This window comes from Leptonychotes weddellii, chromosome 3 (assembly GCF_054177405.1).
Source record: "Leptonychotes weddellii isolate Sample4059 chromosome 3, ASM5417740v2, whole genome shotgun sequence".
NCBI classification, from domain to species: domain Eukaryota; kingdom Metazoa; phylum Chordata; class Mammalia; order Carnivora; family Phocidae; genus Leptonychotes; species Leptonychotes weddellii.
In genome coordinates this window covers 164,014,757-164,083,009 of record NC_138371.1, presented here as the reverse complement: position 1 = coordinate 164,083,009, position 68,253 = coordinate 164,014,757, and the positions used below count along the sequence as shown (strand labels likewise).

Sequence of the window (68,253 nt, the reverse complement as noted above, 5' to 3'; positions counted from 1 at the left end):
ATATCGGGGGGTCATATGCTTGGGGATGTTGCCAACATGTATCTTGGGGGGTTTAGAGATAAAGGAAGTTTCCAAAGGAATTTTTATATGTTAAAGTAGACTTACAGGATCCTGGGCGGGGGGTGGGGGGGTTGATCTTGGGGGGGTAGGGGGGTGCGGGCTCAGGCTAGGATTGCCTTTTGCCCTTAGCAAAGTATTAACATTCAGGCAGTTGAGTCCCTAGAGGAAGGTCACTCTGCCTGTTTCAAGGACTTGTCAATGGGCTGTAGGTAGTAAGGACATTTAATAATTTTTCTTCTGCCTTTGTTTCCCACATCAGTGGCAAATGAGACAAAAGGAAGTGGGGGAGGGAAGAAGGGAAGGAGGGAGGGGAGGGAGGGAGGAAGAATAATGAAATTTTGAGTTGGTTTAAGAGGACATTTGATGTCTATCTTAAATCTTTCATTGGGGTTCACAGGGTAAACTCCATAATTCCGTATTTGCTCTTTTACCACTGGGCAGCAGTACCCCGGGCCATATTTTGTTTGTATTGGTCACCCATAAGGGTGGTGAAAGTTGAACAATTTGAGCAGTGAGTGTTATGAGCATCACTTACGTTAAAGGAAAAGCTCCGACCTAATTCAGTGATTCTCAGCAGGAAAGGGGTAGAGTACAATCTGCAATGGAAGAAGATTTCTGAATTTCCAGATCAGGGGAAAGACCAGCTTTTTCTACACATACCCACACATAGATTTTGATGCATTCCCTTGGGGGTGGAGCCCCATATTCCTTTTTTTTTTTTTTTTTGAGGCTTCCTATATGCAATCAATTTTTGCTAATGGGACCACATTGTACCTGTGAAGAACAAGGAGGCAGGGAAGATGTTGAGGCATTGTTTCCATTCTTTTCTTCTTAAAAATATCTCTCTAGTCTCCTTAAATGTAGAACAGCACCTCATCCTCACTCTACTATTTTTGTCTTTTGAGACAAATGTTTTTGAAATATCCAGACCTATTCTTGTGGAATGTCTCACAATGCAGATTTGTCTGATTGCTTTCCCATGATTAGGTTCAGGATGTTTGTGGCAAGAACACCATACAGGTGACATGGGGTACTTCCCGTTGCCTCACAGCAAGGGCCCATGATGGGTTTCATCCCACTCTAGGGGGTGCGAAGTTTGATCTCTTGGTTTAGTTCGTGTCAGCTAGATCTTTCCATTGAAAAGCTAACTCTTTCTCTTAACAATTAAGAAGTGCTTTGTGGAATAATACATTGAGACCATGTGAAAGTCCCATTTCCCTATAACATTTTTACCCAATGGTCTTAACATTGTTGATCCTTGCCTGATTCCACTTTTATGTGAAAAATTGTAAAATGATGACTTCTTGATTCTATGTCTTTCTATATTTACTAACTAGATCCTCCTATTAAAAAAATGGCTACTCCCCCTCATTTTTAGTGACATTTTAGTATATCACTATGGATTCTTGGATTCAGTTTTTTTGACCTCTTTTTTGTTGTATATCATACCACTTGGCTTAGATATACCTACCAATCTAGTGACCTGAGAAACACTAGTCCTGTGGAATGTTCTGAGGAAAAAAAGCATTCTATGGTCAAATAATTTAGAGACAGAATGAATCTAACATCTCTCTTGAAGTTATATAATGTATATTAGGATATTGAAGACTCCAAGGAGTTCTATAGTAGAAAACCTGCTTAACTTTGTTTAACCAGGTGTTTCTCAAACTAATTTGATCATTAAATTCTTTTTCCTATTTAATACAGACTTAGTAACACAAACTTGGTAAAATACATTTGGGGATACACTGGCCAAGAGCCAAACCTGCCAATTAAATGTTTCAATATTTCATCAGTAATATGAAACAAAGACTAATTAATGATGGCAGCTCCATCTTTATTCAACAAAATCTGTCTGATTAAAGTAATTATTCTAGGGACACCTGGATGGTGTCCGACTCTTGATCTCAGCTCAGGTCTTGATCTCAGGGTCATGAGTTCAAGCCCCATGTTGGGTTCCATGCTGGGTGTGGAGCCTATTTAAAAAAAAAAAAGTAATTATTCTACACTGACTCTATGCATAAGGTCAACTTAGCATACCATTGAGGAAACTGAGGTCAAGAACAACCCCAAAGTAAAGAAAGATGTCTTCAAAAGAATAAAAATAACTATAAAAGAAAAGATTGGTATATTGACTTCATTCAAATTAAGGACTTCCATCAAGAGACTCCAACAAGAGTGTGAAAAGGAAAGCTTCAGACGAGGATGGTATATCTGCAAATACATATCCAGGAAATATAAAGAACTACAAATATACAAGGAAAAGACAAACAGCACATTTAAATGATGGGCAAAAGACCTGAACAGGTACTTCACAGAAAAGGATAACCAATGGCCAATAAGCATATGAATATTATCAGCCTTCGAGAAAAGCAAAGTAAAAGCCACAATGACATACCACTACACACCCACCGGAATGACTCAAATGAAAACCACTGACAGCAATAGGTATGTGTGTGGGTGTGTGGAGTTGGTAGATGCTGTGAGGCATCGCCTGGTTCTCCTTTCAATAAGGCGATTGTTGCCCCAGCTGCTGACATGGCTGAAGGCCTCCATCTCCGGTCCTTCAGAGACTGTCTAGGCTGCATCTCACCCAAGGTCACTGTGTCTGGTGGATGGAGGGCATAAATGATTAGCCAACTTGACCCAACCTGGGACAATTCTGAGGGGCCATTCTAATTCCCTGCCCTTCTCCCAGGTTGTTGTTAGCCCTGCATGGCAGCTCAGCCTCTTTGTCCAATCTTACTTTCTCCCACAGAAGTGAGAGATCCCAGTGGCACTTTGTAAAAAAGACCCTGCACCCTAAGCTCTGTCGCAGAACGTGCATCCCAGGGAGCCCATCCTGTGACATGTGCAACTGAAGTTGTCACCCATTGCTTGTTAATGTGTAAATTGGTACAACCACTCGAGAAAACTGTCTACCCAAGCCAAATAACGAGCCTACCTGGGATCCAGGAGTTCCACTCCTAGATATTTACCTGGGAGACATAAGCACTTGTGCCTGTCCACCAAAATTACATATAAGAATGTTCATAGCAGCTTTATTCATAACAGACCCAAACTAGGAAAAAAGCAAATGTCCATTAACTGCAGATTGTATCAATAAAATGTGTTCATAAACAAGAACACTATACAATGGTAAGAAAGGACAGACTACCGCTACATGAGCAGCAAGATTGACTCTCACAGACACAATGCTGAGCAAAAGAATCTAGACACAGAAGAATACATACTGTATAATTTAATTTATACAAAGTTGAAGAAGGCAAAAATAGCCAAAGGTGAAAGAAGTCAGAACAGCATTTACCTCTGGGCTGTAGGTATTGACTGAGAGGGGCACAAAGAAGCCCTCTGGAGTGACAGAAATGTTCTAAGTCTTGATGTGGTTGGTGGTTACATATGTAAAAGTCCATGGAGGTATATGCACAAGTTTGGGGCATTTTACTGTAGGTAGGTTATGGGTCAGTTAAAAAACAAGCACACCTCAAACTATAGTAAATTCTTTATTAGCCAATTGCAGAAACTGTTTTGTAGACTATCTGGTTTGGTTAAGGTCCCACGGTGACCTGTGATATTGTCATCTCCTGGAAATAGTGGGGGTGGGAGTGGGGTTGGTAATGAAGTAGTCCTGATTAGTGCATTGCCTAGCTCCTCTGCAGCAGAAAAAAACAAACTTTGGGGCTTGTGGTCTAGTGGGGGAAGAGAGGGACCCCCCCAGGTCTCATGCTCCTGATTTAATTAATCAGAACAGTTCCTCCCACTCAGATATCTACCACGAGATCTTATCAGCTGCTTCTTAATTACCAAGGCTCTCTGAAAGAGAATCTCTGTAGGGAGGAAAATAATCTCATTTCATGGGCCTGTTAGGATAGTCCATAAACCAAGCCAGTTAATCTGCAACTGGGTAAATGCAATGAATTGACAGTTAAATCAACTGTCACCAGAGACTTAACCTGCGTTGTTACTGACAATTATGAACCAAATTTACAAAGAAAAAAAAAAGAAATCAGATATTTACAATTCTTAAAATTAATTTTATTAATTTGTCTGGTCAGTCTTGAGTAAGAGAGGTTAAAGGTAACAAGTTAAAACTCAACCCTCCCATCCCCTCACTGCAAATAGCAGAATTGCTTCTAAAGTCCACCAATGGAAGACTACTCTGTCGAAATGCTAGTTTATCACTTAATGAAGGCCAATCAATTTCCTTTGAAAACTGTTCTGGTATGGTACACTTGGGAAATGTATTTGGGAATTGATTTGGGAATACAATCTGGGAATTATCCCAAATAGGTATTTGGGAAATTATTTTACTTGAATGGGGAAAGCTAAATTTAACTCATCCCTATGTAATATTCCATACTTAAACATAATTGGCTCCTGCCCTTCTAGTTAGCATTATAGTTGATAAGGACTTCCTATATGTCTGTCGTGCACTGGACATTTTTTCTAGATATAGAGGTATACATGATGGTAAGAGAGGAATTGAAATCAAGATAAATGGAAAAAAAGAGCACACACTGAAATCCTTAGGATTGTGGGACCTAATTCTCTAAGTAGGGCAATAATATGGAATAAAATTCATAATACTATGTGGTAGGTGGCCTTCTAAGGTGGCACCCAATGATCCTTGCCTCCTGATATTCACACCTGTGTTAGTCGTAGTTCTCCAAAGAAACAGACCAATAGGATGTATGTATGTATGTATGTGTGTGTATGTATGTATGTATGTATGACCTATTTATATAGAGATTGATTACATGGAATTGGTTCATGAGATTATGGAGACTGGTAAGTCCCAAGACCTGCAGTTGAGTCAGCAAGCTGGAGACCCAGCAGAGCCAATCAATAATGCAGTGCCAGTCTGAATCTGAAGGCCCGAGAACCAAGAAAGCCAGTGGTATGATCCCAGTCTGAAGGCTGGCAGACTCGAGGCCTAGGAAGAGCCAATGTTTCAGTTGGAGTTTAAATGCAGGAAAAAGTCAATATTCTAGTGCAAAGGCTGTTAGGCAGGAAGAATTCACTTTTATATGGAGCAAGGTCAGCCTTTTTGTACTCTTCAGGTCTTCAGTGGATTGGAAGAAGCCCACCCCCATTAGGGAGGACAATCTTGCTTTACTCAGTGTACCAACTTAAACGTTAATCTCATCCAAAGACGCCCTCACAGAAATACCCAGAATGTTTTGCCAAATATCTGGGCACCCCATGGCCCAGTCACTGTGACACATAAAATTAACCATCCTGAGACTTTTTTTTTTTTTTTTAAGATTTTATTTATTTATTTGACAGAGAGAGACACAGCAAAAGAGAGAACACAAACAGGGGGAGTGGGTGAGGTTGAGAAGCAGGCTTCTCGCGGAGCAGGGAACCCGATGCGGGGCTTCATCCCAGGACCCTGGGATCATGACCTGAGCCGAAGGCAGATGCTTAACGACTGAGCCACCCAGGGGCCTCAACCATCCTGAGACTCTTGTGTGATGTCCTTTTCTTGAGTGTGGGCTGAACACAGTGACTTGCTTTTAACTAAGCGAATAGGGCAAAAGTGGTGAGGTGTACCTTCCGAGATAAACACACAAGACTCTGTGTGATTCTGTTTTGCTCATATGCCTCTCTTGCTCTCACCTGCTGGTTAGGAGAAGGCCAGCCGCCATGTTGTAAGCTGACCAATGGCGAGGTCCATATGGGCAGCCTCCGGCTGACAGCCAATAGGAAGTAAGGGCCTCATGGTAATGGCCCTACAGAAACTGAACCCTGCCAACAACCACTGAAGGATCTTAGTGGTTGATCTACCTTGAGTGACACCTTCAGATGACTGAATGCCCAGCCCACAGCTTGATTGCAGGCTTGTGAGTGACCAAAGCCATGCCTAGACTCCCACCCCACAGAAACTGTGAGATAATAAATGTTTGTTGTTGTAAGCCGCTAAGTTTTGGGGTCATTTGTTACACAGTGATAGGTAACTGATACAGAGTGTAAATGAACTGAAAGGTAGTGAATAATGAAGCAAATGAAATAAATTGAGGGAAAACATATTCAAACTCTACTTACAAGAAAGGTGTTATTGGTCTCTGGTGGAGAAAAAGCTGCCCCCGTTGGTTTTCACCTCCATCTCTGTTCCACCCTCAAAAGGAGGATGGCTGCTGGAGGGCAGTCAGATCAAGCTCCCTTTAGCCGTGTAGCAGGCTGCCCAGATGGCACCTCCAGGATAAAGGCCAGGGCCTCCCTGCTCTTCCCTCTTCTCCCCTGTGAAGTGAAATGGGTCTGGAGGCAGCTCCCCCTGGGGTGTCATCCTCCTGTGAGCTGCCTTCCCTTCTCCCAGTCAGGCCCTGGGGAGGATGGCCCAGGGGAGCTCCGTGCTAGGTGCAGGACCGAACTCGCTTTTGGTTTGGTTTCTTTCTTCTCTTCTCGCTAGCAGAGGTGTTCTCGCCATTGCATTGCAGAGGCAAGATTCAGGATTTGGATTCAGGCTTCAAGACAGATGTAGACAGAGGCCTTTGGTCTGCTTCTCCTTCTAGGCTCCTCTAGCAGACCTGAGTCTGTTGGGGTCCACACAGTGTACCAAAGTTCTGCACTTAGGCTTTAAAAGGAAAGCTCCAGCAAGTAATTGTCATTCCGTCACCCTGGTGTTTTAGGGTGGGTGTGTGTGCACACATACATGTGTGCATTTGTGTGCATGTGTCACTGTGTGAGGGTGGTTTCACACGAACTTATACCTCCCTCAGGGATGACGTGGTGAGGACTACAGATGGGATTCAGGGATTCCTGGATATTTTGGACAGTGTTCTCTCAATGACACCCCTAACTCATCATTTCCTGAGATGGGCCAAGGTCCAGGACACTGGTGAGTCAGCATTTTTCAATGTAGTATCTGAAATACAGCTCCCTCTGCCCCTCTCAGCTTTGCTGGTGTCCCCAAACTAGCACAGTGCCCCCCAATGCCCACCATCGAGGATCCAGCCCCTTGCAGATCCTATTGTTAGCCTGAGTGCTTCCTTAGGAAGTAGACACGCTGTGTAACAGCAGAGCCCTGGAGCCCTGCCTACAGTCATCCGCCCTCATCCATCACACAGACTCCTCAAAGTTCCCAGGAGGGAATAATTTGGGCTGGTCCCACAGGCCTTGGGAAGAAAGGAGCCAGCTATGGACTCTGTGGGCTGTGCCCAGGACTTTGGCATGGCCTGGGTTACTGGAGTTCCGGTATGTAAAAGTACGGAAATAAATTATTTCTTGCCAGGGACCTAATCTGTATCTGCCTTGATGGAAAGGGAAAGGCCAGAAGACAAGACTGGTACAGTAGACTGAATGTTTGTGTCTCTGCAAAATTCCTATGTTGAAACCTAATCCCCAAAGAGTATTAGGAGGTGAGGCCTACCGGAGGGGATGAGGGCATGAGGGTGGAGCCCTCACGAATGGGATTAGTGCCCTTATGAAAGAGACCTGAGAGAGTCACCTTCTCCCTTCTGCCCTGGGAGGCCACAGTGAGGAATCAGCAGTCAGCTGGAAACTGGCCCTCGCCAGACACCAAACCTACCCCTCTCGATCTTGGATTCCCCAGCCGCCGGAACTGGGAGGAATGAACGTTTGTTGTACTAGCTACCCAGTTTGTGACATTTTGTTATAGCAGCCTGAATGGGGTAAGACATTTACGATGTCTTGGATATTGGGGATTAGATGTCTATGCCTGTCTGTGTATTGCTGCACCAGGCCTGATGTGAGAGTAACCCCTGATGAGTAATGGCTGAGTGAGCTGGGCGCCTGGGTGGCTCAGTCGGTTAAGCGTCTGCTTTCGGCTCAGGTCATGATCCCAGGGTCCTGGGATCGAGCCCCACATCAGGCTCCCTGCTTGGTGGGAAGTCTGCTTCTCCCTCTGCCCCTTCTCCTGTTCGTTCTCTCGCAAATAAATAAATAAAATCTTAAAAAAAAAATAGCTGAGTGAACTTGAAATGAGTAGACACCATTCAAGAGAAGGAATGAACAGTGGGGAAAAAAAGGATCTAAAGTTAGAACTTGGGTCTGCACCTCAACTCTGCCACTTTATTAGCATAATCTTGGGTGATTCATTTTTAGTCCTTAGAGCCAGTTTCTCAAAGTAACATGGAATCACTTATCCCTCTACGTGTGTGTGTGTGTGCACGCACATGTACGTATGCATATAAAGACACTTACACCAAATGTCAACGTGGTTGTTTTGGAGATTTGGAAATTGGGTGGCTTTTCCCTTTCTTCTTTGTATTTTTTACTAATATCTGATTTTTTAAAGATAAAAATGTAAACCATACCCTAAATACTGTCCATGTAAACTTGCAATCATATGATAAAACAATGAAACCTTTCATACTTCGGAGTCTTTGAAATGGAAAGATTTTGTAAAAAAAAACAAATTCCCATAAACCAAACCAAATAATCATTCCTTCAGTTTTCTTTCTTCCTAATTTGTGTGTACTAAATAGATCTTTGTATTTAATCTTTCAAGCACGTAGTCTTCTACCTTTTTCTTTACTAGTAAGACTTGGAGGAATCTGTAGACGGTAACATGAAGACGACTATTCTAAGAAAATACCAAAAGAAATAACACATCACCTGACCTGGAAGAGCAGCAAATCTTTCAAAAACCTAATACCGCAAAGGAAAAACAAACAAACACCAAAACCAGGAAAAAAGTTAAGATTAAACAATGTGAAACTAGTTTATCTATTTAACAAATGAAGTGTCCCTATGTTTTATTAGTTTTTTTGTTTTGTTTTTTTAGATAGAGCACATGTGGCACACACGGGGGGAGGGGCGTGGAGGGAAGGGCAGAGAGAGAGAGGGAGAGAGAATCGTAAGCAGATTGCACACTCAGAACGGAGTCTGACGTGGGGCTTGATCTCCCCACCCTGAGATCATGACCTGGGCTGAAATCAAGAGTCGAACCCTTAACTGACTGAGCCACCCAGGAGCCCCTGTTTTATTAGTATTTACATGTAACCTACATTTTGAAAATTAGGAAATAAGTTAGCAGCTTTTTTAGGGAGTTTGTGACCATTTTCTCTGCTTCGCAGGTCCTGCGGGATCAGATGGTTTCCAAACTGGGTGGCCCTTTATTCCTCCAGCTACCTATATTTCCATTCACGGACCTCTAACTATCAATAAAAGGCCACTTTCTCCCAAGTACTTGCTCAAAATACCACTTTTCAGCCATAAAGAAATTCTCCCAATTGAAATTAGAATTCAATAGGTTTAAATACTTCATAAATGCTTCAAATGAGATTATAAAGCTAACCAGCAGATATTTATTACACTAAAGTTTAGGCACATTTTCCTTTAAATATCTGAGATTCTATCTACAGTGCCTCTGTTATATTCATTCAAATTATTCTTATATTCTAAAACAATGAAGCCTCTAAACTGGTGGAATGTTGCCAGAGAATTTCAACAGAGTTTGAAGGCGACATAACCAAAAGGCATAGTTTAAATTGGCTTACGGAATGAATGGGCTCCTTATCAGAGCAGCTGAAGGCTGCACATAATTAACAGCATCTGTCAACATTCACAGGGCCCCGTATAGAACAGGCAGGCCCTGCAGCCCGGCAGATCAGCAACCTCCAGCTTCTGGCACCTTAAAATCCACCAGACCTCAACAAAAAGACAGCCCCAACCCATCACTAGAAGGACACTGATACATTTTAGTGATACGAGCAGGACCACAGAGCAACTGCTAATTAATGTTAATGATCTAGAACAATTCTGTTCACATTAGCACTGAGACTTCAAATTAGCTAACTATCATAAAAACATATAAAATACTATTTACAGAGAGATGGTTATATTTATAATTACTGATTTTAAAGTCTCTCTTGTGTTACTATTTTTAAGGGATATGAACATGGTCGATTAACCTCCCTTTTTATCTGATGCATTCTCGATTTCATTCAGCTTGAATATTTCTGTATCAAGTGTATTAAACTTGTTCTATGGCAATTTTTAGTTGTTTTGCTACATTTTGAACACATTTCCCTCACGAACATGTACAAAACCACACCGAACCAAACAAATCCAGAGGAAGTTTCATTAAATAAATTTATTTGTTAAAATAATTTAACTCCAAATACAACTGTTGAATTTGCATTGAGTTATAACTACAATTCATGTTTTAATTGAAATGTCAAGGTTTAACAACTGACATTGTTACAAAACAATAAACTGTTGTTCAATTTTAAATGGTCAGTTGTATTAGAGCTCAACAATTAACTGTGAACTATATCTCTGGGAAACCCCAAATCAATAATGATAAGTCTGTTTCCAAAACCCACTGCAGTCATTCTTGAAACCCTGATCAAGATTTAATAGATGCACAATGACACGTTATTTAAAAAAAATAAAATAGAAAGACCCCCATAGTCTTTAACATTTGATTGGCAAAGGAGACAAGTAAAGCTTACCAGTGTGAACACAAGACTAGTGAGAAGAACAACAACTAAAAAACAAAACAAACCAACAAAAAAACCAACGGCAACAAACAAAATACGCACTTTTCACATTCAGACATACGCAGACAACATTCCCACTGGAAAACTCCTGAAAACAAACAGCAGACATCCTTAGGCAACATTTCCTTATAAAGAAAAAGCAAGTATCAGTAGTTTTACCACAGAAAAGTGATGGCAACTCTAAGCGCTTAGTCAAAAGTTCAGCTCTAATTCTACAAACCAAAGGAGAAAATCATCGAAGCACCTTTCGATAGTTTAAGGAAGATTTTATGTAATGCTTTTGATCAGATGCTGGCTTGTTTGGTGTAAATTGAACAAAACGAAAGGCATCAGTTACCATCACTATCACAGCTTAAAAAACAACCCTGCCCTCCCCATAAAAAGCTGCAACAAAAAAGAAAAAAAAAAAACCTAAAAAAACGCCGCCTTTGTTGAAAGTAAAATGAGGCAAAATGAAAACAAAAGAAAAGCTTATCACAAACAGCTAAAGAAAAAGTGGGTCTTTGGATCAAACCATAACATTTTTTAAGGCATGTTAGAAAAACTTTCACTTAACTAGTTGCTAGTCTGATCAGGGCATAAAACCATCAGGGACGCAAGGTCGCCGACTTTTCTCTTGTAGCCACTGTGACGTCGTGTCATTTCATCCTGTTCTTCAGCTTGTTAGTAACATCTCCACCAACCCGTTCATTTGAACCCAGTTATATTCCTACCAGATGAAACACCAACAGGAAGGGCACAAGAGGGTTCCCATGTTGCTGGGGATCTTTGATGCTTTGTCACTAATCACGGAGGGAGATGTGGGAACACTGATCAGGCAGCCAGATCGGTTCTTGGCAACGTCTGTACAGTAAAAGCCCGCCTTCTTGTCTGACACAGACACTTCCCGACGGAAATCCGAATGGTTAGATGATAATCTTCTCCACCTTACGTTTTTGCCATACCTTTCGTATTATTTAACTTCTTTTTCTGGTCTGCATAGCAATCCATAGTGTAAAACTTGGAGTCTTTACAGATGTTTTTAATATGTAATCTTAGTTGTCATAAACTGCTGTTAAATACGGAATTCTAAAAACAAAAACAAAAACAATCATTCTGAGAAGTTAGAGGCTTCAAATCTCAGCCAATTCACTAGCAAGTATTTCTATTTCTGTAGACAAATCATACTTCTTGAATCTCTGATTTCTCTAAATGTTTTCAGTTGAATCAACTGTGACATACCGAAACTGGTTTCAAGAAAACGGGTTAGAACTTTCTGTCCTGTAAACAAGGTGCTTCCCAATTGGGGGTTGTAAGAAAAAACTATGCTGAAGAATGCAAATACTCACAATTCAAAGATTTTTCACAATCACGACCTGTACCCACATATCTGTTTTCTCATCTGTGAAAAGTACTAGCCACCTTTTTGCTATCCTCTAAGCTCAATGCCAGCTTACTAAGCATTCGGGGGCCAGCAATGATTTCCATAATGTGTAAAAAAAAGCCCACGCAAACAATTTAAAAGGGAAAAAAAGGGCTTTTGATACACGATGTTCTGCAGTACGGATTCTCAGTAGAGGCAATTATCTCTGACTTGTGCCAAATTCTTAGGAACAATAAACACACATGCACACACAAACACACACTCTTCTCTCAGGGACACACGCAAGACCAGAGGTTACTGGCACAAGTGTGTGAAGCCAGCAAAGTGTGAGGCGAGCACGCAGAGCGCAGGCTCGGTGACAGTGCAGTTCTGAAGGCCAGATTTATCTCCAGAGGATTAGCTCAAGAGACTCTCTTCAGCATCTATGACTCTGAAGTTGGTTGAAAACCCTTCTACGCTTGATTGTAAAAACTTATGAATAGGTTTTTTCCTGTGCCATTAGTCATGCAAATGATAAATACTTCACGGCTATGAAAACCAAAAATGTCAGAGCTTGAGCACCTTTTCAAAACAAAATATTCACTCTAGCTTTGCCACTTCAGTAATCAGGGCAAAATTGTTATAAGAAAATCTTTATATAATTCCCCAGGAAAATTAAAGATAAAAGGTTTTGTGGTTTTGTGGGGTTTTTTTTTTTTGTCCCTTGCCTTCCACTCTATAATTTATGTTCTACTTTTAAGCCCAAATTATTTCACGTGGTTATTCAATTTTTAGATGCCTGCAATAAAGCTCTGCTATAGCAAACTTGATTTCGAAAGCAGGTTAGCCAAGAATCACACCACAACCATAGCCCTTAAAGGCGAGAAGGAATTTGCTGCTTTAACGAGCGTAAAGATGCAAGATATCTGTGCTGTCCTGTGAGGTTTCTGCAAATGGGAACATGTGGATACAGCATGGCTTCATTTTCCTTACACGATGGTACTAGTTAATCTACCAGAACGCGTCTTGTGAGTAAGGCTAGGCAATCTTCCCGTTACAGTTGCTTCCTTCTTGTTCAGTAAAGTAATTAAGACCATCCCTGCTTTGTTAACAGAGGGTGGGCTTGGGGTTTTAATGCGGATCAAACCCTTGTGAGAGCCTCCATCTTCTGTGGCAAAGCAGGTGATTTTAACACATTCTAAAGCCAGACTGTATTCCTACCACAACCTGTTCTGACCTCTGCTCTATCAAGGACCGATGCACGAGTTAGTTCCGCGTCACAGACTGGGATAACAACTACAATTAGGCATCAATTTTGAGAAACAGGAACACGTCAGCTGAGGAAAGATTCGCTCCCTGTAATGCTGTCGGCAGGTCAGTTGTTGTTATCTTACTTGACGGGATACATTGGTTAGAAGCACTATCTCAAGTCCTGAAATTCAGTACTCTCCTAGGAAAATATTTCTCCTTTACTTATTTATTTATTTATTTTTTAAAGAAGACAAAATATTTTAACTGTAAGTGGTCATAGGGATTCTTCTGGTTTCTCTCTCATGGTTATTTTTAATGTATACAGTAGATGCTTCTGTCAACCCAGAGACAAGGCCATCGTAGCTTTCGGAGGAGATCACCCTGTAGACCGACTGGCTAGGCCTTCAAATTGCAGGTGCACACAGGAGACCGAGGACCGTGGCGGAAACTGGAGTTACTGAACCCAAATGTTACTCAGAGATAGCAACTGACAATCACTGCTCAGTGCTGAATAAGGGCTGCTATTTCACTGTAGATTCACACCACACATCCTGCAAGCTCCGCAGCCGGGCGGACGAGGTGTGTGTCGCCTACGGTAGCGGGCGGGTCCCGTCCAGGACAGCCGTACTTGAATGCTATTGTATGTTACATGCAGAACAGCATGGGTCGTCTTTGTCGGGCTGCGCGGCATAGTTCATCTGCCTCACGATTTCTGCAAAGAGTTCGTCCACCATGGTTTTGCTCTTAGCGGAAGTCTCCATAAAGGGGCAGCCCCACTCTTCCGCAAGGGCTCTGCCTTCATTGGAGGACACTTCTCTCTCACTTTCCAGGTCCACTTTGTTCCCGACCAAGATGACTGGCACTTTCTCATATCTACAAGAGAGTACACGACACACATGAATTGTAGAAGTTAGCACAAAGTTCAACAGCTAAAACGCATTTTCTCTTTTGTCCTTCTATTCTACTACAAATATTGTCTTCAGTTGCGTGAGAAATTATTTGCTCCACTTGGCTTGACGCCTACCTGAGGGCATTCAGAAGCTGCTCCCATAGTGGATCGTAAATGGGTTTTTTGAAAATGAGGTTAATTCATCAATTATACATCTTTGAAAATCAATTTACCTTTCCAGATATACTTGGAAAATTATTCTCAGAATCTCAGAATAAATCTTGTTAGGTGGATTAATTTAAATTTTTTTTCATTTTAAGAGATGCTTACTCAAAATATCAGTTGATGAGGTAATAGCTCTACTGAAAAAACAAACCATTTGTAATTGTCAGCATTTTTACTCTTTCCATAAATACACACACTGGTCATGTGCGAATAGTTCCGGAATATGAAAAAAGAGAGGAGAGATCATTAGGAGGGAAACTATCAAATAAAACTACACTCTATCCCTTCATAAAACTGCTCTAGATTGGCCAGTTGAAAGACAATCATGGTTCTTTTCAGCCTGGCATGGATTAAACCTTTCAATCATTAGCTTTATTTGATGTTGTCTCTTCTTTTCCTTCCTAAACAGAACAGGTGTGTCATAGTGTCCTTCCTCCCTGTCAGATGTTGAAACCTAAGGCCCACTGGGATTGTATTTAAGAGGTCGGGCCTCTGGGAGGTGAACAGGTCATGAATGGGACTGGTGCCCTTCTGTATATGAAGGGGATAGGTGAGTACTCCCTCGCCCCTACCGCTGTGTGAGGACACAACATAAAGATGAGTCTATGAACTAGGGAAGCGGGCCCTCATCAGACCTGGAATCTGCCAGAGGCTTGATCTCGGACTTCTAGCCTCCAGAACTGTGAGAAATGAATTCCTGTTGTTTAAGCCACACGGTCTATGGTATTTTTGTTATAGAGCCAGACAGAATAACACAAGGTGACTGTGAGTTATGACATTAGGAAAAGGCTCGACTAGTAAAGATAACAAATGATACGAAGGGAAGAAGAAGAAAGGCCCTACGTCATTTTGGTACCTAAAGATGATTTTCTTTACGATGCTTACTCCCTGTGTAAAAATCCATGGTGTTACTCTGCATGTTTATTTACTATTTTTATGTTTGTTGTAGGAAATGTTGCTCATATATTTTCATAAGGCTATCATTTTTACTCTAAACACCATTTTAAAAGCTTCTTGTGATTTCATAGTATAAATCAATGCGTGTGTGTGTTTGTACTGTCCCCTGAGCAGAATGCCTCTCTAATTTATAAACAAAGCAAACTGCAAAATGGCACACCAGCAATAACAACGTGACTGGACACAGCTCATCTGCCAGAAAACTGTCACGTGGCAGAGACTTCACTGGGGCGGGGCTCGTACAGAGTTTCTATCATTCAGGAAACTGAGTGAGGGCCGATGGCTACGATTAGCGAGAATACTTCCACGATCCCATCATCCTGGTAAGACGGGGTTCTCCCCGCACTCTAACCTGTAAAGCAGACTATATTCTCGGCAGAGGCTCGCTTTTTTCTCTGGCACGAGACCAAATGGAGAGCGGTTTCAACAGAGGGCACGTTCCAGGCAGCGTGCCACGTGGCGGTCTGAAACGTGAAAGCCACTTAAAAATGTGTAGGGGTAACAATATCACCGGTCAGTCTAGAACTTGGGTATCGTTTCGGCAGGAAACGGATTCAGACAACTCCAACTTCTGCCGGTGACTTGGCATGAATTCACTGTACCTCAACCGAGCCTTACGCCTTCTGGCCCCATCCGACCGAGAACTCTGAACACAGGACCCGAGAGCCTTTCGTATCTTCCAGGACCCTCACCCACCAACTCTGTGTAGCCCGAGGCCTCGGGAAGGACAAACGGCCGCAAGATGACGGCGCATTACAGACACTGTGTATCGGGTGCTCTGCATGCAACCCTCCTGACCTGCCGTGCAGAGAAGCCTGGCAGGGGCTACTGGTGCCAGTCACGTCGGGACGATGCCCCTTCCTTACGCGACTCGCAAACATATAATGCGCTTCATTTTTCTTATGCGAGTATATACGCCACAGCGCGTTTGAAAACACTTTGTTTGGCAGTGAGGGTAACATAAACACTAATACAATTCAGTCACTGGATTGGTTGAATTTAATTAGGTTAAAAATTAATTTCGATCTGTTTACAAGACTTAACGACAAGGACAGCGACAAGACGTCACTTTCTAGTAGGAGTTAAGCATGACATATTTTAGAGAATATTTTTGAGTTTAAATACAGTAATATATCGTGTTTTATATGTAAAGAAATATTTCTTACACTCCTAAATAAAAACCACATATATGTGGGTTTTCAAAACTTGTAAAAATATCAAATCAGTAACAGTTGTATGATACACTGTTTGAATCAAGAATCTGAATAAATGTTACCAAGAGAGTCTCAAAAGGGCAACCAGAACACCGCGAACGTAGGTCCGTATGTAACAGCATTTAATGACTGTCAAATGAAGACGACAATTTAGATAGTTATCAGGGAGCCTGTCCATTATATCGCTATTCGAATTGTCAGTGGTCTTTTCTAAGACCAACACGCTAAAAATGCTAGAGAAATCCAGACTGATATCCTCAGAAGACTTTCAAAGACTGACTAAGGTCTTCAGGAAAAAAAAGGTATTATGTACATTTCAGAATAGCAGACGGTGAGAAATTTTTGTCTCTTTCTGTTAACATTAAAATATGACACAGTAGAAAAGATTCTAAACTAGGATTTGGAGGCTCAGCATCCAGCGCCGCCACGGAGACTGCGAGACTGAGCAAACCATTTACTCGATTCACCTGTATTTCACTTCCTCGTCAGTAAAGGAAGGAGTAAGAGTGTCTGCTCCCACTTACCACACAGGGCTGCTGTAAAGCTCACGAGATAACCTAGAAACCCCCGAGGACTCGATCAAAGCAGGGCGGCGCTTCTCTCCCCTCCCGCCCACTGCCTCTCCCGAGTGTCAGATGCAAGAGATGCTGATGGAGGCGAGGAGCTCCTGAGGACAGACGGGCAGGACAGACTGACCCGGAGTCACGGAACGAAGGCAAAGGGAACGAAGCAAAGCCTTGTGTAGACGGAACAGAGAAGGGCCTGGGGGAACCTTCCTCCCTGCTGTAGCAAAACGGTGTCCTTAAAAACCAGCAAACAACACCAGACCAGGACTCCAGTCCCAGAACTGCTTCCAGCTAGTTCTGTGAATTTGGAAAATTAACTATCTCTTGGTTCTTGAACTATAACACGAGCTGGACTAGACCATTTCTAAGGCACTCTTAAGCTAAAAATCAGAACATAGTGGGCCACTCCCATAATCAATCCATATCATTTACCGAGTGATTGCTGAGCGCTGATCTCAGCACAACCCCAACAGGCTGATGTCTACAAGGGATGTGAAAGTATACAGCACAACTAAGGCCAAAATGTAGGGGAAACCCCACATCTCGTGGGGACCAGACACCAAGCAGTGGAGGCTTCCTACTCTACCCGTGGAGCGGCTCCTGCCCAGGAGCTGGACTCGGGACCTCGGCTGAGGGACGGCTGCAGCTGCGGGAGTACGGGAGGCTCTACTGAAAGCAGCCTGCAGCAGCATAAAGAATTAGCAATAACCAACCAATGCGTCATATATCTATGCACCCACGTAACACGTGATTATTTGATAAGAGCCTACTATGTGTCAGATGCTATTCAAGACACTTAAGATACATCGATGAACACAACAAAGATCTTTGCCCTCACAGTGATGACAATCTAGCAGAGGAGACAGACATCTGACAATAAACACGAGTAAATAATTACTGACAGGGGTTAAGTGCACTGGAGAAAAGAAAATGTAGGTCTGGGCGGGGACTGGGGGACAGGTGCAATTTTAAATTAGATGATCAGGTTAGGCCTCGGGAAGGTGGTGTGTGAGCAAAGATATGACAGGAGTAGGGAGTCTGCCGAGTGGGTGCCTGGGAAAGAGCACTCCAGCAGGACCTGGAGCAGACAATGTGGAAGCCGGCGGGGAGGGGCGGTGGGGGAGCGCGTGCGGTGGTTCAGGGAATAGCCCATGGCCTGAGGGGTCCATCTGTATCACCTCCCACAGCTCCTGTGGCCTGAAACCCTCTGGTGCAGGGAACTAGCTCACTGGAGGCTAAAGAGAACTTGGGAATCTGGGTGGCAGAAGTGACCTCAGAAGACAAATGTGACAGTTATGACAGGGTCAACTCTATTATTTAGGAAGCCTAGGCACTTGGATAGTAGGTGATGGCAGTTCCTTTTATGTTCTAGATCTGTTAATAGTTTTACCAGTTGCCTTCAATTCCCCCCTAACTAACATCATTTGGGAGTGAAACTGAAGATGCAAAATTCCAAAAAATATTCAGTTGACATATTACTGTTAACCTGATCACGAGCAGGATACCACCTTGTCCACGTCTTAAACATCAGCTGGTTTCTCTTCAACTTCAGCGTATCTTCCTTGACATTTCCTTTAAGGGCATGCCCAGGGTTATGGTTATGTAGCTCAAATCAGTTTAGAGTCTGCAGACAAACACATGTTTTATCAACATGCATTTTCAGATTGCTTATCGTGTATTCACGAGCATGATTACATAATGTATTGATAAATAAAACTCGTTCTTTTAAGTAGGTCTGCTTAATGCACTGAATGGAACATCAGAAATACGGCTCCAGCATCACCCAGAGGGAGAACGTGGATAGGCTTCGCCGTGAGGCAGCTTTGTAGAGAGTTCAAAACATTTGATGCTTTCCAATGGTCTTTATGTTGTTTTCTCCTTTTTTGGTAACTGTCCTGATACGTGTGTATATGTATGTATGTATATCTTATTTGTGGTTGTGTCTAAACTTGGCCGACCGGCAAAATTACTTGAGAATTAAAACGTACTGATCCCCAGGCACTACTCCAGAGCTACTGAATCTGAATCTGTGGGGTCAGGACCCACAAAGAGCCTATTAAAATATGTATCTATATGTGTAAGCTCTGAAGACTAATTGTGAGGTTCAGCAGGGCTTAGAAATCACTGGCCTCAACTACTACTTCGTGACCCCAAATAATATCATATTTATATAGTTCTTGGTTTTCCACTGTGGCAAGTCCAGAATCAATTCCTCCTTCCCTTCATTTATTCACCAGTGATAAGTTGTAGACAGAAACCCCTACTGTCAGCCCCTTTAACTCCCTTTGGAAGGTGTTACATTGTAGCATATTTTAAAAAGGCCATGTTTCGCGTAAATTTTATCATGCTGCTTTCTTCTTAAGTCACTTTTTCACAAGCAGGTTAAACTACAATTCTCTCGGAATTCAGGAATGAACATCAGAAAGATTTTTATAGGTCCCCTTATTCAACCTTCTACCCGTGTTAAAAATCTCATCTACCGAGAGAGTCTCAAGGCAAAATGTCAAACCACTCGATGCTCCAATCACTTCCATGACAACCTTACCAAATGGTTATATTTGAACCTCATTAGTGATGCGGAACTCCTATCTCAAACAACCCGTTCTGTCCTTTCTGTCAGTTCTGTGAAACATTAGTGTTAAAAAGTCAATGTTAAAAACTTTATCCCGATCTCATGAGCTGTCATTTGTAACATCTTGGCCCTTCCCAGAGGTTCTAGTTCTTTTACCCTTTTGAATATAGAAATCTTTTCTTTTCTCCAAAATGAAAACAGGTTTTCTTTCCCCTCTCCCTGGTCAGATTAAGTAAGTACAGTTGACCCCAAACAATGCGGGAAGTGGGCCGCTGACCTCATATAATTTTTTTTTTCGCATATAACTTCTGACTCCTCCAAAACAGCTGGTAGTAGCCTACTATTACTGGAAGCCTTACCGATAACATAAACAGTTGTTTAACATGTATTTTGTATGTTATATGTATTACATACTGTATTCTTACAATAGAGTAAGCTAGAGAAAAGAAAATGTTAAGAAAATCATAAAAAATACATTTATAGTACTATACTGTACTTATTGAAAAAAATCTGCATGTAAGTGGACCCGCACAGTTCAAACCTGTGTTGTTTAAGGGTCAACCGTAATACATAATGATAAAAATCCCCAGCAATATTTAAATGGGTAAAGAGGAAAATGAAAAATGTTTTTAGTCGCATCTCTGTGAGAACAATCTAACTATTTTGGTATATAGCCTTCCAGACTATTTTCCCATATGAATCTATATAAACATAGATATAAATTCTTGTAAAAGGCGATTATACCAATCATATTCAGTAGCTTCAATGTTCACTTGGTATCATGGAAATTTCTATTTCTATAAATGATATACATTTTAAGGGCTAAGGAGTATTACATTTTATAGGTCCTACACTACTGTACCATAATTTAATTATTCCTTCCCTATTAGTACATATGAAGGGCTCCCATCCCATTTTTTTTTTTACTAACATAAACAGCAATCTGATGAACTACACCTAGAAGTGTGATTTCCGTCTCAATGGTATACATGTGTGTCTGTGTGTGTACAACATAACCCTTGAACCAGAAAAATCGTATTTCTAAGTGAGTGCATCAGATTGTTGTGTACACACACATAGACTTAACTGACATCCCAAAATATATATTTCAACCAACAGTGCTTAAATTAAGAGTGCCTGTTTCCCCACCCTTGGGGTTGATATTTTTAATCTTTCAATAAAGTATTGAAGAAAAAGGATTGTTTTTGGCTAGGAGGTGACGGCTCCTAGCACAGCTTGCTAGCATGAAACATCAATACTTCTTGTAAGGATGGAAAACATGAGCTAAGTAAGGCTGCTCTCTTCCTCTAGACTGACTTGTTTTGAAGTGACTGAATATTCATCTTAAAAGGGCATTTCTGGTAATTTAGTTTGAATAATGAAAGGAAACCACAATCCTCCACTCTGACTTTCTCTTGGTTACAGAATGCATACTGAAGAAGAACAGAGAGAAATTTGTAAATGTAATATAAAAATTAAGCAAGGAGAGTAATGACACTAAAAAGATATTCAAAGTTATCAGGGATACTCCATACCAAGGTTAATAAAGATAATCTGCTTTCCAAGAAATTAAGAGCTGACACTGTATCAGAAGAATGGATTCCTAATAGTTTGTGAGGGACCAACTGATCATGACAAAGCTACTCAGGCATTTTAAATGTATTAAATAGGCACTTGAGGGAGAAAATATTTTTACATCTGACAAAGACACATCTGATAAAGGATTATAATCCAAAATATACAAAGAAGTCTTGAAACTACAACAGGAAAACAACCCAATAAAAAAACAAGCCAAAGACCTTAACAGACACCTCATCAAAGAAGATATACAGATGGCAAATAAGCATATAAAAAGATGTTCCACCCTCATACATCATCAGGGAAATGCAAATTAAAACAATGAAATATTACTACACACCGACTAGAGTGGCCAAAATCCAGAACACCGACACCACCAAATATGCTGGTGAGAATGTGAAGCAACAGGAACTCTCATTTCTGGTGGAAATGTAAAATGTTAAAACCACTTTGGTGGTTTCCTACAAAACTACACATACTCTTACCATACAATCCAGCAATCCTTAGTATTTACCCAAAAAAGCTGAAAACTTATGTCCACACAAAAACCTGCACATGGATGTTTATAGCAACTTTATTCATAACCGCCAAAACTTGGAAGCAACCAAAATGTCCTTCAGTAGATGAATGGATAAATAAATTGTGGTCTATCCAGACAATGGGATTTCATTTGGCATGAAAAAGAAATGAGGTATCAAGCCATGAAAAGAAAGGGAGGAATACTAAATGCACATTACTAAGTGAAAGAAACCAATCTGAAAAGGCTACATACTGTATGATTTCAACTATATGACATTCTGGAAAATGCAAAACTATAGAGACAGTTAAAAGATCAGTGGTTGCCAGGAATTGGGATGGGGAAGGGAAGGGATAGATAGGTGGAACACAGAGTATTTTTAGGGCAGTGAAAATACTCTGTAGGATACCATAATGATGGATACAAGTTATTAAACATCTGTCTAAATCCACAGAATGTAGAACACAGAGTAAACTCTAAGGTAAGAGTAAACACTATGGACTTTGGGTGATTATGATGTATCAGTGTAGGTTCATCAATTCTAACAAATGTACCACTCCGGTGGGGATTGTTGATAATGGGGGAGCCTAGGCATGTGTGGGGTCAGGGGGTTATATGGGAAATCTCGGGTTTTCCTTCTCTTTTCTCTTTGCCCACTTTACCAGGAAGATGACCACAACTGGGAGAACTGTGTGGCAGTGCAAAAGGCTATTAGCCAACTTTATCTAGTAACATTGATAGAATACTCCACTCACTAAAAGCAGAATACATTCCTCCTGAAGTGTGGGGAACAGTCACTAGGATAGACCATATTTGAGCTAATAAAAACTGTAACAAATGTCAAAGAGCTGAAATGATACAAGATATGTTCTCAGACCATAATAGAATTAAATTAAAATCAGTAACAGAAAGATATTAGAAAATCTACAAATATTTGGAAACCATACACTTCTAAATAACCCATGGGTCAAAGAAGACATCACAAGGAAAACTAGAAAAGATTTAAGAGAAAGAAAATGAAAATATAACACACCAAAACTTGTGGGATACAGTTAAAGCACGTCACAGAGAAAAATCATAGCCCCTCCTCAGGGGCTGACATTAGCTTTCCACTATTAACCATATCATACCTAAACCTTTCTGTTTAGTTCTTCAGCTAGCCAAACTCTTGCCCTTCATATCTAATTCAACCTTACTTCCTACAACTTTCCAAAGACAATCTTCTGCTCTAAATTCTGTTTCCTTGTTCATGGCGGTCATTTAACCGTAGTGGCCCTCACCAATCAAATTGTTATTTTTATTATCTTTTGATTTTTTTCAAGTTTTTATTTAAATTCCAGTTAGTTAAAATACAGGGCAATACTAGTTTCAGGTGCAGAATTCAGCAGTTCATCACTTCCCACCAATCAAATTCTAACTACCACTCAAAGCTCAGGTCAAATTTCATCTCTTTTAATAAATACCTTCCCTTACTTTTGTAATGAATTAGCTCATTTGTCTGAACTCTCATTTACATTTTACACCATTAAGAATTTGGGGTGCACAGATTTTCATTAATGTATCTCTTGAGTATCCACTAGGCATTGTGTGAGGGACTAGGGATATAAGACAAATGAGAGGTCCCTGAAGTTTACATTCAAGTTGGAGGAAACACTATAAAACAGACAATATAAAGATCGTGATGGCTGTTATGAAAAAAACCGATCGTGATTATTATATAGTTAACTTGGGCAAGCCACTATTAATTACACTGGGTGATTAAAGAAGGCATTGAGGGGAAGATGAAATTGAAGCACAAGCTTGAAGATAGAAAGTTGAATGAACCATGGGAAAAACCTGGAATTAAACATTTTAGACAGAAGAAAATATAAAAGATAGGCAGTAGGAAGGAAGCAGGCTTATTCAGGAACAAAAAGGAGACTGGCATGGTTACATCATAAAGAGCAAGAGGAGAGAGTATGAGGGATCAAAAGGACCGATGGCCACTATTATAAGAACAGGAGAAAACCACTGAAGGCCATTCAGCAGGGAAGTTACAAAGCACGTGTGTTAAGATCAGTGTGGCTAATAGGCAGAGAATGGATCCGGGGGGCACAACAGGAGCAGGAAGATAGGAGACACCTGCAGTGTTCTGGGCATGAGACAACAAGCACTTGAACTGGCATGATGGCAATGACAATGGAAAGAAATAAGATATAAAATACGTTTGGAGTTTGTACCAACAAGATATACTAATAGACTGGTTGAAAGACACAGAGCAGGCAGTGGTTTTGGCAAAGAGAAATCAGAAATGATTCATAGGTAAGCTATTGTTTTTACAAGTATAGTTTTATCTCACGACTAAGAACATAGGACCCCAAAGGGAACTACCATATGCCTATTACCCTGTTTCTAATACACTTTCACTGTGACCATGTTTAAAATGATCTTGGTTATCAAATCACTACTGCTTACTAAGAAGATTTTGGTTTATCATGGAGTTCTTAATAAGCATTAAAGATCACCTCCTCTTGGCTTCAAGTTTACAAAATGATTATTTTCCCGTAGAATTAGCTACTTCTTTTTCCTATAAAAGTTTTATTTTTAAAATATCCTACTCAGGTTATTCACTTCATGTTTACCTTAATATTTTCTGGATTTCCACCTACCATTTACTGCCTATACCTGTGAGTTTCTTTAAAGATGTATGTTGTCTCCAGAGACAAACTTTTCTTCTACTGTTTAAGATAAAAATCATTTGCCACTCAAATTGGTCTTCGAAGGTCTTCCTATATATTCTCAAATTATTAATAAAAAGAGAATGATATTTTAGCTTTCAAATCTTACCAAACACTTGGACATTTTATTTCTGAAAGTTTGTGAATGATAATTATGCAACACTATAAATGTACATTTTTTAGCTCTTTCTAAATTATTACTTTATTAAAGTCTTTAAGAGTCTTAGAAAAATATATTAAATAGGACACAAAAAAGAACTCACCATAAAAGGAAAGGTTAATGAACTAGACTTCATTAAAATTAAGAATTTATGGTCATTAAAAGAAACTATTAAGCAAGTGAAAAGGTAAGCCAAAAATTGGGAAAAGGTATTTCCAACACACGTAACTAACAAAGGACTTCTATCCAGAACGTATACAGAATTTCTACAAGAGAAAACAACAGTACAGTTTTTAAATGGACAAAACACTTGCAGGTATTTCTTTTAAGATGACACCCATGATCATTAAGTATGTGAAAAGGTGCTCAACATCATCACACACCAGGGAAACAAAAACTAAAACCACAATGAGGTACCACTAGAATCTTACCAGATTAGCTAAAATTAAAAAGACTGATAGGATCCGTGGAAGAGGAAATTGGTACAGCTACTTTGGAAAATCACTTGGCAGTATTTACTACTGCTGAACGTATGCATCTACAACCCAGTAATTCCACTCCTAGGTATACACCAAGAGAAAGTGTCCATGTATGCAGAATCTTCAAAGAGGCATTAATCAAAATAGCCCCCATCTAGAAACTACCCAAATGCCCATGCGCAGGAGAGAGAATGAAACCATGGTGTATACATACAAGGGGACTACTGCAGCTCAGGGAGGAATTACCTGCTGCTATATGTAACATGGATGACTCTCACAAAGAGGATGCTGAAGGACAGAAGTCAGCAGCTCGGGAGTAGACACAACTCATCTGTGTTGGTCTCTCAGTATGGAAGTGACAGGGATGGAACATGAGGGAAACTGCTGTTCCTTGAAATGTCTGTCCTGCCTCTTCATCTGGGATTTGTCCAGCTGGACCCCTAAGATGGATGCACGTTACAGCACAGAAGTGATACCTCAATAAAAAAAATAAATTGAAACTGCAAAAAGAAAATCAATAAATAAGATAATTATCTAAATGATTTCCTCATTAAAATAGGAACAGAAAATAACCTTCAAGACAAACTGAGTGAGCATGCATGTTGGCTACGGGGTTTAAGGCACATAAAGCGCATGATTCAGTTGATAGTTAAGTTTATTACTCAGCTGAACGCTGCTAATCAATTTTAAATTTCATCCAGGTTCTATGCTGTTTAATTTATATTCGAAACTGGCTGAAGACTGAAAGCGTAAGGAATACTAATACTGAAGTACATGTCATTGGAAATACAAATGATAATAATTTGGAACATTTTCTTCACTCTCCGATCTATAAATTGGATTCATCTGACCACAGTTCTTTTCAGGCTTATCAAGATAACCACAGCACTTCAAATACCTCTATTAAAAAGAAAAAATACAGGGATGACTACACATTTAATTTGGCTTTTTATTTATTAGAAATGGAGATTTTCTACCCCAATAATGTGTTATTTGTAAGGAAGTGTTTACAACTAGAGGCCTAAAATCTTGTCACTTAAAAACCAAATGCAAAAAATTATCTGAATAAACCAGTTGATTCTTATTTTTTTTTTAAAGCGCAATATTCACGATACCCAAAATAAGGTAGAAGAAAGCAGTGATTGGTCTATCTTTGATACTTTAATGTGTAGCTAAATTTCAATCTGTATTTTAATATATATTCAGTCACCAAATCAAAATATATCATTTTAAAAATCTGTCAGCAAAGTACGGGTCTTCCTACATAATTTAAATAGCAGGGAAAACTCAAGCTTGGATGCATATATGAAGAACACACAGCTTTCATCTATCAAAGGAATAAATGTGTTCAGACATAAAACATGCGTTTTACCTTTAGTGAGAGTTGCAATCTGAAACCTGTGCATTTAAAAACAGGTCTAACTATTGTACTTGAAGAGACTACACTGAGTCAACTGCTCAGGAATAGCAAGTTTTCTCAACTGTTACATACATTTTTACCAGGTTAAGTTATAGAATACATCTTTTTGGCACCTCTTCATTTCAGAATTTCTGACAAAAATGTTTACGAATGAAAACTCCCATGTCTCTGGTACACAGTTAAAGATCAATTACAAATACTGTTTAAAAGCTACTTTTGAATGAAGAAGATTTAAAGATGCAGCAAAGCGGGCGCCTGGGTGGCTCAGTTGGTTAAGCGACTGCCTTCGGCTCAGGTCATGATCCTGGAGTCCCTGGATCGAGTCCCGCATTGGGCTCCCAGCTCGGCAGGGAGTCTGCTTCTCCCTCTGACCCTCCCCCCTCTCATGTGCTCGCTCTCATTCTCTCTCAAATAAATAAATAAAATCTTTAAAAAAAAAAAAAGATGCAGCAAAGCTATCAAGAGCTAAAACTTTTTAGGAACTTTTAAATGGTGAATAGAGTAGTATTTGTCCTGGGAGATTGTTCTATGATTGTAGTAGGATATCAAAACATTTCTACTTTCCAAGTTACAATACAAACAGCACCAAAGGATATCAAAATATTTCTTACTTTCCAGGTTACAATACAAACAGCACCAAATAAAACTGAAAGAAAAAGCTAACCTCAAAACCCAACACATCGGATGTCTAGAAAGCTTGGTTTCTAGGCAAGAGAATTAGAATTTCTTCTCTCCAGCAATAAAGACCTTGGGGGAAGAACACATCAGTTACACATGATGCTATAATTGGTTGGTTCAACCAGCGTAAGACCAACTGGTGATATCTATTAAAAAGGGTTTTTTTTTGAACCAGGAGAATAACAGGTGACAGATGGAAAATGCAAAACCAAACAAATGCACAATGAAAGAGCTGTAAACTACCACTATTGGCAGAGGTTAGGGTGCTCACCAGCAGCCAAAGGAGAAGGATGAGCTACAGACAATGATTCAAACCAACACCGAAGTAAAAGAAATTAGAAACAGTTGTAAAAAGTCTCTGTGGGAGCCAGCAAGGAAGAATGGCTGGTAAGCAAAAAGTCTTCAGTAGCCTTTAATAGTAATCAGGTTTGGGATGAGGGGCTGTAACAGGTCTAGTACAGTGAGTACAGAGGATGGGGAGAGCAAGGATTACTGGATGTGAGAAAATCTGTCCCTTCATTTTCATTCCTGCTACAGAAACCCTTGAACTATGCAATAGTCTCCTAGCTGATCCCACCTCCAACTCCTCACCTCTGTATTCTATCCTTTATGCCACTGCCACAATATTTATCTTAAAACATTGCACATAGTTTTCTCCCCATCCCCCTGAACCCGCTACCTCAGGAAAAAAAAAATGTGTTGGCTTTGCAATGACTAGATAAAGCTTATCCCTAGGCTAAGAGTCAAGGTCAACCACAATTTGGCCCCTGGCTAAAATCCTGATGGAGTGCATTATTATAAGGGGGAGAGAACTGCATTTGGATTTAGGGGACCTAGAAAAAGCCCAGCTCTGCTCCCTTGGATGTCAGGTGACCTTTCTGAGCCGCAGGTTCCTTATTTGTGACACAGAAATATTAATGATACTCAGGCATTATGTTGAGGAGCACGACGGTGGTGATTTTCCTAATAATAGCTGGCATCTGTAGATGGCTTAGGTGCCAGACACCACTAGGCAGTTTACATGAATTAGCCATGAAAGTATTATGGATACTGTAAAATACTACAGAAATGCTAATTATTCTTTTCGAAATTCGCTCAAACCATCTGTTAGTTAAGTCAGCTCTAGAATCTTAATTGTGGTGATAGATCTGTAAAAAACGTACGAAAAATGTTACATAAAATCTTCTCTCCTCTATCTCTGGCTCCGGTTGGTCTGGCAAGGATGAGTCAATCTAACCGTCTATGGAAGACCATTCGATTTGAGAAAAAAACAGGGTAAATGTGATTCCTTCTACTATCAAAGGCTGACAATTTCCCATCTTCTCCAAACAGAAGTTATCTTTTCTTATTCTAGTCATCTTCTCACTCCAAACACTGCTAAGTCATTAGATATGAGCCATGGCTCAGCCCTAGTGAGATAATGAAAGAAAACAGAGAACAACACAAAACAAAACTCCAAAGAGAGTTAGGAGCTCTGGGATAAAGTCTGGCGTCTGCTTTACACCAGCCGCGCTCCCTTTGCAGTCAGATCTGGGCCCTCAGGAAAACAAGGGCTAGGAATGTTTTCTATCTACGTACCTCTATCGCAATGCTGCAATCAATTCTTTTATAAACATGCAAACAGAGGAGTACATAAAATGAAGATCTTCAAATACAACAGTTTTTGCGCATAGACCACAGTGGAAATGTCACAGAAACAATATCCCTGGTCACCAGTCTGAGAAAAGCATTTTTGGATGAACACTATCCAGAATATTTTATTTTTTATTCTTTATTATACCTTGCATTAGATACTGAAATGCTTCATCTGATTCGTGGTGGGGGGAGGGGGAGGGTGTCTCCAGATATTTGGGAGGAAAATGGCCAAAATGCAGAATGTAATGACCTGAAGGGACCTATATTCATTAATTCAACAACTTTCTATGTGCCAGATGCCTGATAATCAAAATCAAAGCAGTCTACCACCAAATAAATACATGGAAGGAAATTTTTTTGTTAAATTAGATGGCAGTATATGTCAAATATACTTAAGATTTTCTGCTGAAACTAAACTTTAATATGTTATATTCTTTTCTTTTCTTTTTTTTTAGAGGAGGAGAAGGAGAGGTTGGTGGGGGAGGGGCAGAGAGAGAGGGAGAAAGAGAGAGAGAGAATCCCAAGGAGGCTCCACTCCCAGTGCAGAGCCTGATGTGGGGCTGGATCTCACAACCCTGAGATCAGGACCTGAGCCGAAATCAAGAGTCAGAAGCTTAACCGACTGAGCCACCCAGGCGCCCCTAATATGTTACATTCTCAATAAAATCAAATGTGATCTTCAAAGTTAATTATGTGTGGGTGGGGAGAGTAAAATGACACAGGGCAGATAAATTGTGAGGGCAGATAAATGTGAGGGCAGGTGGTAGGTGCTTACATCAATTTGCCACCTCTTAAGAGTTAAGATACATCAACTCATTGATTCACTTATCATTTATCGTTAATATTTTTTAAAGATCTTCACAGAGAAATCCAAAAGATCAATAGTACTCTTTTATCAAAATAACTTCTAAAATAACATGTGTACCTATAAATGTTTTGTTGTTTCAGATAACTACTGCTGCATAAAAAACCACCCCCAAACTTAATGGCTTAACATAATCATTTTACTATTTTTCTTTTTTTTTTTTTAAGATTTTATTTATTTATTAGAGAGAGAGAGAGAGCACAAGCAGGAGGAGTGGGAGAGGGAGAAGCATGCTCCCCGCTGAGCAAGGAGCCCGACGTAGGGCTCGATCCCAGGAGCCTGGGATCATGACCTGAGCCGAAGGCAGACGCTCAATCGACTGAGCCTCCCAGGCACCCTCATTTTACTGTATTTTATGATGGTATGGGTCAGGGATTTAGGCAGAGCTCAGCTGGGCAATTCTGCTGTTCCCTGTGGCACTGACTGGGCACAGTCAGCGGTGTTCAGTTAGGGCTGGGCTGAACAGAGGGTCGAAGATGGCCCTCACCACAGGCCTGGAATGCTGGTGGGCTGGCTACTCTCCATCGTAGTCTCAGCCCTCTTTATGGGATCTCCAGCAAGTTGGCTGGACTTCTTTCATGGCAGCTCAGGGCTCCAAAAGACCACAGTGGAAGCTGCTTAGTCCTCTTAGTGACTAGGCCCAAAACTTGCTTGGCATCACTTCGGCCATCCTCTGTTGGTCAAAGTAGTCACCAGCCAGCCCAGACTCAAGGGGAGGGGAGACAGAGCCTCCTCTCGATGGGAGTTGTGTAAAGACTCTGTAGCCATCTTTAATCCAGCGTGTTTAGGAAAAAATGTCATCTTTAAAAACGGAATAAAAGTCCCAGTTTATCAGGATTTGTTGACCCACATCAACAAATGCAATACAAAAGGATGTTGGTCAAAAAAACAGACTCTATATAGACCAGATATCACAAAAATATATGTAAAAATGGGATTTAAATGGTGATAGATTCTAAAAACAGGGAATTTGAGGTAAGAGTCTAGAATGACCATATAATCTATTGCCCAGAGATACTCTTGAGATGGAAATGGGCACTGTACAAAAATGTGCCACAGCAACAGACACCTGAACTGCCCCAGGTAAACAGAGACACGGGGTCACCGCTGGAAAAAAGGGACGAGATCAAAGCAGTGATACTTAATCAAAGGAAAAGATGCATGGGATTGTTTGGAGCCAATCAGTATGGCCAAAAAGAAAAGCTTCCAGACTTGTTATTTTAATAGGATGTGTTGATGAGAGCCATGGACCAAATCTCCTTCCCCCAAACAACCCTTTCCTTCCATCAATGTCCAAGTGTTTCCCTCAATCAAAAGAGATGATCTGTTCAGAAAGGCCTTAGGAATAAACACTGTCTGTCATCAAGGGCAGCCTTTCAAATGTATGTACCTCTGGGAGGTATGCTCTCATAATCAGGGTACTGACATGTTAGGCACGGATGGGAACAGGCCACACTGGCTGCTTCCCTCAGGGTAACTGCGGCTGGTAGGCACAGCATTCACCCTGCTGAGCCCGCACGCTGCTGGAGGGTCCTTCCCACCCAGCGCTCCGTAGGGCAGCTCCATCACTGAGATGAACACTCTGTTTAGAGCCTTCCTCACTAAGGAACCAGCACGCTGAAACTGGTTAATGGCCATTTGAGAGCAAGAACAGACATTTTTTTTTATGCAAACATTACTGCTCCTCAATGCAAGACCACTGGAAAAAAAAGTTCTGTCTCATTAGTAGTATTATATTAGTCAGTATGCACGAACTGAATTAACCACGGAGAAATTCTTTTCTCATCCCTTGCTCTTCAAAATAAACTAAAAAAAGTTATCTTAATTTCCAGTTAGGTTTCATGTATGTGTGCATAAATGTATTTAACTATTTGTCTTACCACGGGCATCCAGCCCTTCACTGTACCAACATCACCGGTGGCCAAAGTTTGTTTGAAGTGTTGGTTCCAAAGCAGATAAAGAATAGTCTTGAGTGTATGTGGATCATTTGGGTGAGGGGGGGAATGATATTTTGGACAGTATAATTTTATATACACTGTAGTTGGATACTTACTTTGCTAAATGCAAAAACAAAAAATGATATAAAGATAAAGCTTATTTTTTGTTTCTTAATCTATATTAGATTATCCTTGATAATCAACTTTTATCTTTAGCTAGGCTCCCAGCTATCTTCCCTGACGACTAGCTATTGTTTTTTTCTCAATTTTCCACAAATCAGTTTTCTGTTCTAATGCTTTCTAAAATAACAATTCTGCTCAAACCATTCTATAACCAAATACAAACAGAAACTAAGATTTCATTTCCAGGGAGGATCGAAATATACTAAACATAACAAAGTGAATGTATCATTGTGGGCACTACTCTTACAGACAAATTTTTCATTTCTACAAGTTACAATGCATGAAAAAGTCCTTAGAAAAGGTGGCCTAGTAAAAGCAATGTTTTCTGGTGGAAAAATATTTTGAAACTTAGAAATCAAATTGTTTTAGAGAATGCATTTTGTCCCTCTCTCTATATACCATCAACTCAATACTGTCAAATATATATTCACTTACAGAACATTTTGGCATACCAGAAGGACAGATACTACCTTGTACTGATTTTGCATAACGCCCAGAGCAATGTTATGCAAATGAAGTGGGTTAAACTATAGTATTTAATGTTGACAGTGATGACTTTTATACAAAGACAGATAAGACTTCTGCAATCAAATTATTAAAAAGCTGTCAACATATTTCTCTCTCTACACTAGCCATCTGTCTTCTGTCTACCTATCTAAACTGGCCATATAGAGTGTTAAAATTGTCTTCACCCCCTATATAGTTTTTGGTATTCATAAAAAGGTCTATTATCATTATCAACTTAAAGACGTGTTATTTAACAAATACTTATTATATGTCTCATCACTTTTTTTTTTTTTAAGATTTTATTTATTTATTTGAGAGAGAGAGAGAGCACAAGAGGGGGGAGCGGGAGAGGGAGAAGCAGATTCTCTGCTGAGCAGGTAGCCTGATGCGGGACTCGATCCCGGGACTCCAGGATCACGACCTGAGCCGAAGGCAGTCGCTTAACCAACTGAGCTACCCAGGCGCCCTATATGTCTCATCACTTTTTATAAAGTACTCCTTATGCTTAAAATACATGTACTAAAAATCATCACAATTCTTTGTGAGTCACAAAAACATACTGTCACCATTTATAGCCAACAGAGTCTCTACGGGAAGGCAAAGACAAAACACTCAGGGTCTATGCTAAATTTCTGTAACATACCGTACTAGCAACTTCAGACACAGATGAGAAAGCAATGGGAAAAAAAATGGAAAAACACTACCAGATTGGCTATATAGTTTATCTAGATATGGTAAGGCAATCGCAATTGAGTCTAATTCTTAAGAAATCATGTGGCAGTACACTGTTTTATAAAGTCAGATAAATGCTGGAGTTGCATTCCTATGTGTGTGATTTTTGGGGAAACTTTACTATGGATATTTTAGGGTTACTATGTAAAGAAACACTACATTCATTATCTCGTTAGTATTATACCCATATTACAGAAGTTGAGGAAGTTGAGGTGCAGATAATGTTAACTTGCCCCAAATCATGTGACTAATAAGTACCGCGAATCAGCTTTAACTGGATTAACACTGTCTTCATAAATAAGATCAGTATGCGTGGTAAAATAAAATAGTAAGTTAGAGCAATTATCATATATGCAGTATGTTATAATCACTGGAAACCTAATGATGGATGAATTTAGAACTCAGAATAAAACAACAAAATTCTCCATCCCAGAATAGAGAAAAACACTCTCTAAGATTTCATTGACAGAAAGCTGTAAAGATTCCTAATAAAGCAGAAAATACTAATATGTACTGAATTATTAATATGATGTAGTATTTCCACATCTGAATTATTAATTTTTAAGGGTTGCTCCTAGAAAAGAATGAGAAATAACACTCCTAAATGCTTTAAGTAAAGGTTTATGACCTTTCTCTTGGGTAATTCTACTAAGTGATATTAAGATATATATAATTATGGTCATCTTCATCTATTTTTACTGTTAAAGGGAGAGCTGAATCAATGTCATCCTGGACAGATGCACCAAAGCTCTAATAAAGATCACTTTCCCAAACCTCCTCAGCAACCTGTTGTAGTGATGGATAATCCTTGTAATAAGCACACATCCCGGGCTGAATCCTACTACATCTCTTTCTGTTTAAAGTCTTCACAAGGCAGGACCTCTCCTGCCTTACCAGAATGAGTAAAATTCCACGACAAATGAGAAATAGGTCCCATATTTCTAATATGCACAACCAACAGAAATAAATGCTTCTTCAAAGATAGACTTTACATGTCTTTTTGTTTAGTGACTAAATGTTATCTTTCTTTGTAATGGAGAGTGCATTTACTAACTCATGTTAGGAAGCACTTCATTTTTGTAGCATTTATATAGGGTTGTTGGAAACTGGAAAAGCAGGAAAAGATAAATGCTGTTTCCAACAATTACAGAGATAGTTCTATTTATTTTCCTTAGAGTACAAATATTCTAGGATAGCAGTTGTCAAATTGTGAGTGATGAGATCAATTTAGTGGATCAAGAGGAACATTTAAAAACAATGAAATAAAATTATAAGAATAAAATAGAAAATATAATACAAGGAACATAACAAATTTAACTATTATTTCATGAAACTTGTATTTATGCTGTGTGTACCGTCACAATGTAAAATGTATTTCTTACTGAGGGGCATGATTAAGAAAATGTGAAAGCCACTGCTGAGAGAATACATAGAAGTAGACAGGGAGATGTGTTATTTTTTCAATACTTTGTTTTTTGACAGAGATAACAATTTAAAAAAAATGTGAGATACGGATGAAAGAAACTGAAAAAGACACAAATAAATAAAAAGATATTCTGTGCTCGTGAATTGAAAGAATACTGTTAAAATATCCATACCACTCAAAGCAATCTACAGATTCAATGCAATCCCTATCAAAATCCCAAGGGCATTTTTCACAGAAATAGAACAAATCTAAAATTTGTGTGGAACCACAAAAGACCCTGAATAGCCAAAGCAACTCTGAGAAAGAAGAACCAAGCTGGAGGCATCACACTTCTGATTTCAAACTATATTACAAAGCTACAGCAACCAAAACAGTATGGCACTGACATAAAAATAGACACACAGATCAATGGAACAGACTAGAACACCCAGAAATAAACTTATGCATACATGGTCAACAAATTCACAACAACAAAGGCAAGACTATGCAATAGGGAAAGGATAGTCTCTTCAGTAAATAGTACTGGAAAAACTGGACAGCTACATGCAGAAGAATGACCCTGGATCAATATCTCCACCATACACAAAAATCGACTCAAATGGATTAAAGACTTGAACATAAGATCGGAAACCACAAAACTCTGAAGAAAATATAGGGGGTAAACTCCCTGACACTGGTCTTGGCAATGATTTTCTGGATGTGATACCAAAACAAAGGTAACAAAAGCAAAAATAAGTAAGTGGGACTATATCAAACTAAAAAGCTTCTACAAAGCAAAGGAAACCATCAACAAAATGAAAAGGCAATCTATGAAATGGGAGGAAATATTTTCAAACATAGATCTGATTAGTATCCAAAGTATATAAAGAACTCATACAACTCAACAGAAACAAAACAACAAACCCAATTAAAAAATGGGCAGAGGATCTGAAAAGCCATTTTTCCAAAGAGGACATATGGATGGCCAACAAATACATGAAATGGTAATTTAATCATCAAGGAAATGCGTATCAAAACCACAATGAGATAGCACCTCACACCTATCAGAATGGTAATTATCAAAATGGCAAGAAACAACAAGTGTTGACAAGGATGTGGAGAAAAGGAATTCTTGTGCATTGCTGGTGCGAATGCAAACTGGTGCAGCCACCATGCAAAACAGTATGGAGGTTCCTCAAAAAGTTAGAAGTGGAACTACATATGACCTAGCAATTCTATCTCTGGGTATTTATTCAAACAAAATCATTATCTCGAAGAGATATCTGCACCCCATGTTCACCGAAGCATTACTTACAGTGGCCAAGACATGGAAACCACCTAAGTGTCCATTGATGGATGAATGGATAAAGAAAATGTGGTATGTCTGTCTGTCTGTATACACATATATCCACACAGACACACAAAAAGAATATTATTCAGCCATAAAAAAGAAGGAAATCCTGCCATTTGAGACAAAATGGATAGACCCCGAGGACATTATGCTAAGTGAAATAAGTCAGAGAAAGACAAATACTGTATGAGCTCATGTACACGTGGAATCTTAAAACAAAAGAAAACAAAAACCTGAACTCACAGAGAACAGATAAGTGGTTGGCAGGATGGGTGGGTGTGTATGTGAACACGTGCATGCGTGCATGTGTGTTTGTGTGTGTGTGTGAAAGAGAGAGAGAGAGAAATGGGTGAAGGTAGTAAAAAAGTACAGATTTCCAGTTACAAGATAAGTAAGTCCTGGAGGTTTAATGTACAGCATGGTGACTACAGTTACAATATTGTAGTGTATATCTGAAACCTGGTAAGAGAAAATTGTAAAAATTGTCATCACACACACACACACACAAAATTGGAACGATGAATGGTGATGGATGTTAACTAAACGTATTGTAGTGATCATTTTGCAATGTATACACATATCAAATTATCATGTTTTATGGGGAGTGACACTTCTAAATGTTTTAAATAAATTTTACAATGTTTCTCTTGCATAATTCTACTAAGTGGAAAAAAAACTAAATACGTTGTATGTCAATTATATCTCAATAAAAATAAATTTTAAAAACACAAAAATTATAGATTATATTTGCCCTTAAAATATCAATTTTGGTATGTTTTCAAACCTTAAACAAACCTTGAAGATTATTAGAGAAAGTAAAAAACAGAACAAAGCAAAAACAATAATCTATCCAATTCTGACAGTGAATATATTTGAGCATTTTGAGTAAAAAGAATGTATACTTCACAAGTGTACTTAATTTACACACTGTCATCTATTTTAAATAGCTTATTCAGATAAGAGTTTTCAGCAATATGCAGTATCTTCAACATTAAGTAATAAAATGAATCAGATTCAAAGACTCCCAATGTTGCTTTGTTACTGGACTTACCAAACCATGATTTCAATACAATATGCTGCTGATATTTGATTCAGATACCCAATAATTTTATTTTGACTCACAGGCCTAAAAAAATTTTTTTTCACAGTTGTGACCTTTAATATAAACTGAAATGTATTAAAAATCAGGCTAATGTAGGTGTTTTATTAGGGTTTTCCTACAAGAATAAAAGTTGAAATAGTTGGAATATTGGGCCCAATAGTTCCAAAGAGATTTCAATCTTTTGGAAGTATAAAGTTAAATCTATTGAAAGAGTATTCGGTATATACCATGTTAACAACTAGAGATATGCTATTTTTAGATATTTTGATAACCTTAAACTTTACCAACATATCTACATTTTACTTACACACTTTATGGAAATGTAGATGTCTAAGATCATCGCATTACCATTACTGGTATTATTCTACTGAAGGGCACAGTTTGATCTGGTAAAGCATAACGGTATGTTTAAGAAACTTAACTTTTCTCTGCCAGGCTGAGAATAATTTTTAATATAATTAACCACAACTGTGAAAGTAAGAAATAAAAAGTATTTCTGCACACTCTTAAAATTTCATGATGCATTTCCTATGGAAATAATATCTCTACATTTATACTTTTGTAATTATTCTGTCTCCATCAGTTTTATCTCATATTAGAGGCTACTCATATCCAAACTCAGATATTTTTCCAAAAAAACTGTAGAGTATTACAATTCTTTTTATTCCATAAGCCAGAAAAATATAAGTACATAAGAAAATAGTGGGTAAGAACAGAGAGAGAGAGAGAAACAGATAACAAGGAAAAGTGAAAACAGAAGCAAAAAACAAAAACCCTAGAGTAGAATCACACATCCTTCCCCAGGGGCTTAGGTTTGAAGACAATGGCTAAGGAAAAAACTGTGTAACCAAAATTACCCTTGATAAAAAAAAAACAAAAAACAACACCTCACGAATTAAGTATGGTGTACATGCTTTTATGTAAAGTTCATTGCTTAGAAATATACATAAATGTATAATCTATGCATTTTAGTGTGACATATATAATTTAGTGGAAGAGGACCCAGAGAAAACACTCAAATGTATTACTAACTGGAAAACTTTAACAAATAACAGGATTCCAACTTAGTTGGGTCTTCCTGTTGGCTGAGTCATCTAGAGACATTTTATCAGTTCCTCCACCTTCTCCTTAGTGTTTACCTATTCATTACTCCACCTTTTCCTAAAGAGTGCTAGAGAGTCAACATCATCCACTTGCCTGGTGACCTGAATATTTCTCATTGGGTGGTCAGTGAGGTCACCTTCAAATCATCCATTTGTTCCTGCCAGAGGAGTTATGTCAATATGCAGGGACAGGCGATGTATTTTGTCTGTGTGCAGTAGTAGAACGGTTGGCTACTTAAATTACTTTTGCCCCCTTTCCCTTTAAAAAAAAAAATTATAGGAATGATCCCTCTGATTACAGATTTCATTGACACAATTATCACCAAATCTTAACTAGACAAGATTTGCGGGTCACAGGCTGCTCATTCGTTAAGGCTCATATTGAACCCTACCTCTTCCCTCATGGCGCCCACTAGAGAGAAGTACCAACAGCATGTTAGAGCCGAAGGGAGATCATCTGCTCCATCTGCAAAGTGAACTTAAACAATTCCAATCTCGGGATAGCAAAGAGAAAGGCACAATATTGTAATGTTCTAATTTCATAATGTGGCAAATACAAGTTTCCCCTTCAGGAAGACAATACTTGGGGCTATAAAAAGTGACTCATGGCTTCTAGGTGCTCTGTACTTGGAGGCCCAGCTTCCAATGACAATTTTGGTTACTAGAGGTATCAAACTGGGGAAGAAGGTGTTTGTGGAGGAAGGAGTGGTGGGAGACTCTAGATATTCCACTTACTTGGGACAAACATTTGATGTATTCCCTGGTTTTGGCTCCACAGCACCAATCTGTCATGGGTCAAGATCTATGTGTAGCAATTGGCCACCTGCCTCTATTTTAGAGAAGGTTTTTATGACTACTTATTGTGAGGAGAAAAAGTGCAAACGATCAGTTTGGTCACTTAAAAGTGATCGCTTAAATGATATAGAAATATTAGTAATAAAAGTAAAAAAAAAATAGTAACGAATTTCGCTTTGGGTAGTGCAAATCAGCTGTCTCTTCCCGTTCTTTTTCCCAATCTTAAAATTCCCCCCATGCCTTCTAGCCTATATAGTAACGTGTGAAGCCTCCTCTATATATCTTAACTCTCAAGTGCTATCCTTGGCCATATTCATTTACAATTTCTATTTCTGGCCATATCCATTCATTTCTCTCTCTCTCTATTCTACCCAGGAGGTCTCATCTACTCTCCACATCTGAACTACAGGGAGGATCCTGAGTCCTTACATTCATATGTAAAGTGATCTTTCAGGCTTTATTCAAATATTCTAATTACTTATTAGGTGCATCTATACGGATGATTACCATCTCCAACACAGAAATAATGTCCCCCCACTATTCCTCTGTAATCCCGTTCATTCATGTTCAAAGTGTCCAAGGTTACATTTGACCCTCCCCCCCAACTAAGTTTAATTCATTCTTTACAGTATTATTCGCATCCCTTCTTTCCTTTCTGTTCCTGCAGATACCATGCTAATTCAGAATCTTTCTACTTCACACAAAAACTAGGATAGATGATCACAATATTGCAGGATCATTCCCCCTAACTCTGGTCTATTGTCACCAAACCTTCTATCACATCATCTCCATGTTATCATTTCTATACCAATTTTGATCACGGTCCTTTACTACAAGATCAAGTCCAAACTGTTTAACCTTCTGTAACTTAGCTTTACATTTTTTAGCCTTACCTCCCTCCTTTCACACTTGTATATGAATTCCTAGTTTAGCCAATCTGCTCTATTTAACAGCCAACAAACACTGTATGAGTTTCCCATGCCACTTCCTCCATCTGGAAGGCTTTGGAGCTCCTGATGCTTCGAGATTCTTATTAAACTTCACCCCTTCCCTTGTCACCCCAAGTAGGTACAAGTACTGTGAGAGAATGTTAGAGCTGAAGGGAGACCACCTACTCCACGTGCAGAACGGACTTTTAAGAATCGTCTCCCCCACCTATAAAATTAAAATGTTCAGGGATACCAAGGCTAAAGGACAATAAAAATAGTTTTCTTTCCAAACACTGGTTTTCTTTCAACACTTTTTTCTTGAGCGTTTCCTCTCTGCCAGGAGCTGTGCTAGCCACACGGGACTAGAGTTTAATGAGAAAGACCGACTGCACGTCTATCATCACACAAATAGTTCAACTTCGGTGAGTGCTACAGGAAGAGGGAAGTTCAGGGTACCAGAGAGGTCTGAGGTATGCATGGTTCAGGGAAGGCGTGAGGCATGACATTTCATCCAGTGTGGGAACACAGGAAGGAGTTAACTCAGCTTGGGAAGGGGAAGAAGGCTTCCCTGAGGAGGAAATCTTTTAAGTAGGGGTGAAAATGAGTAGGAATTAACTGCAAAAGGTAAATGCTACATGTACAAGGAAAGCCCAGACAGGTACTTTCAAGGAACTAAAAGCAGGTGTGGGTGCTGGAACCTAAGGGACGAGGAGATTGAAAAGGTGAGGCCGGAAAGGCAGACATGGGCAGGAGCATGCTGCGCCTCGGAAGGTCATGTAGAAGATTTCTGGGCTTTATTCTGAGAACAACAGGCCTTGAACAGCATGTTCCAAGACACTTTAAGTCAGGATCATGGCCTACCCGGGGAGGAATGGGAGAAGCAATTATGAAATCAGAAAAAATTCTAGTTTTATTTCAACTGAAACATATTCTATATCCCTATCACACTTCCTTGAGTGTGTGTTCTCATCTGAAGTCAAGCTGAAAAAGGAAAGTATGTGAATTAACAAATACAGCCTTTTTAGTTGGGCCACTTGGCTTGGACGGGAGGTAGTGTAAGTAGATGAATGCCTCTGCACCTGTAAACACTTGAGGGAATATGGGCTTGTTCTACATTTTCTAAGAGCACAACATTCCATACAAGAACAATCCAATAAAAAGCTCCATTTCACTGTCACTGGCCATGAATTGGTGCTATTCTTGAAGTTAAATCTTCGGTCTCCTCCCCTTTCCCATAAGGCCTTTAATAGGGGAAAATATTTTGAGAATATATGAGCAAAATTTTTCCAAGGGTTGTTTTAATCCCAGTTGCTTTTTATTCTCATCTTGTCTACATCAGGCGATGAATTTCAAAAGGCAGTCACAACTTTATTTCCTCTAAAATTACATTTATATCAAGGATAAAATTTAAAGAAGGTAGGGTGACAAGGTTATTAATAAAAGAATAGCTGGAATTTTGGAGCAATTTCTGTGTTTAAGGTATTGTGTTGGACACCTTAAAATAAATTATCTCATTTAATCCTAATAAAGACTTTGAAGGGTGCATCTCATTCACAGATAATGAAACGGAGGCTTACGGCTTCCCTGCAATATATACACCTTAGACCTGTACTGCCCAATATGGTAGCCTGCAGCCACACGTGACTTCTGAGCACCTGAAATATATCTGAATTAAAATGTGCTGTGAGTGTAAATTACACACCAGATTTTGGAAAATTTAGAATAAAAAGGAAAGTAAGATATCTCAATTTTTGAATATTGGTTACACATTAAAATGGCAAATAGTACATTAAAAAATGCCTTATTAACTTTATCTGCTATAATTTAAAAAAATAAGCTACTAGAAATTTTTAAATTACGTATGTGGCTCACATTATACTTGTATGGAACAATGCCACCCTAGACCAAAAGCTGGGTATTGAATTTGCCAGTAAATAACAAGTTCAAAGCCAGCCTGGTATAGAAGAAGAGTACATGGATTGTAACAGATCTTGGTTTAAATCCTTCCATCAGTGACTGGTCTTGGGTAAAATACCAAATCTCTCTGCACTTCACTTTTGTCACTGGCATTATGGTGATATTAAATACCCCCAAACAACTGTTGTAATATGTAAAGCAGCTAGTGGGCAGAGAGGAGGGAATAATTACTGAATACTTCCTATAGCAACTGCTTAATTTAAAAACTGATTCCCAAAAAGAACAGAAAATTTACTTATTTGAAAATCATGTTTTTTTGTTTTGTTTTGTTTTAAAGATTTTATTTATTTATTTGACAGAGAGAGACACAGCGAGAGAGGGAACACAGGCAGGGGGAGTGAGAGAGAGAGAAGCAGGCTTCCCGCTGAGCAGGGAGCCCGATGCGGGGCTCGATCCCAGGACCCTGGGATCTTGACCTGAGCCGAAGGCAGACGCTTAACGACTGAGCCACCCAGGTGCCCCGAAAATCATGTTTTATTCTCAAGTGGGAGGGGTTAAATTACTAGCACATTTAATGCTTACTTTAGCATCATATAGGCATTATCTATTATCTTCTAATATACATAATATACACAGATCCTCTCTTTCTATGTAAGTTATTTATAATATGTTATAGGCTGGGAGGCCAGATGATAAAATTAGGGTGAGGTATATAATGTCAGAACACAGAAGGGCCCAAGGGGTCCTTACGGATATGATGGATGAATTCCAGTGAAAAGAGTTTATGAACTTGACGTCAGCTGACCCATGGTTTTTTTACATCAAGAACTGAGACTAGTGAGTAAAATGACACCTAGGCAAGTAGAATTTTACTTTTTTTTTTTGCACCTTGGTTGTGGTGCAAACAAATAGTTTCACCATACCAGGTTTAGATTAGCCCACTATTAGTAATCTCCACTAAATCATAAGAAACTACAAAATCATGTGGACTAAACTATCTGAGGATATTTTGCCATATTCTGTCCCCTAGGCTTTTGTCAAGAAGTTTGCCCTTTTATCAATGTTTGAATTATATGTATACACTTAAATGTGAAGTTTGGAGCAGCTGGGGCATTCACTTTATTATTTGATGTATGTATATGGCTTAAGATTGACACGTGACAATGTATTAGACTGCCCTGTTCTGTATTTTTTTTTTTTAGTAGTATGGGGGGTGGCGTACTAATTAAGGATTTCAGTCACTGCAATGTAGCCCCTTAAGTATACACTTATTAAATTTAGCACCAAAACTGCTCATTTGTTATCTACAGCAATTAACTTTAAGAAAATGAGACTGGAGAAGTAAAAAACTATCAGATTTACAGATCTTAGAACGGCAACAGAGACCATGAAAATATTCATTTTATTCTAGTTTGAGTTTTAGCAAGAAATAATATACAAAATTTTATTTTAGCTATTAAAGTGTATGCGCAATGAGTTAAAGGGGGATGGGGACAGGGCATCCCCTTTGATCATATGTTGCATTAAAAATCCACCTCTTGTAATGAATTTTTGAGTACCTACTGAGTACACATGACTTGGTCTTTGCTCTTTCAAAATAAGTGACTGACTTACAACGTGATTGTGTCTACAGTTCACTTACAACTATCTTTCAGTAAATGTCTTCAAATTTAGGGGTAAAGCTAGAGTTAGGTAGAAAAAAAAATTACACTATATCAAAATTATTAACAATTATTAGCTAATAAGAATCACACAGAACAATAATGTGCAACTAGTAATTAGAAAAATTTGCTAAAACTTTGAACTGAGATATTATTACATTTTTGATGCTTGAAATTATAGGAAAATATATACTCATATTTAAGAGAAAACAAGTATTTTAAGCCATTTAAGCTACAAGCCATATTTTCAAAATGCACACTGTAAAAAAAAAAGAGTTTATATCAGGAAAGAGCTTGTTTGCATTAACTTTAAATTAGCTAATACTTGAGTTACACCTTTGAAGAAACTTCAGTTTTGTTTCCAGGAATGCTTTTTTCCCTTTCTTTCTTTCTTTTTTTTTTGAGGGGGTAAGGCAGTTGGATTAAAAAAAAAGTTAAGCCGCATTCTTTAACGTAAATGGCATATCTGGGCTCCTATATGCTAATAACTCTCTCAACCTCACTGAACTGTTAGGTCGTCTTCAAATAATTTAATGCCTTTAAAGTTTCGTCTTAATTGCACAGTTCATTTTTGTAAAACGCCTTGGCACCACTCAGTCTTTTAAGAGAGGAGAAAGGTGTCTTTCCTCTGGACTTGACATTTTTACCATATATGTGTGAGCAATTTTGCTGTCAAATATTGCCAAGGTAGATTTTTTTGTTGTTGTTCAATCTGAAAATGTCTCCACTATGCCTGCAGAGCTCCCCTCTTCCCAACACAAACCTACCCAACCCTTTCTCCCACTGCAAGTTTTAAACTTTGTTTCCTTTGGGGTTCTGCACAAGTGCTACTAATAATATCCAAGAGACAAAGAGCTGTGCTGTAGGTTCACGGGATGCCAAATTTGAGTTGTGAAACAAAGCACTCAAATTTGAGATTCAAGATGATGGTGGTGGTGATGCTGGCAAAAAAAAAAAAAAATTATTACAGAGCATGAGACCCCCAGAGCCATCTCCCCAGACAGCTCCCCCTGTCCACGGCCACCCAGAGCACGGGGGAGTTCTGGCCCCGGGACGTCGGCGGCCGGCAGCACCGCGAAGCCCCCTGCCCGCTCCCCCCGGCCCCCTCACCGCTTCACTCGGATGATCTGGTCCCGCATGGGCTTGATGTCCTGGAAGCTCTGCTGGTTGACGAGGCTGTAGACGAGGATGAAGCCCTGGCCGTTCTTGATGTACAGGTCCCGCATGGACGCGAACTGCTCGGTGCCCGCCGTGTCCAGGATCTCCAGCACCGACGGCGACGAGTCCACCTCGATCTCTTTGCGGTAGAAGTCCTCGATGGTGGGGTCGTATTTCTCGATGAAGGTGCCGGTCACGAACTGCACGGTCAGGGCGGATTTGCCGACCCCGCCCGAGCCCAGCACCACCACTTTGTACTCGCGCATCGTCCCTCCGCGGCCGCCGCCGCCGCCGCCGCCCGCGACATAGACCTACGCCCGCCGCGCTGCGCCCCCGGACCCTGCGCCGGCGGCCGGCCCCGCCGCCTCCCGCGGCCGCCCCCACCTCACGGCCGCCGCGACCCCCCGGGCGCCGGCGGAGGGAGCAGCAGCCCTGGGCATGGGCCGAGCCGGGCGGCAACGCGGCCCGCGGGCGCCGGCTGGCACTGAGCACGAGCAGCCAGCGAGAGCCGCCGGAGCCACCGGAGCCGCCCAAGCCGCGGGCCCGCAGTGCCACCCGCCCGCCCCGCCCCTCGCGCCTCCACGCCCAGCTCCCCGCCCGCTGCCGCCGCCGCCACCGCAGCTTCCTCGGCTGCCGGAGCGCGCGCCCGAGCGGGAGCCGCAGCGCTGCCGGGGGCGGGGCTCGGCGACACGAGGCGGGGCTCCGCGGCGCAGCCCCGCCCCTGCTCCCTGTCGCCTAGGCGACCGGCCGCGCGCGCTCCCGGGAGACTGCGCCGTGCGGAAGCCTCCGCTCGCGGTTAGATAAACAACCTCCTCTGCCGCCCAACACCACCCTACCCCGCACGCCCCGTCGAACCCCAGGGCCTGCGTCCTGAGCATGCGCAGTTCGCTTGCCTGAGCCGGGAACCTGGTCAACTGGAGAATCCCACGCTCGGCATTTGGGGGAGACAAGATGTTAGCGGGGCCGGAGCAATCTGCAGGCTTTAACGTGAGGCGGAGAGTGAAAAGAAGAAACGGGCAAGGCTCAAAAGGAGGTCTTGGTGAGGGATTTTGCTTGACACCACCCAGTCTCTCAGTACTGACAGTTTGGGTTTTTATCCTGCATCAACGTAACGAGAAGCTTTTTTGAGGGAACGAACATAAATACAACGAAGCGAAGCTTTCTTTTAAGACTCAGAACGCTGAGGGAGGGGTCGCCTGGCCCCTTCTGCCCACTGCCCGAGGTGGCGAAGGCGAGTCCGCGGAAGCCAGGCGCACGCCCGGTGACGTTGCTGGGGGTCCCGCCCAACGCCCCCAGCCCTGCCCTGCTCCAGCGCCGGCCTGCTGTCGAGCTCTTCCCACGCCCTCTCAGCTACGGGCGCTTGGAAAACCGGGAGAACGGAGCTCCCACCCGCAACAGAAGGCCCAGGGACACCTCATAGCAACAGCTAGCTGGGGCACCTAGTAGGAAGCTGGGATTCAGTCCAACCAACCAGATCACGTTTCTGTACCCCATGGTATCTTTCTCGGCCAATCGAGAGCCACTTCATGCCACGTGACACCCACCCGTCAGCCAATGGGGGAAACTCTAGTCGCAGGATCAACCAACTCACCTCCCTTTGCCTGGCCAGGCTGGGCGTTTGCTCCTGCGCACCTCTGCCAACCAATCGTAGGTGAGCTGGCGAATGACGGAGGTTCGATGTGAGCCAACCAGGGCTCGCGATTCCTTTGCCACCTAGGGCCGGTGGTATGGAGACAGGGAGGCTGGTGGGGTCCGGGAGGGGTCGGGGAATGAGGGGCCGGTCGCTGTGCCCTATGCTGGCAAGGAGCAAGGTGTTTTGCAGGCGAGAGTGATGAATTCTGCGTTTAACGTCGTCTCCTTGGCATGCTGCCTAAATGATGGGCATGGAAATGGTGCTGAGGGAATGTGGGCTGAATCGTGGGATGAATCGAGAAAACAGGGACTTTTGTCTTTAGGGTGAGAAATTTTCCGGTACTTAAGGAGACATACTGCAGCAGTTGGCACGGGTCTTCCATGCGTGCCTCCTGAAACATTTTTTTTTTTTTTTAACTACTTAGTTTTTTAAACTTACCGTTCGGTCTCTGTAGCATATGTTAGTTGCACTTTCATACCCGCAACGTCAAATTTAGAAGTTATATTTCCAAGTATTCCTGGATTATATTTTGTAATAACTGGTTATTGGATTTACCTTACTTAAACTCTGTCCTTCTCAGACTAGTCTACACCAATCTGTTACTAAATCACATTTCTTGGGAATAATAAGTTTCTGCAGTTCTAACGTTTGATCATGGCATACCTCTTCGCCCTTTCTCTTTCCCCACAAGGTCATCATGTAGAGAGGATGTTGGTCTGAGTTCCTGGAAAAACCAGGTGTTCCTTTACCATCTTTTCTGTCAATTATCAAACTACTACAAAGGTGTACTTGGATTCAGCAGTGTTCTATTGCTCTGTTAGTCCATTATATTAGAATGGAGAATTTATATTTGCATTATCTTGCTATAGTATAGCACATACCAAGTTTTTGCTTAAAATAATTGAGGGCAAGTGTCATGTCAAAATGTGTAATAAATATAACTCAGTCTTCATTTCTTGATTAAATGTTGTCAAAGTATGAGAGGTAATATCTGAGCCTCTGGAATCAGCAGTGAAGGCAGATTGCAAAAAAATTCGAATCAGAAGAATCTTTTAAGATCATGGAAACCATAGAGGATCTGATATCTGATTCTAGATTAGTAATGTGAAAAAGTGAATTAAAATTAAAAGAAATCACATCTGAACTTTTTTGGCAGGGATATTTCAAGAAGATGTTGTAGATGAGTGCGGTGTTCACCTAGCTTTTTACAAGTCTCATATTTTGTGTGAAACTTGTATGCTGATTTGAGGTTACTTTAGCTTTGTAACAGTCACACTTCTTTTCAGAAGAAAGACAGACTGTCTCTTTAAGATCCAAATAGTGCATCATGGTGATAAAATTCCTAGGCTTTTTGAGAAGAATCAAACTTTCTCTCTTTGTATAGATCATTACAATCTGTGTAGTACGTTGCATTGCAATGGAGCAGAAAAATCATTTATTTTGGAAGCAAATAAAGGTCCAGTGGCTTTTTGTTTTTGCTTTTTGTTTTGTTTTGTTTTGGGTTTTTTTGGAAATTTGCATTGGGATTGTGAATCCACAATGTAACCTTAAGCAACTTTCATTTCCTAGGTCCCCAGAAGTTGAGAAGCTCTGGATTGCAGTGCATCTGATAGAAGTTGTCACACAAAAAATAGTGAGTGGGCTCCCTAGTCACCCCACTTAGCATAATAAAGAATAGGAGAGCTTTTTGACATTTTCCAGGCTGTTTTCTCTGACCTTTCATTACTGCTGACTTTTCTTGATAAGGAGAAGTATACAGACGGCCGCCCTTAGGGTAGTTGCACCTCATTTATATTTCTCATCTTGCTTTTTGATATTCATTCTCAATGAATTCATATTCATTTGATATTCATTCTCAATGTTCATTCTCAATGTTGCCATAAGGGTAGATTTTTAACCACTAATAAGCAAAAGAAACATGATAAGCAGGTCGTATTTTCTTTCCTCTTCTGTATTATATGATGATACTTACCTAATTTGAGCCTTTATGTGAAATACTGGTTGAAGGATTAGCTTCCATAAGAAAGGATGTCAGAACGTGTAGAGAATTTTGAAGATTTGGTTGGGAGATGGGTGTCTGTCTCCTGATTCCTTAATCATGTTCATTTTTATGCCAGCATGAACTATCTATTCTGAGAGTGATTTTAGAAATAAAAACTATGTCTCCATTTGTTTGTGGGAAAGACAAAATAAAAATGAGGTAAAATGAAATTGAATTTTTTCTAAGAGCTATAAATTTGTATGATAGTGAAAATGTAACACTGTGCACTGACACTTTAGGGTTTCTTTAGCTTCAGAAGGGCATTACTGGAAGAAAAAAAAAAAAGAAAAACACTTCATTTCTCCTCTCCCCACTAAATCTGAGAGTTATCTCACCTATACCCAGATACCCTCAACTGTCACACTTGTGTTACTATGGAAACCCAGCTCCTTTGCTTCTGTGAAAGATGTTGGAAAAGGTGGGATGAAGTGGGAAATACACTGTGTTTGGGGATTTTCTGACTAGAGCAAAAGGCAAGTATGTGAAGAACTTAATATAAACAAGTTAGAAGAGGATGTCTGTAATATTAGCAGTGCTACTTGTCTATGAAACCCTGATTCCTATTGCTTCCTATTAAAGCCTACATGTGGGGGCGCCTGGGTGGCTCAGTCATTAAGCGTCTGCCTTCGGCTCAGGTCGTGAGCCCAGAGTCCTGGGATTGAGCCCCGCATCGGGCTCCCTGCTCTGGGGGAAGCCTGCTTCTCCCCGTCCCACTCCCCCTGCTTGTATTCCCTCTCTCTCTGTCAAATAAATAAATAAAATCTTAAAAAAAAAAAAAAAAGCCTACATGTGTGTGATTAGCCATAAAGGGGAAGGGCAAGTCAAGTACATTTAGAGCAGAAGACATTTTCTTGGCCTCTGAGGCTCCTAATATAGTTGAGAAATGGAAGTATATATAAACAGTGGAAGGGAAGGGGCAGAATAAACTTGTTTCTTTTTTGAAAATGCAATATGTCTCAGCACTTTTGAAAAGAAAAAAATGCAGAAATGAAGTGAGTATGTAAACAAGTCAACGAAAGAAACCTTCTGGTCGAAAAAGTAAATGTTATTGAAGGAAAAGGCTTAATGATTAAGATACAGGAAATAAAAAGAAAAAAGCCTAAAGAAACTTAAAAGCTTGAATGTTCAGAGGAAAATAGAGCTCCAGTATGGTTTGTTTAACACGGCTGAAGAGTAAACACAGTGTTGCTGCATTCCTAGCAGTTTCCCTTTCTTCTAGGTGAAAAATATAGGGATGAATCAGGATTGATCAATAATGGCAGTCCTCTCGTCTTTGCCCAGTTAGTCCAACAGTAGGCACATGACTCAGTTCTCATTATTGGAACTGGAAGAAGCCACTGGGACTGGGGGATTCCCGGGAGTCTGACAAGAAGGAGTAGATATCCCCATTGTTTTGGTGCCACTCCCCTTGCTTCCTGCTTTGCACAATGAAATAAGAGAATGTGGCCACCATCTTTGGGCTGTGATGCCTTATGGCTGAGGATGCAAACCAGCGAGCTTCAGATGGCTAAGAAGTTTGAGAAGAATCCAAGTCCTGGAAAACAGCATTGAATGGTCATGCTGATACTGGAAATGCCCACCTTTGGACTTACTAAGTAAACAGCTAGCCTCCTTTGGTTTAAGTCTGTGTTAGTTTAAGTCCATGAGGTTTTCTGTGTCTTGGAGTCAAATACATCCCAACTACCATAGAAAGTATAAGAGATTCGAGACAAAATAGTATTTTAAAAAATCAGCGAGCATTTATGATATTCTGATGGATATCCTACTGATATCCTGAATGGCATTTCAAAGACATTATGGTATTAATTGAGCAGTTACTATGTATATTATTCTAGGCTCTGGGGATACAAAAATAGACAATTAGCCAGAAGAGCTTGTAGTTATAGACATTATAAACAGAAGAGACTGACGTTAAACAACTGATTGCACATTTACATTATGTAATAACAGCTTATAATTCATGCTAACAAGAAAAATTAGAGATTACAAGGATGTAATAATGTAAATAGTAAAATATTACAAAATATATAACCACATAACAATAAAATTATAATAACAAGCACTTTCAAGGACATGATAATATGTATAGTTTATACATGAATTCTTAGAGGTTAAGAGAAACAGAATAAACTGAAGTGGTTTAATAAAGGAAAGCTGTCTGAAGGAAATTAATATGAAGCCAGGTTTTGAAGGCAGGGGCCAAAGAATGGACTAGATGGGGCAAAAAGGAACACTCTAGGTGCAAGGAATTGAGAGAGCAAAGGGAGACAGCAGGAATGAAGTAGGAGTGAAATATGGAAAATCCAGAATCACTTGATTCTTTAATTCTCTATAGCAGTGCCATTCTAGGGACAACTATCAGGGGAAAAAAAAATCAGAGGCTAGAGGTGTCAAGGCAAGATTACAAAAAGGTATATAAATAATCTGGGAAAAAATAATAAGAAAAAGTAGAAAGAGTACAAGGGTACATTTGAAGAAGTTAAGGTATTATTCAAAATGATGAATAATTTATAATGTGGGCATCATGAAAGAATTGTTATAAGAAGTAATTATGGACTTGAGGGCATCAAGAAGGTGGAATTCAAACTTTCACAAACAGAAGTAGAAAGAAAAATGAGGGGTAGCAAAAAATGAAGACAGGCAGCAAAACAGTTTTTGCTTATGGTTATTTTTTCATGGTAGCTGTTACTGACATGCATTATGTAAAGATGAATGGAATTTGATTGAAAAGAAAAATTTCAATAGACCAGTAATATATAAAGATAGTCTTTTAGGTAAATAATGTAATTTAGAATGTTTTTCCTAGAATGCCTTTTTGTACCTTGCCATAGAAAAGTCTTTTCAATAAAGAAGCTCTAAGGAATAATAAGTTACAGATTAGTGACATATTTTGGAAATTTAAAAAAAACCCTGTAGATGTGCCAAATGTAATAGTATAGCAACAATAATAAATACTTGTAAAAAAATCAGAAGTTTGTCAGATTTTATGTGGTTTCTGGTCAAATATGGTTGTAGTATTTTTCTAATGCTATTTTATGTAAGAATATTTCTTTTTTTTTTTTTTTTAAGATTTTATTTATTTATTTGAAGAGAGAGACACAGCGAGAGAGGGAACACAAGCAGGGGGAGTGGCAGAGGGAGAAGCAGGCTTCCCGCTGAGTAGGGAGCCCGATGCGGGGCTCGATCCCAGGACCCTGGGATCACGACCTGAGCCGAAGGCAGACGCTTAACGACTGAGCCACCCAGGCGCCCCTATGTAAGAATATTTCTTAAAAATTAGGCCACCGTAGGCATATGAACATATCTTGATATTGTTTATAATAATGTAATTAATATTTATTGTGCTTTGCCATTTCCAGAGCCCTTTTGCTACATGTCCGGGAAGCTTGTAGTTTTTTAATAAAAGATGTAAAAATAATTAGGAACCACCATACAAATATGTGATATGAAGATGCTGAACTAGCATTATTACTGCTCCTTCCTCCAAGGTCATGGAAGCAATGTAGAGGTACAACACCATCAAATGAAGAAAATTCTGAGAAAACCCTGGTAATGAGAGGATTTGAGGGAACTGTTCGGTAAGGTGACTGGGAGAGGAAGGTGGTGGTGGTTTAGGCCTTGGGCGAGAAGTAGCCAGCCACACTGCTACAGAATAATAAAATAGGAGAAGAACTATTACACATGTGCTCATGCTTCTCACTCACTATTGCCTTGGGAAAATCAGTACCTGCCCCCACACATGTGGTGATGCAGAGCTCTAGTCCAAGTGGACCCAAGAGGACAATCAGGGCCACACAGGAGCTTGTAAGGAGCTTGTAAGGTGCTTGTAAGGAGCCAAGAAACTCCTTAGGTCCTAACCAACTTAGGGCATTTGCCCACCCACACCTCCTACTCTTACTTCCCTGGGCTCGTGAATTTCAACCTAAGGCTTGTTCCTTCTGATGTTGCTTCTCTCCTCTTGGGGGAAGCAGAAGATGAACTCTAGACCTAAAGAGTGATTGGCTGTGATTTTCCTGGACTTGGGTTCTCTGCTCTAGAGCTCATTTATTCTCATCCCTGAGCAACTTGGTGTGGCTCAAAATGGTGTCTAGAAAGGTGATCAACGTTTGGCTTGCTTGGGACTGTTATGGTTTTAGTACAGCATCCCCCAAACTCCCCTCAGCCCTAGTGGGTCACCCTGCATCTGTTCTCATATGCATTTCCAGAGGAAAAAAATGAATGCACATGACAAGATATTTTGAGAAGTACAACTATTTCAGAAGAAAAATAATTATAGATTTCATCAGAAACATAAACATTAGAATGGACCAAGCATTTAAATTTAGCCCCCAATAAACCTGCCAAAAAAGGTAAGGGATAATGTTAGACATGAAAACCAAGAAACACAAAAGGAACCAAGTGGACATACTACAAATGGAATGTATAGTAGTTGAAACAATGAACAAAGGAGAATAAGATGGCAGAAGGGACACCTTTAAGGACCACATGAGGGAATTGGAAGACCAGATTGAGGTCATGTCACAGAAAGAGGAAGGGAAGTTCAAAGAAATAGAAAAAGGAAAAATCAAGAGATAGGGAGAAGAGAAGAAGTGGCAGCATACAGATAATGGGAATCCCCATAAGAAAATGACTTCTTAGAGAAATGATAATGTGAAATTTCCCATGAATGGACGGATAAACAAGTAAAAGACCTCAGGGGGGAGGGCCTATGGAACCTCAAAGAAAAGTGATCTGGAAAACCTACACTTACAGACATAGTGAAATTTGGGATATCTGAGACCAAAAGTTTTAAAAGTTTACAGTATGAAAAATTAAGATCAGATTAAACATCAGATTTCTTAATAGAGCATTAGAAGCCAGAAAAACAATGGAGTAAGCATTTTAAAATCTTGAAGGAAGAAGAACTAGAAACAGAAATTTAATATTCAGCCAGAGTGACATTCAGGTATGAGAATGAGATACAAATATTCATAGGCATAGAAGGCCTCAGAATCCCAGAATATTGCTACACAGAGACCCACAATGACAATGATGGATAATTCCACTCTCACAGTGCATCTTTTTCTCTCAGTTACTGATAACTCAAGCAGACAAAAACTACAGGGATACTGAAGATTTGAAGAGCCCATTAACAAAACTGGACTGGCAGACATATAGAGAATTCTATAACCTATGATTAGAACATACATATTTTCTTCCGAGCACGTACAGAACATTGGCAAAAATTGATCATATACTGGACCATAAAGAAAATCTCAATACACTTCAAAGAATAGATACCATTCAGATTGTGAATTCATAATTACATTAGAACTTTAAAAACAACAAAAAGACAAATGAAGAACCATACATATGGAAATTAAAAATGCTTATAATGCTAAATAACTCGTGGGTTAAAGAAGAAATTTAAAAACATTCAGAATCTAGTGATAATGAAAATACTACCTATCAAAACTTGTGAGATACAGCAAAGTGGTTCTTTGATGGAAATTTATAGTCTTAATGTGTATACTGAAAAAGAAGATATAGGAAAATCCTGATCTTACCTCCTCCCATGGTCACCCTGAGTCTGTAGCTACATACGGGAAAATTCTCTCTTAAAAAACATTTAAAGGCAGGCTGAGTGATGACTACACATTGGACAAATGAGAAGAAAACCACACTGAAATGGGTAAGAGAGGCTGGAACATAATCCCTCTCTAAGCCCCATACCTGGCACAGTATCCCACAACGAGGACGGAACCCAAAATCCAGCGCTTCTTCCTCAGTAGTGAAGCGTTCGAACCCCACATCAGAAAAGGAAACACTAATTCGAAAAGATCTATGCACCCCCATGTTCATTGCGGCATTGGCTATATTACAATAGCCAATAGCCAAGATATGGAAACAACTTAAATGTGCATCAATGGATGAATGGATAAAAAAATTGTAGTATATATATATATATATATTAGCCATTAAAAAGAATGAAATCTTGCCATTTGTAATGACATGGATGGACTTTGAGGGTATTATGCTAAGTGAAATAAGCCAGACAGAGAAAGAAAAATATCATACCATCCCCCCATTTGTGGAATTAAGACAAAATTTTTTAAAAAACAAGCTCACAGATTCAAAGAACAGATTGGTCGGTGCTAGAGGTGGGGAGTTGAGAGGTAGGAAATATGGGTAAACTGCTTTTGTTTTAGTTTAAATAATGAAATTTTTTTCAAAAAGAGGGGCATCCTACAATTTACCCGGACCAGTGCTTCTCAAAAATAAGAAAAGCCTAAAAAACTCTCATAGCCAAGATGAACCTAAAGAGACATGAAAACTAAATGTAATGTAATATCCTTGATGGGGTTCTGAAACGAAATAAGGACATTAGGTAAAAACTAAGGTAATCTAAATAAACTATGGACTTTAGTTAATAACAACATATAATAAAAAAGAAAACCCTTGGGTTTTAAAAAATCACATTCCAAAATAAAATATATTACATATCGGAAAAAAGTAAAAAGAAACAGGTAAAATTAATGTTTAAAATGTGTTTTACTTAATCCAATATATTAAGATATTATCATTTCAATGTATAATCAGGACAAAAATTACTAAGATATTTTACCTTTTTTCATACAAAGCTTTTAAAATCTGGTGTATATTTTACACTTACAGCATCCAGACTGGACACATTTCAAATGAGCAATAGCCCTATGGGGCTAGTTGCTATCATATTGGTGATTGACAGTGGATTGTTCAGAGGAGCAATGGAGATGAGGTTTGAGATGCTGTTTTATAGATCATGTTGTCAAGACTAGATGATGGTTTGGATGAAGGGGTGATGGGAAAGAAGAGGAATCAAAGAAAACCTCCAGATTTTTGGCCTGAATGTACACTAGTCTGTGTGTAGTCTGTGTGGTTGGGTCAGATTTTCAGAGTGGCTGTGCTGTGGATTCTCCAGACTTTTGCTTCACTGGTTCCTTCCCATTTCCCACATTTCTCTTCAAATGTTATCTCTTTGGAAAGATCTAATCTTTCCAATCTAATCCTTACTTATATTCCTGTTTTAGTTTTTTCTACGATGATGTGCATAAATTATCATTTTGATTATTTGCTTATTGTCTGTCTACCCCATTAGAATGTAAGGTCTTGGTCTGTCTTGTTCCGTGTAATCCTCAGTACCTAGATCTGTGCCTAGTACAAAACAAATGCTTAATACATATCTCTTGAATGACAGAAAGGAATGTAGATAAATTATAATTCTTACCAAAAACTTAAAAGATCAAATATCAAATATTTGAATATCAAACATTTCAAAAGTCAAAAGAGATTTAAGAAGACACCTGTGTTGGAGAAAAAGCAAATTCTTACACAACTCACATCATGCTATTTGGTTTCTAACATTAGCATTCAAGGGGTAATTCTAGACCACCGACAATGTGCAGGGCACTATGCTAGGAATAAAAGGAGACTTCCTCCTCATCAGATAGGTATATAGATAAATATATAGGTAGATGACCAGGCATAATGTTCAAAACTAGATTTTGCTTTGAAAAAGTGGCTTACAGAAGTGTAGGTGCAACATTATTTAGGATACATCTCTATGTATGGTCTATAATCTCTTTTTTTCCTGGTTTATGTTTAAGTTGTAAGTTTCATAATTCTTATCATACTTCTGTGGTTAACCTAATGATTTTGAATGAGAACATAATTTTCCAAAATAACTTTTCCCATTTGAAGTAAGGGCAAGTGCTAATTTCTTGCTGGGTTAACACTGTTCTATCTTTTTACACAGTGGGAGAAATGTCTTTTTTTCAGTTTGTATGGTAGCATGTACTGGAGACAGAATTTACTGCTTCCTTCTTGTGACCCTTGGTGTAACCCTGACCAGACTTCTGTCTTAACACCAATAGCACATTGTTGCACTGTCTCCTTGACTAACTGAAGATAGGAACAGTGTTTGGTTCATTTGAGTTTGAGCAGCACTTGGCACATTGCATAAAACATTGTGGGAACTCATAAAATGTTTGCAAATGAATGAACGATTGAATGGACTATAACTTTGCTTCTAAAAATCCTGTAAAACAGAGAAGATGAAAACAAGGGAAAAGAATGGGGAGTTTCTCAACATCGAGGAGGAGATATAGATATTTCCTCTAAAACTGGCTTTATCCCCAAAGAAACTCTCAGCTCAAACATAGTAGGTCCTCAGTAGGCAAAGTAGGGTCGGTCTATAGGCTTGGACTTTAGAAGTGCCAGGAATGATTTGGAAAATCAACTTTTCTATCTACTGACTGCTGCCTGAAATTTTACACGGGGGGTTTTAGTCTTTTGATATGAAAGCTTTTTTTTTTTTTCCAGTTAAAATATAAATGGGAGAAAGGCAGTTAAACTGTACTATCTATAAACATTGCGGCATTCAGCTATGCTCACTTGGTGGGAAAAGAAAATAAGGAAAATAAAACAGAAGAAAAGAAGTTAAATGGCCCAAGTATGTGCCCAGAGTGAGCATGAACAGGCCATGGGGATCCATCGTATTTTGTGTCATACAGTAATTTTTTTTTTTTTTAATGCTAAGGTTAATCTCTTCACCCGGTATAACATGACTAATAACAGCCTTCACAGTTAACTAGATTCTTAAATTAGATTCAAATAATATCTTATTTTCAAGTGATTACAAGAATTTTCCAGACTTGGGAGCTCCATCCCTCATCTTTTTTCCATCAATTTCTTCTGCTTCTCACACGATTACATTTGACAGTGGTTTGGGGCGCACTGGGGAAGACAGAACAGTCCAGCGGATGGCCCATCCAGTCGTCCTTCTCAGCAGCCAGCTGGTTATTTTGTCAAGGAAAGTGATCCACCCTACTTTTTCAGGGTCATCGCCTCAAAACCCAGCTTCTCGCTCTTACAGAACAGTACATCCTCTTTTATTATCGTCCTAGTTAATGCTTCTCACACAGCTTCACAAAATACGAGCACTCAATGAGTAATTAGCCACGTTGAAATGGCCGCACTAGTTGAGAAAGAGAAATCTTGTTTGCTTAATCAAAGTTCTACCTCAGTGCAAATGGCACTGGTGGCAAAATTGATTCCAGTTTACATCTGAATGAGAGAAGCTGAGGGACACATTTCAGGGATATTTCGCCTTTTTATTTTCCTTGGCATGCCAGGTAGTTGAACAGAGTTAAACTATTCCATCATGCAAGTTGCCTTGACTTGATTCTGTTGGGGATTGGTCTTTGGTATTTATTAGTTGTGTTTTTGTTTTTTCTTAATGAAGATTCTTGGCTATTTCTCATGCAAACTTTCCAACAAAAAGATGCTACAACATATGTAAATTATCTAAAAAATATTAATCTGTCGACATAATTAGGTTATATGAATAAGAATGAGCTCCAAGACTAAAATTGAGTATGTCAGTTCTGCACTATATGCCGACAAAATGAAAGAAGCTAAAATGGTCAGCTTATGGCATTCTAAGGTTATGATTATGGTGCTCAAAAGAAAGCAATCCAAGTAAAATTATTGAGAAAGGAGACCAATCAATAGCATATGTTGCTGAGGTTTTTATACTGAAAATGCAAAGCTCCAGGGGCTCAGTGCTGTCTGTATTAGGGCTGTAGGTCGTCTGAAGCCTGGGGTTTTTCTAACTGGATCTGTGACTAATGGAGTGGGGGTAGGGCTGAGGCTCAGTAAGATGTTTAACCCTAGCTTGGGGAATTACCTTTGCATGGGATTGGGCCTGTTTATAGGACTCCTCAAACCCTGGCTCTCCAAAAGCAGAAATACCAAGTCATTCAGGTCACTAGCTATCCATCCAGATATCTATCATCAACGTATTTTGTGTTTTGTTTTTTGTTTTTCTGGTTTTTTTGTTTTGTTTTGTTTTGTTTTTATTCTACGGGGTTCCAGAAAGAACTGAAGTACATTTCATAAATACATATAATGATAAATTTTCTAATTTTAAGAGTTAGATCTTCTCAAGAAACTTGAACATTATCTATCCAAAAAAAAGTATGTATAGAAACAGTATTTTACGTTGAAGTACATGTTAAAGCTTTCACCATGGTGTTCACACTTTGTCTTGCTTTCTGTGTATATGTATGTGTAAGGGGAGGGGTGTTCCCAAGCCCCACCCAAGTCTCACCAGTTAAGAATCTGGGGGGACACAGGGGTGGGCTTGTGTTTATTGAGAATGTGTATATTTAACAAAATCTTCTAGATGACTCGGACATGTCCCTGTGTTGAATATCAATGTGACCTATTAATTACTGTATTTTCTGAAGAAAGAAATCATACTTAAAGTGATGATCTTGAAAATTACTACTGAGGATATTGAATACCCAGATTACTTACCTCAAATCCAGAACTTAGTTTAAATTCCATTTCTTCATGTGTCCCTCAAACTAGAATTAATCTCTCATTCCATATTCCCCAAACACTCCATACTTTTCATATTTACTGCAGTTTCTCTGGTGTTATGCTTATTTTATCTCCATCTGTCATGTGGACTCATGGATGTGTGGGCAGCAGGCGAGAAGAATGGAGAAGGTACATTTCCCCCCCATCTTTCTAATCCCTGTAGTGCTTTGGCTAATCAATAGTATGTGTTCAAAATATGTTGATTGAATTAAATTAAATATGAAATGGTATTAAAATTATGATGAAGTTCCAATTATTGAATTATTGTATTATCCTCTCTATTAAAAGATGTTATTTCTAAAAAAAAAAAAAAAGATGTTATTTCTACTTTCATAGTACTTAAAATCAGTGGTGTTTTAAAACTGAACAAAGCCAACTAAAATTGTAACAATATAATTCTTCAAAAAGCAGTAACATAGGCTTAATTCACAAGAACCACAACTGGGTCACATCCTTTAGGTAATTATTTGTTCATTTTCAAGCCAAATCTTATATTAAAACACAAACAAACTCTGAATTTGACAAAATAATAGAAAATACAGCAAAGCTCCCATTTGCTATCTCTTTGTGTGTAAATTCATTCTTAAAAGGAATCACATTAAGCTCTGTTTCAATAAAAAATCATCAATAAGACAATTATAATTAGATAAAAACACAATTATTATTATTTAAAGATTTATTTATTTATTAGAGAGGAAAGAGAGTGCATGTGTGCAAGCAAGGGGGAGGGGCAGAAGGAGAGGGAGAGAGGTAGACTCCCCGTTGAGCAGGGAGCTGGACATGGGGCTTGATTCCACCACCCTGAGATCATGACCTGAGCTTAAATCAAGAGTTGGATGCTCAACTGACTGAGCCACCAAGGTGCCCCAAAACACAAACGATTATAAAACAAATCACAAAGACAGATGAGTTTTAAATGATATGAGCCATCAAGTTTTAAAAAATTAGGATAATTTATAAAAACTTAAGCCTTTGGTATAGTTTTGTCTGTGTCCCCTTAAAATTTCAGGAGCTTTTCATGTTGCTTAGAAGTCAAGGATGTCTGAATGACAAGATTGGACAGACTAAGGATATATTTATTATGTCTTTAATCCCTTTATCAAAAAGACCCTCTCTTTCCAGCCTAAAGTCTGGCATAGACAGGCTAGGAAAACTTAGAGATGGTGAGAGGCACAGGGCTTAGGGAAGAATAGCCAGATGACAGCAGACAGGGTAAAGAGTGATGAACACCAGCCTCCTCACTGCGAGTCCACACTGGGTGCCTTGGCTGACACTCCTCACACGACTCTCATGAATTACATGATCTGATCTTCTGTACAGAAGTTTCAGAGGCACAGTTGAGTATGCTAAAATGGCAGTACTTTCTATTCAGAACATGATGCTTCCCCGTGCCCATTTATGCCCAACTTATTTCCAAATGTATTTGGGAAAAACAGAAAATAGGCTTCCTTGGGAAATTACTAGAGAAATATAGTAAAAATGCACCCAACCATTTTATACCCATATGTAGGTTCCTTTGGGAATGTTTGCTCAAGTCAGGCTCTTAAGGACCCATGTTTACATTTATTTGTTTAAGTTCTCTTTGGTCATAGCTCATGACACATCATGCCTACCTCATGGGCCAGTCAGATTTGCTTCCTCCTGGGAATTTAGAATTGGAATCCAGAGGGCTGGGCACTTGAACTAGGAAGTGAACTAGGTACTTGAACGAGGAATCTACAATAGGGATGCCTTTTGGGGGGCTCTGTATACAAATAAATCAGCAGAGAATACTAATATACAGAGGAAAGCCATAGAATCAAGCAGATTTATGTAGAGAGGTAGAGAAAAGCAGTAATGGCCCACTCTGTCCCAGGGGTGGTAGCTTAGTGCCTGAGAGTTTTCCACATTATGAGAAGATCCAATTGCATATGTCGCCATTGATGTGTGCCATGCTTCTCCCACTTCAACCTTATACTAAAGTTTTCTTTACTTTAAGCTAACGCCAGTTGATTTCTATTACTTACAACTAGAATATTCCTGACAAAGACAAGGTTATTCCATTAGGATGTGTTCCTTTAAACCTCTGTTAGGCTTAGGGCGCCTGGGTGGCTCAGTTGGTTAAGCAACTGCCTTCGGCTCAGGTCATGATCCTGGAGTCCTGGGATCGAGTCCCGCATTGGGCTCCCGGCTCGGCGGGGAGCCTGCTTCTCCCTCTGACCCTCCCCCCTCTCATGTACTGTCTCTCATTCTCACTCTCTCAAATAAATAAATAAATCTTTAAAAAAAAAAAAAAAAAAACCTCTGTTAGGCTTACATTGGAAATGAACAGCATTCTGCTGTCAGTTTGTCACATTAATTATATGTTATAGCCCAAGCATTGTTCAGAACCTAACTATGATTATGACAATGACTTTTGGAGTTGTTGCCTGACGGTTAGTTAGAGGGTCCTGCTATATTCCCTGGAGACATAACGTGTCCTTTCTGTAATGATGGAAATATTGTCTCTCATGTATGTTATTATTTGCATTAATAACAAATGCAATACAAAAGCTCCAGGCAATAGTCAAGTCATGCATTGTGAGGCCTGGGATGCAGCTTATCTCACAGACCCAGGCATATGGGCCTCCGAGGGTGGGTTGTCCGGGCGGGTTTGAGTGTTTCCTGCAGCCTTTCATATAGAAGGAGGTGTTTTGCTTCAACTTACCATTTTTGTTGTTATGTAGGTAATGTTCTTGTCCTCTGGAGAAACTAAAAATTAATATGAAATCATCTAGTTCCTCTGGAAGACAGCACCTGGCTTACCCAGAAAAGAGTCAAATTTTCTCCTGTGGACACAAGGAATTCTTTATTGTCCTATCTACAGTGAAGGGCATGCAGGGCTTCTGGATTGTAGCCTGTATCACATTTGTAAATTTGCCATCATTTCTAAAATAGATTTATTTAAAAATTTTTAATCAATTTGGAAATGAAGTGCTTAGACCATACAGTTCATCATCCAAGTTTGGCCACTTTTGAGAGTAAAACGGGATGCTATTGATAGTAAAGTTAAGTCACCAAGCATAAATTGGGTTCGCCAGAGGCCAGCCAGGTACTATTGTCACCCAGCTCTATGCTTTATGTTCACTTTCTGAGTAACTTACGTATTGTGAAGTCCAAAGTTTCTTGGCATAATTTTTTTAAAATTACGAAACATTTTATTTTATTTTATTATTATTTTTTTAAAGATTTTATTTATTCATTTGAGAGACAATGAGATAGAGAGAGAGCACGAGAGGGGGAAGGTCAGAGGGAGAAGCAGACTCCCTGCCGAGCAGGGAGCCCGATGCGGGACTCGATCCCGGGACTCCAGGATCATGACCTGAGCCGAAGGCAGTCGCCCAGCCAACTGAGCCACCCAGGCGCCCAAATTACGAAACATTTTAATTATGTGTTCATTCGAAACCAGACAGAACTTATACAGCAGGTGAATAAATGGTGATTGTGATCAGAGAAATCTACTCAGCAGGTGGAGAAAGTCACGTTCTATGTCATTGTTGTACAATGAACGCGAAGACCATGTGTGTGTGTGGGTATAAGATTGGCTAATTTAGTGGGCCATTAGAGTCAATCCCCCAATTTTAGTGTAGTCATGTTGGTACCAATGGTAATAATAATCTAGCTAACATTATGCTACACAGAGTGCTATTTGTTTTATTTATTTTATCTTCACAATTGGCATGGTTTTTGGACAAATTTAATTTTAGCTGCCATTTTGGAGAATTGTTCATAGTCTGACCACTGGTCAGAGGTGGTATAACTGGGACTTCTCTGGGGGCATCAGTTTCCTCACCATTTTGGAGAATTGTTCATAGTCTCACCACTAGTCAGAGGTGGTATAACTGGGACTTCTCTGGGGGCATCAATTTCCTCACCATTAAGATTAAGTGGGTTGTACTCCATAAACCCTAACGTTTCAGCTATTAACAGTCTATAATCAGTGATAGATCCTTCGAAGATTTTACTTTTTTGGAGAAGTTTTGATTATTTTGATTCCGGTCCTTAATACAAAATAGAGAATATGCATGTTGATGAAAGAATATATTACAAATATGTTTTGTACACAAATACTTAGGAGGAAAGCAGTCTTAGTGATGCATTTATAAAGTCACACTGGCAGCATGGTGTAGCATCCAGCACCTGGACTAGAACTCAGCTACTTACTTTCTCTGTGAATTTGCAAAAGTTACCTAGCATCCTAAGCCTGAATGCCTTCAACTGTAAGATGAGAATAAGAATTGGTATTTTTTAGTGATCATATGAGGATTAAGCGGTATATAGTATGTGAAGTATCCAACTATATACCATATAAGTAGATGTATGCAATCAAGAAATAGTCTTTTTTTCTATCATTTCCAGAATGATAGCATCTTTACTGAATACTTACATCATAAATGTATGCTGCATCTTCTTATAATTAAACTAAATATTGCCAATGGACTTCTCTCTTCCCAATATTAACTTTTACTCTTAGAGGCAGTAATTACACTAGATAAAAGCATATCTCCGATAATATACATTATCAGAGTCAAACATGACTGGGCCCAAATGCTTCTCTCACTTTCCCCAAATGACCTTGAGAAGGTTACTTAGTCTCTGTTTCCTCATTTGCAAACAATGAATGAGTAATGTATATAAATCACATGGCCCAAGTCCTAGTTTACAGTCAATAATATACATGATCACTACTGTTATTACAGTTAAGATTGGAGAATAGAAGTCAAGCTGTCCATTTAAAGTGGGGAACAGAGAGCTGTTTCCATAAGAAGAGCTTTGTATAGTACACACACACCACAAAAGTGTCTATAAGTGAAGAATGGCAGTGGAGAGAACAAACCCATGGGCATGTCATTAGCAGTGTGTTGTTCCCACTGAGCAGACTGTCGTTCATGGTCATTCTTGAACCATTTGTCATGGACGGGCCATGATGCCTTGACTCCAAAAAATCCCAACAGCTTGAGATTTACAGGAGGGTTGCAGCTATGTTTCCCCACACAAGGTCCCTGACAATGAAATCAAAGGCTTTGATCAATGAACTCTGTAAACAGTGCTAAGTTGTTCTTAATCATTTTACTGATGAAGCAGAGCAGTTTGATTAATAATAAACCAATTTTACCTGAGCCCTGCTTGCTTCTCTTCTAAATGTTCTTTTGGGGGAACTCAGTTCTACAGTCTGTTAAGAAATCAGTGTGCCATTTTGATGGTCCCATTTAGAGAATTATAACTGGGATATTAATTAGGACAGGCAATGTGGATGATGATGATGATTCATTAAATATGCATAAGAAACAGAATTAGCAACTTGACTTTATCTGCATTGCCTCAGTTAATACCAGCATTAAAAGAAAACATGACTTAGGCAATGGTCAAATATATCATTGTTTAGTTAAGAGTCTGAATTTTCTGGCCTTTTCCCCAAGCCTTTTCAACTGAGTCTTAAGTTTACTGTACAATTCTTTCTAAGGGGAAAGATCTAGATTTAGTATATTTTTGGTTAACTTCTGGTCCCTACTTCATGAATTCAGCAGTTCCTCAGGTCCTTGGCTGAGGTGGAAACTATGGGAACCATGTGGGTGGTAAAACCCCAACCTGCCTCTGCTCCCCAGGACCTGAACTTGTATCATTTTGTCTGGTGGATAGCCTAAGCCTCTGTTCCGACTTTCCACTCTAGGATTGAATTTCTTCTCTGTTTCTGTATCCAATGATTTCCTATTCCATCTTCCAATTTGGGCATTGATGTAATTATATTTGATGTATTTTATCCAACATATATATGTTTGGAATGGGACCAAGGGCCCATCAGTTTAGTCTTCAGATATCAGTATAAATGAGGATTTGACTTCTCCTGATCTTCAAATCTCCCAGAATGCTGTGTCTGATGTTCACCATGAACAGAATTGGCATGAAGAAACCAAAGCCAATATCTAAAATCACAGAGTCCATCACAATATGATAGGTCATTTGGGAAAACAAAGCAGTTTTCTTTCTATCCTAAAATATTTAATATCTGCAATAAAAGCCATAAACTTTAACCTTTGATGGCAGTGAGACTGTAAATTTTAAACTTTGGGGAGTAACGAGGATTAGTTGCCTAACTAAGGATAAGTGCAAAAGGTCAGGTAGTATTTGTGGAATGTTCACTTTTGAGTAGGAGTGGTGGGTGGGATGGTGGTCACCCTAGGAAGATATGCCAACATCAAACAATCCTCTTGGCCCATGGAGTGTAGTTAGGATAGAGATGTATGCTTACCTTTGCAGTATCAGTGTTCTTACCAGTATGTCACACTGTTCTTGATTCCTCAAGTTCTACAGTCTTTTTTTTTTTTTTTTGTAAAGACTTACTTATTTGAGGGAGTGAGAGAAAGTGAGAGTGTGTGCAAGTGGAGGGAGGGGCAGATGGAGAGAATCTTCAAGCAGACTCCCTGCTGAGTGCGGAGCCTGATGCGGGGCTTGGTCTCACGATCCATGAGATCGTGGCCTGATGCGAAACCAAGAGTCTGACGCTTAACTGACTGAGCCACCCAGGCACCCCTCAAGTTCTACAGTCTTTAAATATTTTTTATTTGTACCCTTCATTATACTACTTAGTACCTTAACTGTCTTCTGACAAAATGTGAACTTCTGTAGAAGCATCTTGTTTCCTTACACACAAACATTCACATTCACACAGGGTTTTCCTGTTTCTGTTTTCCCTGCAGGTTGAGTTGGCTGGCTCTCCAGGGCTTGGTGACAGCACTGGGCAGTCTGAGTAGGGCTGAGCTCTGACAGGGACTGATGAGACCCGGAGTAGCAGGGATGTGCACAGACTAATAATATTGTTTTCTTTTTTCTTTTTTCCTTCCTGGTATTTAAAATGTGTCAGATTACATTGTGAATAAATCCATATTGGAAGGTTATTAAAGTGAGTGAGCACCGCTCTGCCGACCCCATAAATTTACAGGCTTCCCAGAGTAAAAGCAAGCTGAGGATTGTTTCAGGATGCCGGGACCAAGAGTCAGGCCTCCCTGTGTTCTAATAGAATGAGAGAAGGGAGTAAGGTACTTAAACCAAAGTGAAATGTTCACGTACTTCCACTGCCCCCTGCCCCTCCACCCTCAGCACTTCCCTGTGAACAGATGACCGATGTGGTCTAGCCATACAATGGAATATTACTCAGCCATGAAAAGGAATGGACTTCTGACATGTGCTACAGTGTGGATGAACCTTGAAAACACTATGCTCAGTGAAATAAGCCAGTCACAGGACAGAAATATGTTGTCGTTCTACTTAGATGAAATATGTAGAGTTGGCCAATTCATAGACATAGAAAGTAGACCAGAGGTTACCAGGGGCTGGTAGGAGGGGCTGGGGAGTCATTATTTAATAGGTACAGAGATTCTGTTTGGGGTAGGAAAACATTTTGGAGATGGATATTGACAATGATTGTACGACATTGTGAGTACCCTTAATGCCCCTGAATTGTCATGTAGAAGTGATTAACTTGACAAGTGTTAGGCTACATATATTTTAACACACACACACACACACTCACTCGCACACACACACACACACTCACACACATTCTCACACACTCACACACATACACACTATCTCACACACACACACACTCACACACACACAGGCAAGTTAAGGAGACTGTTACCTCTGGAAAGACGGAGTGGAATACTTTCTATTTCTCCCACCAAGTACAGCAAAAACTCTGGATATGACATATCGAACTTAAGAAGACTCTGGAAGGTGGAGAGAAGGCAGACTTACCAGGGGCCTTGAGACCCAGTGGATGATCTGGTGGTGAGTTCCTTGGGTTTTCTTTCTGCCTCATGTGCCCCAGACTGGCTTCTGGAGAAGTCAGCAGCCTGGAAACACCAACAGTTGCAGGCAAAAAAAATTTTAAAGCCTTAAGAAAAGTTGGCTTGGCATTGATGGTGCTGGTGCCAAATTTGATTGGGGAGGGGTGGGGCTGCAGCTGACAACAGGGCAACGCAGTCTCTAGGCCTCGAGAGCAGCCCCTGGGATTGGTGTGGCTGCAGAACCTGCTGAAAGAGTCTCAGAGACATCCGCCCACTCCCCACACCCCCTCTTACTCAGACAGTGCAAAGCCTTTGCTTTCATCTAAATCTTCACTCTTTTCCAATCTTTCCAGAAGATTTCCAAAGACAGGTTTGATACCATATGTAGTGAGGGACTTCTTGGTTATTGTAGCTCAGTACAATGCCTGTAGAGACCCAGAGATCTCAGGTCACTATATCCAAAGTACATATGGTTACTGGGGAGAATTTATACCCAGAACCATCAATATCACAGCACTTTTAAACCAGAACCCAGGAATTCCTAAAATCCAATCCATCATCTCTGGTAAAGATCAGTTAACTTTTAACCCTATGAGAAGAACAAAGTGTCCAGGTTTAGCAACTAAAAGGAAACTTTATACTTCTCCATAAAGAAATAGGATAAGGGGGTACCTGGGTGGCTCAGCTGATTAAGCATCTGCCTTCGGCTCAGGTCATGATCCCAGGGTCCTGGGATTGAGTCCCGCATTGGGCTCCCTGCTCAGTGGGAAGCCTGCTTCTCTCTCTCCCTCTCCCTGCCACTCTCCCTGCTTGTTCTCTCTCTGTCAGATAAATAAATAAAATCTTTGGGAAAAAAAAAAAGAACTAAGAGAGTGGGATGAAGACTGGAGGTTGAGTTTCATTGTCCCTCACTATCTTTGCTGCATTGGACAAATCACTAAACTCTCTTCTCTAGGCTTTTGTTTTCTAATCTGTAAAATGGGAATGATAATTATAATAAAGATTCTTCTAAAGATTAAAAAAGGTCAGGTTAGTTGCTTACAAGTCTGTTATAAACAACTCCTGTGAACTCTTGGAAGGTAGAGACTCTCCTCATTTTTAGAATATTCCAGAAAACCTACTCTGCTGCCTTGTAGACACTCAGAGGGGACTTCACCAACCACAAAAGAGTCCCATGCTGAGCATTCAGCACCCACTCAAGCACTCTCTGAGCTGCTGAGGGCCAGGCCGGACTCATCTTTTCATCCATGGGGCCTAGAGATCCACACTGCCTGGTCACAGAGCCTGTTCTTGATGGTTTAGTGGCCTAACCACTCTCTAATTCTGGGCTGGAATGTCCCTGTGTCAGGGCCAACGGGCACAGTTCTTCACCAGAGGCCCTGAGAAACAATCAAATCATCCCTTATTTATATATATCCCTGGGAGGATCTCAGGATTATCCTGATTTCTTCAAATCTAATTGAACCATGAAACCACCCTATGGAGTGGACTTTGTATGCCTATCTTCCAAGTTATGGAAGTGGAAGGGTTAAGTGATTATGCTTACTAATTTAAGCCTGGGAGGGTATAAACAAAGTTCAACACTTACTCTCATGTTTTATTCACTGGGTTCTGCTCTCCTGGAACTGGAGGAGAAGAATTTAGTGCTTATATCCTTCATGCTTGTTTTTTTCCCCCTTCTCTAGTTATCTGAGGGACTTTAATTCCTGAAATCACAAGGTAGTAGATAGACTTTAGTGTAAAAAAACTGTACTCACAGAGATTACTTTTTGAAGGGTTTAGATATTTAGAAAACCTCTAGATAAGGACAGATAACAGAATTTCCTTGGTCTGTACACCAGTTTCAGTTAGGTAATGGTTTGTTAAAATGTATTTATAGGACATCCTAAGTCAAGAGTTAATGAAATTTGTCATTTATTTCATCTGCCATAAAAGGATAACCACACAACTTCATTCTTGGGTGTCTTCTCTTGGTTATTTGCATGAATTATTTATC

At 39.8% G+C, this 68,253-nt stretch overlaps 1 protein-coding gene and 1 long non-coding RNA gene across 2 annotated transcripts; one reads left to right on the top strand and one right to left on the bottom strand.

The window, feature by feature from the left end:
- Positions 1-10,091: 10,091 nt before the first annotated feature.
- On the bottom strand, positions 10,092-44,888 carry RAP2A (RAP2A, member of RAS oncogene family). Its single transcript, XM_006734298.3, has 2 exons — positions 44,324-44,888; positions 10,092-13,992 (listed from the first exon to the last, which is right to left on the bottom strand). Exons 1-2 carry the CDS (start codon positions 44,635-44,637, stop codon positions 13,755-13,757), a joined length of 552 nt encoding a protein of 183 aa, XP_006734361.2. The 5' UTR covers positions 44,638-44,888; the 3' UTR covers positions 10,092-13,754.
- Positions 44,889-45,137: 249 nt separating this feature from the next.
- LOC115941267 (uncharacterized) lies at positions 45,138-47,692 on the top strand. Its single transcript, XR_004076033.2, has 2 exons — positions 45,138-46,022; positions 47,574-47,692. It is a non-coding gene; the product is annotated as an uncharacterized LOC115941267 (long non-coding RNA).
- Positions 47,693-68,253: the final 20,561 nt, after the last annotated feature.

Excerpts from the sequence above, each read along its gene's own strand:
- RAP2A (XM_006734298.3), bottom strand. The coding sequence starts at position 44,637 with ATGCGCGAGTACAAAGTGGTGGTGCTGGGCTCGGGCGGGGTCGGCAAA. Across the intron at positions 13,993-44,323 it reads CAGATCATCCGAGTGAAGCG|ATATGAGAAAGTGCCAGTCA; the intron begins GTGAGGGGGCCG and ends ACTCTCTTGTAG.